Genomic DNA, 72,089 nt, shown 5'->3' with positions numbered 1-72,089 from the left:
CTGCCACCGCCGCCATCTTAGGGCCCGCGCCTGGTGAGATGAGGGCTTTCTTCTTGAGAAAACGCTGCATAGCTTGCTGGCTCTTTTGGGTTCTATATATACAAACCAAAAAAGACAAGGTGGCATTAGCAGGAGGTGCTCAAACCCACATGCAGTCGTGCATATATATAGGGGAGCAAATCCTGCACTTGTGGCCCGTTGCTAATGGCGATCCCCAGCAAAATGCATACGGTGGAGGATGCCCGCAGCGAACCACAAGTACCACAATAGACATCTCACACAAGGTAACAAGTGCGGATGTAATAATATAACAATATAACAAAACAACAACAAATACAGGTGCACTCTGCGGTCTCACTAAACCCTCAAACTGATTTTAAAATTGAGAGATTAGTCAACATGTCCTACGGTGTAGAACATGTCTAAGCCCGGGCACCACGTCAAGGTTTCTCAAGTAGCCCGGGACCTAACGCTCTCCTCTTTTTTGGTCTTTTTTGGTTTGTATATATAGATTCCTGGAGGTGTATAAACTCCAATTCAAATGTGCCTGTTTTCCATCTACAGGCCACATTTAGGTGCACCTGTGAGGCCTGGGCCATATCAGTCAGTCTTGAGTGGGACTCACAGACTCCTCCCTCCTCCCATTGCAAGCATGGTTACATGCTGGAGGTAACTGGTGAGCTGTTTGTGAGTCGGCCTCATGCTCCTGTAATTTGCCCACTGGCTCCTTGTATCGCCCATACGGCGCAGGTAGGAGAGCGTTAGGTCCCGGGCTACTTGAGAAACCTTGACGTGGTGCCCGGGCTTAGACATGTTCTACACCGTAGGACATGTTGACTAATCTCTCAATTTTAAAATCAGTTTGAGGGTTTAGTGAGACCGCAGAGTGCACCTGTATTTGTTGTTGTTTTGCTCTTTTGGGTTCTCGGTGTGTCAGGGGTATCAGCATCCCTATCTCTCCCATACTTGACCATTTTGAAGTGGGTCACCGCTGTATAGGTGGTTTAATTTGCGGAGGAGCCGAGGTCTCACACAGCCATCTGCAGTCATGGCTAGGCTCCGCCCTCGTAAGGGATAATTTTTTTGAAGGACAATCTGTTTGAAGTGTGTGCGACTTTTTGATCACTTTTCAGAAAATAATTATTGGGTAGTTAAAGTGACAAAAATGGTAAATTGGCAGTTTTAATTTTTTTACAATATTTTCTGTTTGCCATTAATATTGTTATATTTTAATTGTATGGGCATTTTTGCATGTGGTGATGCCCATGATGTTTTTATTTTTATTGTTTTAAGTATTTTTATTTTAAGGAAAGGGGGGTGATATTAACTTTTATTTTTTGTAACTGGCAATCATTAGATTGACCATTGTTTTTATGGATGGCTAAATAGCCATCATTGAAAATATTGTTTGCACTATACCAATGCAATGCTACCACCTAGTGGCCTTTATTGGTACATTCCTGAAATAGACACCAAAGCCTGCTTGAGGCTTTGGTGTAGTTCAGAAATATAACAGGTTCCCCGATCTCAGTTGGGGAACGCATTTACCGGAGCGGAAGTGCGCGACTTCCGTTTCCAGACTGATCAGATGCCGTGGTCACATTTGATCACGGCATCTGAGGAATAAAATGTATGAGATCAGCCTTAACATACATGTGCCGCAGGTCTCTGCTATTTAAAATAGTGTGGGCACCATGTTTGGGGACCTGACTTCCACCGTACATATACGGCGGAGGTCCTTAAGGGGTTAAAATAAATGTAAACAATAAAAAAAATCATTATATGCATCAACGTGTCCGAAAACGCCAGTTAAAATACAAAAAATGTATGCCATACTGTGAATGTCGCAACAGAACAAAATCAAAATGGCTCATTCATCCCTTTTTTTAATCACTTCTCCAAAATAAAATTTAATAAAAAGTTAAAAGAAAAAGTCATAAACACCCCAAAATGGTATAAATGAAAACTACAAATTACCCCCACAAAAAAATCTGCTCCATAGATATAATTATAAGAAAGTTAGGGGAGGTTAGAAAATGGAAATGAGAGGAAAAACTTTTCCCCAAAGCTTTTCTTTTTTAGTTTATAAAACACAAGAAAAACTTTTTAAAAGTTGTATTGCTATAATCGTACTAAGAATTAACGGAACTGGGCAGTTTTTCTGGATAGTGAATGAAGTAAAAAACAAAACCCACAAAACTGTAATATATATATATATATATATATATATATATGCATTTTTTTCCAATACCAACATATTTAGAATTCCTACTACATCATATGCAATATTAAATGGTGCCATTAGAAAATGCAACTTGTTTCACATAAAACAAGCCCCCATATGGATATGTGAATGGAAAAAAAAAAAAAAAGTATGGGTCTGGGAAGAATAAAAAATGAAACTGCAAAAACTGAAAATCGCCATGTCAGGTAGGGGTTAATAGATATATTGTTCATTATGCCATATTTCTGAAAGGTGAGCCATTATATGAAACGTGGGTGAAAAATAATTGTCTTTGTATTATCAACCATTCGGTTGTAATTATAGCACTTGATAATCTTGATATATATATATATATATATATATATATATATATATAAAATCTTCTTTGAAAACAGATTTTAATTCAACTGTAAGTGAAACAACAATATACAGTTTAACCAAATCTTACATGTAAGTTTTAAGGACCCTTTACACTGCTCAATGAAGCATAAAATTATTGAGGAGAAAGCATTTACATCCCCTCCCCAGTAGAGATGACCTTGCGATTCGCCCGCAGTCATTTTGCTGGCAAATTTTGTTTTTTTGCTGTTCGTTGAATGGGCGAACATATGGCGATGTCCGCTGGTTGCTGTGTAGAGCAGGGACAGACTGTTAGGGACTAGTGTTGAGCGCGAATATTCAAATATCAATTTTTTTAGCAAATATCGGCACTTCGCTAATTCACAAACATTTCAAATATAGTGCTATAAATTCAATATTTTGAATATTCTTTTTTTTTTATTGTTAAATAAATAATTTTCCACTTCCCTAAAGTAGTTCTTACCTGTCCTTAGGATTCCTGGCTTCCTGGCTGCTCCAGTCAGTGCCTGTTGCCACTTCTGCCGACTTCCATGCTCATGGAGTGTCCCCATCACCATGGGAACGTCTCCATAATAGAATGTACTGTCGGATTTGAGAATTACATTGAAATCGCTATTCGATTAATTCACGTTATAATAATCGAATTGTGATTTCAACTTGGACCTTGTTTACTATGGTTGGCTTGGTAGAATTAGCGAATATGACTAATGTATTCGTCATAGTCCTCAAAACGAAGATAACAAAGTATTCTCCATCTTCGTTTTAGCTACCTATTCGTCAACTTCGCTAATTCTAGCAATCAAATAGGAAAGTTGACTATAGAGACAGCTAAGTTTAATTCGCTATGCGATTATAATACTTTGCTTTTTTTATATAAATAGAATAATTATAATACTTGAAAATTATTCTATTTATAAAAAAAAAAAAAAGCAAAGTAATGTAATCGCATAGCGAATTAAACTTAGCTAACTCTATAGTCAACTTTCCTATTTGATTGTTAGAATTAGCGAAGTTGACGAATATGGAGCTAAAACGAAGATGGATAATACTTTGTTATCTTCGTTTTGTGGACTATGACGAATACATTCGTCATATTCGTCATCTTCGCTAATTCTAGATATCAAACCAATAGGAAAGTAGCCTTAAGTTACAATCGCAATACGCAATTATTTAAATCGCATAATAATCGCGATAACACAAAAAATTACGAATATTTGATTTAAACGAATATGAAATGAATATTCTAGCGAATATTTGCAAATTTTGTCAAAATCGAATATGGCACCTCACGCTCATCACTATTAGGGACACAAAATGCTAGTATAGGACTGGTATAGGTGTGCTATAGATATGTGTGACTTACTGAGGGGTGTGATAGACTTATAATATACCTTATAACATAGAAAGTATATTATAGTGCATTTGTATTGTGCAGCAATTGCGTGTGTTTCTGCTCTGATATTGCAGCTATACAGAGGGGTAAACTCTCTTGGAACAAATCATTTCTACTGGTGTGATATACCAGTTGCCTCCTCAAAAAACTGATTGAATCAGGGGTGTGATATACCTATAATATATTTTCCATATAGTGCATTTGGGTAGTGCAGCATTTGTTTGCGGTTTTGCTGCATTACCACAGCTACACAGAGTGGCAAATGCTATTGGAACAAATAATTTCTACTGGTGTGATATACCAGTTGCCCCCCAAAAAAACGGATTGACGCAGAGGTGTTATATACAAATAATATACTTTCTATATGGTGCATTCAGGTAGTGCAGCATTTAATTGGGGTTTTGCTGCATTACCACAGCTACACAGAGTGACAAACGCTATTGGAACAAATAATTTCAACTGGTGTGATATACCAGTTGCTCCCCCAAAAAACTGATTGAAGCAGGGGTGCGATATACCACTAATATACTTTCCATATAGGGCATTTGGGTAGTGCAGCATTTGTTTGCGGTATTGCTGTGATACTGAAGCTATACATATTGGCAAACATTATTGGAGCAAATCATTTCAACTGGTGTGATATACCAGTTGCTTCCCCAAAAAAATGATTGAAGCAGGGGTGTGATATACCAATATTATACTTTCTATATAGTGCATTTGGGTAGTGGAGCATTTGTTTGCGGTTCTGCTGTGTTACCGTAGCTACACAGAGGGGCAAACGCTCTTGGAACAAATCATTTCGGGTGTGATATACTAGATGCCCCCCCCCCCCCCCAAAAAAAAAAGGATTGAGGCAGGGGTGTGATATACCTTCTTCCACAAATACTGTTCTTCTATAGGGACTTTTGTCACAGGATCATTTTGAAAATAACAAACAGAGGAAGAGCAGGGCATTCTGCAGGTGTGGTAGGGTTCTGGCAGGTGCACCAGGCCGGAGTCTAAGTGGGAAGTTGCAGAAGGTGTGTTAGATTACGTCAAATTACGCACCGGAATTGGTTGAGTGGTTCACTCAGACTTCCGCTTCTGCACCCTCCTCATCCTATCTATCTGCACCCTCTTCACTCTCTGCTGTGTGCACCCCCAAAGACATCACCAGCACTACCAGAACCAATGCCATATCCCCTCCGCTCGAGTCAACGGAATTATTTTCCCATCCATTCCAAGACCTTACCGATGCACAGCCATTCTTGGCTTTAGATCAGGAAGATCTGGGTGGCGACTGTATCAATGGTCGCCATCCAGCAGTCTGACGACAGTACCCAGATCAGCCCAAGGAGGTGGTCCCCGCTGTTGCTGCCTACTCCGAGATCTCTAATGTCAGTGGTGGTGAAGGTGACGATGATGACGTGTCTATGGACGTCACATAGGTGCCCACAAGAGAGGAAGAGGAGGGGAGTTCAGAGGGAGAGACGGAGCAGCAGATAGGGAGGAGAAGGAGGAGAAGCAGGCACAGGAGGCAAAAAGCTAATGTATCTGGAATGAGCCATCCACCATGCACAGTCACATCTGGCGCTCCCAGGACACCGGCACATGGCTCCGCAGTGTGGGCTTTTTTAACGTGTCCACTGCTGACAATAGTGTTGCCATCTGCAGCCTGTTCTGTCAACGCATAAGTCACGGTAATCCCAACACTAACCTAGGGACTACCGCCTTAAGAAGGCTCCTGGCTTCCCATCACCGAGCCCAGTGGGAGCAACATCGTCATAAACCACAAAGCCACACTCCCGGCGCTCCCTGAAATGTCTCTTCTCCTTCTCCTCTCTCCTCCCATTTGACCTCCACTCCACCTTCCACCGTGCCGTAGTCTCGTTTGTCTGGCAAAAGGCAGGCTTCCATGGCCCAAATGTTCGAGCATAAAAAGATGATGACGCCAGATAACCCTCTTGCCCAACGGCTGACTGCCGGCTTGTCGGAACTTCTAGCCCACCAACTACTGCCATATAAACTGGTGGACTCGCAGGCCTTTAGAAAATTTGTGGCCATTGGCACACCGCAATTGAAGGTCCCTGGAATATTTCTCCAAGAAGGACATCCCAGAGCTAAATGGGTGTGTTCAGCGGCAAGTGAATGTATCTCTGGCACACAGTGTCGGTGCCAAGATACATCTGACCCAGTGACCACAAACACGTGGTCTAGCAAACACGGCAGGGAAGATACATAACTGTCAAACATGAAACCAGTGGCACACGTGTGGATTTGGTGTTACCACCACGGATTGCATGCAGGCCTGCCTCTTCTTCTACTCCTCCTACTCCATACTCTGTCTCCTCCTCGGCTGACTCCTCCTTTTCCACTGCTAACACCTCTTCTGATGCGCCCCCCAAACTCCCCAAAATGTATTTGATGTGCTAGGTGAGACGTTGCCATGCTGTGCCAGGCTATTTTACCTGGAAGCCAAGAGCCACAAAAGGTCCTGCACTGCTTTCAGCTCTGCGTCCAGAGGCCGATTAGTGGCTAATCCCACTCAATTTGACAGTTAGAAAAGTGGTGTTCGACAACGGTGCCAATCTGCTGAGCACGCTCAAACAGGGCAAAATGACACACGTGCCGTGCATGGCACACATTCTGAACATAGTCATGCAGCGATTCGTTGCCAAATACCCCGGGGTCCAGGACATCTTGCGGCAGGCCAGAAAAATCTCTGGCCATTTTAGAAAATCTTACACGGCCATAGTTCACCTTGCTGACATTCAGCAGGGACACCACCTGCCTGTCAGACATCTGATTTGTGACTACCCAATGCCCTGGAACTCCACCTTGTATATGCTTGATAGGCTGCTCCAGCAGAAACGTTGAGTGTCCGGATGTTCAGAGCAGCAGGGGGGATAGTGACCGATAAGCGCACTCGCCTAGCTCACAACAGGGTGGACTGCCTCACATTTCTAAAAATTAATGAGGCATGGATCTCTGAGGAATTCAACATATGTGACAACCACGTTTAATTGAATTTCCTCATGATAGCCCACAAATATCTACCGCCACCCAGAACAAATAATGGCCCCGGTCTTAGGTAAATACAGCGACATAAAAAGCCTTTTCTGTCCGGTGAATGCCTAATGTTTTGGGCCTTGGAGGAATTCAACACCTGTGACGACCATGTGTTTCAACTATTATCATTAAGGGCATTTTCAAGAGGGGGGTTTCGTTAGCCATGTTTTTAATCCAATTTTATATGTTTAGTGTTTTTAACCCCTTAAGGACCGGGTCATTTTCATCTTAAGGACCAGGCCATTTTTTGCAAATCTGGCAAACCTGATGTGTCACTTTATGTGGTGATAACTTTAAAAGCTTTTACTTATCCAGGCTATTCTGAGATTGTTTTCTCGTCACATATTGCAGTTCATGACAGTGGTAAATATGAATCAAAATATTTCATTTTTATTTATAAAAAAATACAAAATTTACCCAACATTTTAAAAAATTTGCAACTTTACAAAACTTTTAAATTTCTCAGCTTTTAAAACATATGCTGATACCTCATATAATTATTGCTTTCTATTTCCCATATGTCTACTTCATGTTTGAATCATTTTGTGAATGCCATTTTATATTTTGGGGACGTTATAAGGCTTATAAGTTTAGAAGCAAATCTTGAAATTTTTCTGAAAATTTCCAAAACCCACTTTATAAGGACTAGTTCAGGTCTGAAGTAGCTTTGTGAGGCTTACATAATAAAAACCACCCAAAATGACCCCATTTTAGAAGCTACACCCCTCAAGGTATTTTAAAACTGATTTTATAAACGTTGTTAACCCTTTAGGTGTTACACAAGAATTAATTGAAAATGGATATGAAATTTCAGAATTTCACTTTTTGGGCAGATTTTTCATTTTAATCCATTTTGTTTCCTGCTAACAAAGCAAGGGTTAACAGCCAAACAAAACTCAATATTTATTGCCCTGATTCTTTAGTTTACAGAAACTCCCCATATGTTGTCAAAAACTGCTGTATGGCCACACGGCAGGGTGCAGAAGGAAAGGAACGCCATATGGTTCTTGGAGGGCAGATTTTATTGGGATAATTTTAACTTGCCATGTCACATTTGAAGATCCCCTGTTGCACCCCTGGAGTAGAAATTACAAAAAAGTGACCCCATTTTGACAACTACGGGATAAGGTGGCAGTTTTGTTGGTATTATTTTAAGGTACACATTATTTTCGGTTGCTCTTTATTACACTTTTTGTGAGGCAATGTAACAAAAATTAGCTGTTTTCGCACTGTTTCTATATATTTTTTTATTTACAATGTTCATCTGACTAGTTAGATCATAAGCTATTTTTATAGAGCAGGTTGTTATGGACATGATAATACCAAATTTTACTACTTTTCTAGGTTGTTTGTTTCCGTTTGACATAATAAAGCATTTAAAAAAAAAAGATTTTTTAGTCTATCCATATTCTAATACCCATAGTATTTTTTTTTGGGTGACTGTCTTATGTAGGGGCTCATTTTTTTCAGTATGAGATGACGGTTGGATTGGTACTATTTTGGGGTGCATAAGACTGTTTGATCGCTTGCTATTACACTTTTTGTGATGTAAAGTGACATTTTTTTTTTAATACAATTTTTATTAGATTTTTTTTACGGTGTTTTTCTGAGGGGTTAAATCATGTGATATTGTTATATAGCAGGTCATTAGAGACACGCCAATACCTAATGTGTATATTTTTTTTATTTATTTTACTTTTATACACTAATATTTAAAAATATATATATATCTATATATGTTTTAGTGTCTCGATAGTCTGAGAGCCATAGTTTTGTTATTTTTTGGGCGATTCTCTTAGGTAGGGTATCATTTTTGTGAGATGACGGTTTGCTTGGTACAAGTTTGGGGTGCATATGATTTTTTGATCACTTGCTATTACACTTTTTGTGATGTAAGGTGACAAAATGGCTTTTTGACACAGTTTTTATTTTTTATTTTTTTATTTTTTTATGGTGTTCACCTGAGGGGTTTAACCATGTGATATTTTTATAGAGAATGTTGTTACAGACACGGCAATACCTAATATGTATACTTCTTTTTATTTACTTATTTAAGTTTTCTATACTAATATCATTTTTGAAACAAAAAAAAAAATCATGTTTTAGTGTCATAGTTTGAGAGCCATATTTCTTTTTTTTTGGGGGGGGGGGGCAATTCTCTTGAGCAGGGTATCATTTTATTTTTGCGGGATGAGATGACAGTTTGGTTGGTACAATTTGACTTTTTGATCGCTTGCTATTACACTTTTTGTGATGTAAGGTGACAAAAAAAAAATCTTTTTTTACACCTTTTTTAACGGTGTTCACCTGAAGGGTTAGGTCACGTGGTATTTTTATAGAGCATGTTGTTATGGACATGGCAATACTTAATATGTATACTTTTTTTTTTTTTTTTTTTACATTTAACACAATAAAAGCATTTTTGAAGCAAAAAAAGATGCTTTAGTGTCTCCATATTTTAATTTTAAAATATATTAAATATATTTTTCTTATGGTGTCTATCGGACTGGATGGATCATATATTTATAGAGCCGGTCGTTACTGACGTGGCAATACCTAATATATGTGTTTTTTTCTTTTCTATTTTTTATTATAAAATCAGGTGAAAGGGGCATTTTTTTCTTTTTTTTTTACTTGAAACTTTATTTTAATTTTTTTTATTGAAAACAGTTTTTGACTTTTTTTTTTTTAGTAATCTATCTCCAGCCACATACTTTTTATTTTCTGTCCGCTGAATGCATAATTTTTGGGGCCTGTAGTCCACTGGCCTGCTGTAAAATTGATATCCAATGACTGTGTAATCTTTCTCCAGCCACATACTTTTCTGTACGGTGACTTAATAATTGTTAGGGCCTCGGTGGAATTCAACACCAGTGACGACTAGAGTTGAGCGAACACCTGGATGTTCGGGTTCGAGAAGTTCGGCCGAACTTCCCGGAAATGTTCCGGTTTGGGATCCGAACCCGACCCGAACTTCGTCCCGAACCCCATTCAAGTCAATGGGGACCCAAACTTTTCGGCACTAAAAAGGCTGTAAAACAGCCCAGGAAAGGGCTAGAGGGCTGCAAAAGGCAGCAAAATGTAGTTAAATCCCCAGCAAACAAATGTGGATAGGGACATGAATTAAAATAAAAAGAAAATAAATTAAAATTAACCAATATCAATTGGAGAGAGGACCCATAGCAGAGAATCAGGCTTCGTGTCATGGCAGAGAATCATGCTTCATGTCACCGAACACTGGAACAGGCCACTGTCAGATATTTTTAGGCCCCGGCACCCAGACAGAGGAGAGAGGTCCCATAGCAGAGATTCAGGCTTCATTTCATAGCAGAGAATCATGCTTCATGTCACCCAACACTGGAACAGGCCACTGTCAGATATTTTCAGGCCCCAGCACCCAGACAGAGGAGAGAGGTCCCATAGCAGAGAATCAGGCTTCATGTCATAGCAATAAATCAGGCTTCATGTCATAGCAGAGAATCAAGCTTCATGTCACCCACCACTAGAACAGGCCATTGTCAAGATATTTAGGCCCCGGCACCCAAACAGAGGAGAGAGGTCTCATAGCAGAGATTCAGGCTTCATGTCAGCAGAGAATCAGGCTTTATGTCACCCAACACTGGAACAGGCCACTGTCAGAAATTTAGGCCCCGGCACCCAGACAGAGGAGAGAGGTCCCATAGCAGAGATTCAGGCTTCATGTCAGCAGAGAATCAGGCTTCATGTCATAGCAGAGAATCAGGCTTCATGTCATAGCAGAGAATCAGGCTTCATGTCATAGCAGAGAATCAGGCTTCATGTCACCTAACACTGGAACAGTCCATTGTCAGATATTTAGGCCCCGGCACCCAGACAGAGGAGAGAGGTCCCATAGCAGAGATTCAAGCTTCATGTCATAGCAGAGAATCAGGCTTCAAGTCACCCAAAACTGGAACAGTCCATTGTCAGATATTTAGGCCCCGGCACCCAGACAGAAGAGAGAAGTCCCATAGCAGAGATTCAGGCTTCATGTCATCAGAGAATCAGGCTTCATGTCATAGCAGAGAATCAGGCTTCAAGTCACCCAAAACTGGAACAGTCCATTGTCAGATATTTAGGCCCGGCACCCAGACAGAGGAGAGGTTCATTCAACTTTGGGTTGCCCCGCAATATAATGGAAAAATGAAAATAAAAAGAGGATTGAATGAGGAAGTACCCTGGAGTACAATAATATATGGTTAAGGGGAGGTAGTTATAAATATCTAATCTGCACAAGGTATGGACAGGTCCTGTGGGATCCATGCCTGGTTCATTTTGATGAACGTCAGCTTGTCCACATTGGCTGTAGACAGGCGGCTGCGTTTGTCTGTAATGACGCCCCCTGCCGTGCTGAATACACGTTCAGACAAAACGCTGGCCGCCGGGCAGGCCAGCACCTCCAAGGCATAAAAGGCTAGCTCTGGCCACGTGGACAATTTAGAGACCCAGAAGTTGAATGGGGCCGAACCATCAGTCAGTCCGTGGAGGAGTGTGCACACGTACTGTTCCACCATATTAGTGAAATGTTGCCTCCTGCTAACACGTTCCGTATCAGGTGGTGGTGCAGTTAGCTGTGGCGTGTTGACAAAACTTTTCCATAACTCTGCCATGCTAACCATGCCCTCAGAGGAGCTGGCCGTGACACAGCTGCGTTGGCGACCTCTTGCTCCTCCTCTGCCTTGGCCTTGGGCTTCCACTTGTTCCCCTGTGACATTTGGGCATGCTCCCAGTAGCGCGTCTACCAATGTGTGCTTGTACTCGCGCATCTTCCTATCACGCTCCAGTGCAGGAAGTAAGGTGGGCACATTGTATTTGTACCGTGGATCCAGCAGGGTGGCAACCCAGTAGTCCGCACACGTTAAAATGTGGTCAACTCTGCTGTCATTGCGCAGGCACTGCAACATGTAGTTGCTCATGTGTGCCACGCTGCCCAGAGGTAAGGACAAGCTGTCCTCTGTTGGAGGCATATTGTCATCGTCCTGCGTTTCCTCCCAGCCACGCACCAGTGATGGGCCCGAGCTGCGTTGGGTGCCACCCCGCTGTGAACATGCTTCATTCTCATCCTCCTCCACCTCATCCTCGTCCTCCTCGTCCTCCAGTAGTGGGCCCTGGCTGGCCACATTTGTACCTGGCCTCTGCTGTTGCAAAAAACCTCCCTCTGAGTCACTTCGAAGAGACTGGCCTGTAAGTGCTAAAAATGACCCCTCTTCCTACTCCTCCTCCTCCTCCTGGGCCACCTCCTCTTCCATCATCGCCCTAAGTGTTTTCTCAAGGAGACATAGAAGTGGTATTGTAACGCTGATAATGGCGTCATTGCCACTGGCCATGTTGGTGGAGTACTCAAAACAGCGCAACAGGGCACACAGGTCTCGCATGGAGGCCCAGTCATTGGTGGTGAAGTGGCGCTGTTCCGCAGTGCAACTGACCCGTGCATGCTGCAGCTGAAACTCCACTATGGCCTGCTGCTGCTCGCACAGTCTGTCCAGCATGTGCAAGGTGGAGTTCCACCTGGTGGGCACGTTGCATATGAGGCGGTGAGCGGGAAGGCCGAAGTTACGCTGTAGCGCAGACAGGCGAGCAGCGGCAGGATGTGAATTGCGGATGCGCAAACAGATGGCCCGCACTTTATGCAGCAGCATGTCGGGGTAGTTGTAAATGAACTTCTGCACCACCAAATTCAGCACATGCGCCAGGCAAGGGATGTGTGTCAAACCGGCTAGTCCCAGAGCTGCAACGAGATTTCGCCCATTATCGCTCACCACCAGGCCGGGCTTGAGGCTCACCGGCAGCAACCACTCGTCGGTCTGTTGTTCTATGCCCCGCCACAACTCCTGTGCGGTGTGGGGCCTGTCCCCCAAACATATGAGTTTCAGAATGGCCTGCTGACGTTTACCCCGGGCTGTGCTGAAGTTGGTGGTGAAGGTGTGTGGCTGACTGGATGAGCAGGTGGAAGAAGAGGAGGTGGAAGCCGAGTAGGAGGAGGAGGCAACAGGAGGCAAAGAATGTTGCCCTGTGATCCTTGGCGGCTGAAGGACGTGCGCCAAACAGCTCTCCGCCTGGGGCCCAGCCGCCACTACATTTACCCAGTGTGCAGTTAGGGAGATATAGCGTCCCTGGCCATGCTTACTGGTCCACGTATCTGTGGTTAGGTGGACCTTGCCACAGATGGAGTTGCGCAGTGCACACTTGATTTTATCGGATACTTGGTTGTGCAGGGAAGGCACGGCTCTCTTGGAGAAGTAGTGGCAGCTGGGAACAACATACTGTGGGACAGCAAGCGACATGAGCTGTTTGAAGCTGTCTGTGTCCACCAGCCTGAATTTACAGCATTTCATAGGCCAGTAGTTTAGAAATGCTGGCATTCAGGGCCAGGGATCGAGGGTGGCTAGGTGGGAATTTACGCTTTCTCTCAAATGTTTGTGAGATGGAGAGCTGAACGCTGCCGTGTGACATGGTTGAGATGCTTGGTGACGGAGGTGGTGGTGTTGGTGGTACATCCCCTGTTTGCTGGGCGGTAGGTGCCAACGTTCCTCCAGAGGCGGAGGAAGAGGCAGAGGCGGCACCAGCAGAAGAGGCCAAGGCGGCAGCAGCAGAAGAGGTATCAGGGGGAGCCTGAGTGACTTCCTTGTTTTTAAGGTGTTTACTCCACTGCAGTTCATGCTTTGCATGCAGGTGCCTGGTCATGCAGGTTGTGCTAAGGTTCAGAACGTTAATGCCTCGCTTCAGGCTCTGATGGCACAGCGTGCAAACCACTCGGGTCTTGTCATCAGCACATTGTCTGAAGTAGTGCCATGCCAGGGAACTCCTTGAACCTGCCTTTGGGGTGCTCGGTCCCAGAAGGCGGTGGTCAGTAGCAGGCGGAGTCTCTTGGCCGCTGGTGTTCTGCTTTTGCCCACTGCTCCCTCTTTTGCTACGCTGTTGGCTCGGTCTCACCACTGCCTCTTCCTCCGAACTGTGAAAGTCAGTGGCACGACCTTCATTCTATGTGGGGTCTAGGACCTCATCGTCCCCCGCATCGTCTTCTACCCAGTCTTCCTCCATGACCTCCTGTTCAGTCTGCACACTGCAGAAAGACGCAGCAGTTGGCACCTTTGTTTTGTCATCATCAGAAACGTGCTATTCCCATGTCCTCATCATCAGGAAACATAAGTGGTTGTGCGTCAGTGCATTCTATGTCTTCCACCGCTGGGGAAGGGCTTGGTAGATGCCCTTGGGAAACCCTGCCAGCAGAGTCTTCAAACAGCATAAGAGACTGCTGCATAACTTGAGGCTCAGACAGTTTCCCTGATATGCATGGGGGTGATGTGACAGACTGATGGGCTTGGTTTTCAGGCGCCATCTGTGCGCTTTCTGCAGAAGACTGGGTGGGACATAATGTGAACATTCTGGATCCACTGTCGGCCACCCAATTGACTAATGCCTGTACCTGCTCAGGCCTTACCATCCTTAGAACGGCATTGGGCCCCACCAAATATCGCTGTAAATTCTGGCGGCTACTGGGACCTGAAGTAGTTGGTTCACTAGGACGCGTGGCTGTGGCAGAACGGCCACGTCCTCTCCCAGCACCAGAGGGTCCACTAACACCACCACGACCATGTCCGCGTCCCTTACTAGATGTTTTCCTCATTGTTACCGTTCACCACAATAAGAAAAAAATTATTTGGCCCAATGTATCGAATTCAAATTCAGGCCTTTTTTTACAGGCACCTAACACTATCTGGCTATCTATTTAGGTACCGTATTACACTAATACAGGCACAGCATTAACGACAGATTTAGCTGAATATAAATTTTAGGCCTAGTATTTAGGCGCTGGGTGACAGGTATACATTTACGGACAGAATTAAACTTGGAAATGCACGGTAGCGTGTGAAGTTATTGAGGATGACACTATCCGCACCTTCAATCTAATATACCCTTTTATGGATAGATTTAAAGATGGCCTGATACAGCAGAAACCACTGATTTAGGAAATTGCTAAGTTGGGAATTGTATTTCAACCCAGAACAAAAACTGTGCTTTGTCGGACACTATATGAATGGACCAGCCACAGCAATAACCACAGATTTAGCTGAATATACAGTTTAGGCCTATTATTCAGGCGCTGGGTGACAGGTATACGTTTACGGACAGAATTAAACTTGGAAATGCACGGTAGCGTGTGAAGTTATTGAGGATGACACTATCCGCACCTTTAATCTAATATACCCTTTTATGGATCGATTTAAAGTAGGCCTGATACAGCAGAAACCACTGATTTAGAGAATTGCTAAGTTGGGAATTGTATTTCAACCCAGAACAAAAACTGTGCTTTGGCGGACACTAAATGAATTGACCAGCCCCAGCAATCACCACAGATTTAGCTGAATATAAATCTTAGGCCTATTATATAGGTGCTGGGTGACAGGTATACGTTTACGGACAGAATTAAACTTGGAAATGCACGGTAGTGTGTGAAGTTCTTGAAGATGACACTATCCGCACCTTCAATCTAAAATACCCTTTTATAAGCAGGTATAAGCAGTAGAAAGAGTGAAGTGCTTATGCCGCTGTACAGAACACTGGTGAGACCTCACTTGGAGTATTGTGCGCAGTACTGGAGGCCATATCTCCAGAAGGATATAGATACTCTAGAGAGAGTTCAGAGAAGAGCTACTAAACTAGTACATGGATTGCAGGATAAAACTTACCAGGAAAGGTTAAAGGACCTTAATATGTATAGCTTGGAAGAAAGAAGAGACAGAGGGGATATGATAGAAACTTTTAAATACATAAAGGGAATCAACTCGGTAAAGGAGGAGAGCATATTTAAAAGAAGAAAAACTACCACAAGAGGACACAGTTTTAAATTAGAGGGGCAAAGGTTTAAAAGTAATATAAGGAAGTATTACTTTACTGAGAGAGTAGTGGATGCATGGAATAGCCTTCCTGCAGAAGTGGTGGCTGCAAATACAGTGAATGAGTTTAAGCATACATGGGATAGGCATAAGGACATCCTTCATATAAGATAGGGCCAGGGGCTATCCATAGTATTTAGAATATTGGGCAGACTAGATGGGCCAAATGGTTCTGTGTTTCTATGTTTCTATGTTTTATGGATTGATTTAAAGTAGGCCTGATACAGCAGAAACCGCTGATTTAAGGAATTGCTAAGTTGGGAATTGTATTTCAACCCAGAACAAAAACTGTGCTTTGGCGGACACTAAATGAATTGACCAGCCACAGCAATAACCACAGATTTAGCTGAATATAAATTTTAGGCCTATTATTTAGGCGCTGGGTGACAGGTATACGTTTACGGACAGAATTAAACTTGGAAATGCACGGTAGCGTGTGAATTTATTGAGGATAGATTTAAAGTAGGCCTGATACAGCAGAAACCACTGATTTAGGGAATTGCTATTTTGGCAATTGTATTTCACCCCTCAATAAAATAGCAAGCACAGCCAAGCCCCTGATGTAGGATATAGCAAAAAAAAAGCACACTATTGATGGTTAAATGGACTTGGTGGCAGCTTGTGCTGGCGCACCACAAGACACAAAATGGCCGCTGTTCAGCCCAGAAGAAAGTGACTGAAAAACGCTCTGGACAGCCTAAAAACAGTGAGCAATTGAATAGCAGAAGATGAATGATTCACAGCTGTAGATCGTTCACTACATTAAGTGTTTTTGCTGAGTAAATCCCTGTCTAGTGCCTAATCTCGCCCTAACAGCAGCAGCTGCATCCTCTCCCTACACTGATCAGAGCATAGTGACGTGCGGCGCTACGTGACTCCAGCTTAAATAGAGGCTGGGTCACATGCTGCACTGGACAATCACAGCCATGCCAATAGTAGGCATGGCTGTGATGGCCTCTTGGGGCAACTAGTATGACGCTTGTTGATTGGCTGCTTTGCAGCCTTTCAAAAAGCGCCAAGAAAGCGCTGAACACCGAACCCGAACCCGGACTTTTACTAATTTTTAGACCCGTACTCCAGTGGCCTAAAATAAAAATATTCTAGGCTCCAAAAGGGCACATTTGAGAGAATTTCCCTTTAAGACACATAAAAATGTCCCCTGATTAAGATACATATTTTTTGTTGGTATGTTTGTCATTGATCCCCCTCTAGTAGGTCACTGTCCATGCTGTGGGACTATTTGTGCACTTCTACTAAGTATTTGGTGGCTGCAAATATGAGCTGAAGGTTTTTCAGGTTCGCCTGCCATTAAAGTGAATGGGGCTTGCCACGAACCTGCGGTTCCCGGACATTTGATCACGTTCTCGCAATCGTGTTCGCGAACCGTCCCGGCCGATGTACGTTCATCATTACTACACAATTTGGGAAGGAGTGATCACTAATGCCATCACTCGTTCCTATACAGAATCATTGTTTGCCAGCAGCAGAGTGATGTTTAGTCAACACAATGTGATGTTGGGAAATAATGATTTAGGTGACCGCATGAAAGATCTAATTACCAGATGAACAAGCGTTTCACTAGTTCATCAGGTAATCAGCGGTACCTTTACATCGGCAGATTATAGCTATTGAGCTTGCTAGTGATGATGCTTGGGCAGTGTAAAGGGGCCTTTAAACATCATACCACTAGGCATGTAGACCTCTTTATGATAATAATATGTGCATGTATGCCCCAAAAATCATACAGTATGTACAGTACATTCAGATATGTCAGATATGACAAGTAGTCCTAATCATTTTTGCACAACATCAATTTGCCTAGTTGCCGAGAAAGCTCTAACAAGCTCTACCAGAAGACCTCTTGTTAAAGGGAAATTTTGTCAACATCTCAAAGGCAGGCTACAAGTGACTGCTGCATTCTGTGGATATCACTTGCTTGTCAGAAAGAAGATAATTAGGGAATGGTCGCAGGTAAGATTTATCAATACCATTCATGGAATGATAAGGACTTCATACTGTTCAGCACTACATGACACAGACAGATATTATAGTAAGAGCAAAGGTCAAAGAATACTGTGAAAGGAATGGATAAAAATTGGATTGACATCTCAAAGTAGAGAGACATAACAGATGTGTCTAATGAGTGTGCAAAACTAGAAACGGCTGACTGCCACTTACTTCTTTACAAGTGTCTGTAGAAATGGGTGGGAATTAAATTTAATATAATAAAACATCAAACTTTTCCAATATAAAATAGTGTTGAACTTGTCTTATTAGAACTTAATTTAAAGGTGTTGTCCCATCTGGAAACTTATGAGAATGAGCTATTCTGGTCATGAACTGGTGAAGCTTCTCTAGCCTTTAATAATCAGTTATTGTCACTGGTGGAAGTTCTGTGCACCCATTTATTTTCCCTGAAGCTCTTTGTACTATGACCCCATAGAGGGGGGAACCCATCTATGATATTTATATGCCACAATAGTTCACATAAACAGATGCCGTCCCACCTTTTCGCATTTTTACACTTCCTTTTACTTAACATTTTTGCATTGCAATGGAGAAAAGGTCAGAGGATGGTACCAATTTTTATAAATATAGATATTTTCTTTCACATTTTATCACTTTGTTTTTCTATATCTTTTTATTTTATGGTTCTAAATGTAGCTTATAAACAAGATACACAGGGCAAAAAATCTGTGGGAACATAAATAGGAATGCTCTTACCACAAATGGCTTGATAACTCAGCACACTGCATGCACTGAAATGCACTTAATTTCCATACACGCAGATACCGGAGTGACCGTCTCATGTAACACCTTGTTTCAGAAAAGATTGCAGAAACATTGTACAAAACAATCAATTATTACCTTTTCAGTCACCACGATTTCCTGATAGCTTTTAAGGGGCCCATTTATGTACTAATATACGTTATTTTGTAGCATATATCAATCATAGATATTGTTGCAAGCCATTTTACGACAAAACCTGCAACTTTTCCACGCTCACAACACTTTCTTATCAAGAATAGGGGGGTGGCATGGGCAGGGAAGAGGGCGGGTCGGCAGGTCCACCTCATTCATCATTTTGTATGTCAGTTTTTGGCGTAGCAAGGGAGTCAGCATAGATTTTAGTATATTGCACATTCTGCTGGAGGAAGTGACAAAGTTATGTAAAGACCTGTGACTCCAGCAGCACAGGCACAATTAAGACTGGCATCTAAATTGTCGGCCTTAATTTTTATTTTATTTTTTGGTTAAATTAGTCTTTATTTCGATTTTATACAAAAACACATCCAGAAAACACATTAATCTAGCAGTAAAAAACGTCAATATTGACAATTCATAGTTACAATTTATCTTTGTTTATACCCTCCCACTACCCATAGGAAGAGGAGGGGGGGACGTGAAGAAAAAAAAAAAAAAACACATCCAGCCCTAGAGTAACCAATTTTTCCATACTTCGTCAAGATTTTGTGATTTTTTAGTATAACTCTCTTCTCGTTCTTCTATAATTAAGTTATCTATTGCTTTTCTGCACTGTCCCACTGGCGGTGAATCTGCCGTTATCCATTTCCTAAGTATAAGAAGTCTGGCTTGGAATAATACTTTATTCAGAGCCAATCGTATTTTATTATCTAACTTCAAATGTTCAGTTGCCCCTAAAATACTGATTACTGGGTCATTGGGCAGCTGAACCATCAAAAGCAAAAATACAGTTTCTGCAATTTCTGTCCAATATCTAAGAAGTTTGGGGCATCTCCAGAAACAATGTATTAAATCGGCTTTCTTCTCCCAACATTTTGGACACTTATCTGACGCCCTCACACCCATTCTTTTCAACATCCATGGAGATCAATGTAATCTATGCACTATGAAAAATTGTGAGATCTTGTGTGAACCCCTGTCCGAGACCCTCGCATAGTTTCTAAGGGCATCTCTCCATTTCTCTTCCGTAAAAGATTCTAGTTCTTTCTCCCATTTTTTTACGGCAGGCATTATAATCCTTTTTTTCTTTCCCTCCATCAAAATCCTATATCTCCTTGCGGTTATTCCTCCTCCTTCCCTTCCTCTAATAAATTTATCCAGCATATCCGATTTTTCCCTTCTATACCTATCATCTTGCTCCACTGTCCGCAGCGCATTCCTAAGCTGAAAATATTTATACATATCTCTATGGGGAATCCCAAATTCCGTTACCATTGTATTAAAGTCCTTCAGATTATCTTCCTCAAAGATCTGATCTAAGTATTTCATTCCTTTTTTTTCCCAGTCTATATAAATCCTGATCGCTTCTAGTTCTTTTAAATTAAGATTTTTCCAAATCGGTGTATAATGCAAAAACCCTTTAATCTCTAATATATTTTTTTTTAATTTCCCCCCATACATATTCTACTAAGTTTAGTATTCTGTTACCAATATTTTTTTCCCAAAAAAACCTGATTCCAACACCTCTAAGTAATTCCACTCCTCTTTCCATCCCCATCTATTTATTTCTTGACTACCCACCAAACTTTCTAAACTACCCTTTATATTCCCGTATTGTGTTATTAGATAGTAGAAAAACAAATTAGGAACCGCTAATCCTCTCTCCCGCACTGGAAGCTGAAGGACTTCTTTCTTTATCCGAGGGATAGCTCCCTTTCAAATAAATTCCCCCATTAGGCTATCAAATAGCTTAAAAATATTCTGTGATATTCTCACTGGAGCATTTTGCAAGACATAAAGTATTTTTGGGAGAAAGACCATTTTTATTAGATTTACCCGACCTTTTATTGACATTGGTAGTCTTTTCCATATGTGTATTTTAGTTCTTAATTCTTTTATTAAGGGGAGGACATTTAGCTTTTCGTATTCTTCTATATTTCCAGAAATTTGTATACCAAGATATTTAAAATTCTCGTATTTTTCAAGGACATGCACCCGTGAGTCTCCCTGTAATTGTCCATCTCCTAATAATAGCATATGTGATTTCCCCCAATTAATATTTAAACCAGAAAACAAACCAAACTTATCTATTATTTCTGTCACTCTATTAAACTGATCCCCAGTATTGTGCAAAAAGAGTAAAATATCGTCCGCATACATTAACATTTTTTCCTCTCCACCCACATATTGAAACCCTTTGATCTCCCTATCATTTCTTATTATGCTTGCCAGAGGCTCAATTGCAATAGCAAATAACAGTGGGGAGAGAGGGCATCCCTGCCTAGTGCCACGATATAGGGCAAACGGCAGGGACAAGCTCCCGTCCACAACCACTCTGGCCCTTGGGTTAAGATATATTAACTGAATCCACCTTATAAATCCCTCCCCTATACCAACCTTTTTTAATACTGCCCATAGGTACTCCCATTCAATACAGTCAAATGCCTTTTGGGCATCCAATGAAAGTATCGCTTTCTCCCCTGCATCTAATCTATTGGCTTCGATGTTAAGGAACAACCTTCTTATATTTGAGTATATTGTTCTACCCGGAATAAAGCCTGTCTGATCTTTATTTATTATTACTTTAATAACTTTGACAGCCTATCCGCCAAGACCTTTGCCAACATTTTTACATCCGTATTCAGAAGAGATATTGGCCTATATGACCCGGGATCTAATTGTTCTTTTCCCTTTTCTTTAGAATTAATGTAATAATTGCTTCCTTCATGGAGTTCGGTAGATCACCTAATTTTCGGGCCTCATCCAATGTTGTTTTTAACTCAGGTACTAAAACCTGGGAGAAGGTTTTATATATTTCAAAAGGGAGCCCATCACCCCCTGGTGCTTTTTCGGCTTTTACCTTCCCCAGCACTAAATTTATTTCTGCCACGATGTTCTTTTCTAAATATTATTTTTGGGCCTGGGATATCTTACTGAAAGGAATCTTGTCTAGGTATAAATCTAACTCTTGTTTTGAATATTGTGCCCTAGACTTATAAAGCTCTAGGAAATACTCCAGGAACACTTTTTTAATACTTTCCGGTGTACTGACTAATTTACCCGTTTTATCCTTAATTGCACCGATCCATGATTTCCTTTTTTGATTTCTCACTATATTTGCTAAAATTTTACCAACCTTTTCGCCCTCCGAAACTAACCGGATCCCTTGAAAAAGCAATTCTTTCCTAGTTTTTTCTAGCTGGTATATTTTTAATTTTTCTTGTTCTTTCTCCCAGACTCTCTTATTAAAATCGGTGGGGTACCTTATACATGCCATTCCTGCTTCTTGTAATTTTTTTTCCAATACAGTCCCTTGCTCTCTAGCACTTTTTTTCCAGTGACTTACCTTTTTTAGCAACACTCCTCTCAAAAATGCCTTAACCGTGTCCCAAACCATTAGTCTATTAGCAGAACCGGTATTCACCATAAAACATTTAGCTCCTCAATTATACTCTCTTTATCTGAGATCAGTAATAACCAATGAGGATTGAACTTGAACAACGGCACAATATTATTTTTATTCAAGTCTAGTTCAATTACCATTGCATTGTGGTCTGACAAAGCCATAGGTATATACTTTGTCCTGATTCTGTTTTGGGACATTACATTTTTATTTCAAAAAAACATATCTATTCTTGACCAAGTTTGGTGTGTTTTGAACATGCCAAACATCTACCCAATTAAATTCCTGGGCTAGCTTACATAAATCTACGTTTTGTGCTCCTCCCCCTCTGCCAGACGTTCTATCCCTGAGTGGATCCATAACCGCATTATAATCGCCCACCGCAATCAATATACATTCCTGTTTGTTCAACATAAATCTATACAATTGATACAAAACATCTGGCTTATAAGGTGGTGGAATATATATAAATATATATATTGGCAATTACAGTTTTAGTTCCTTCTACGTAACAATGTAAGAAGAGGTATCTGCCATAGTCATCGGCCTCACATGCCACAACTTCAAATTTAATCTTCTTGTGTATCAAAATTGAGACCCCTCTAGAATAGGTAGTATACACAGAGTGATATCCCTCCACCATCCATTTCCTCTCCAACCACCTTAATGATTCCTTATCCAGATGTGTCTCCTGGAGACAGATGATGGCTGGCAAAAACCTTGTCATCCACTCAAGGATAGCGTATCTTTTAACCCTCTCGCGAAGCCCTCTCACATTCAATGAAAGGATCCTAACCATCTTCTAGCAGAGGGGGAGGGAGAAAAAAAAAATTGTCTGCCTTAATAAATGTGCTTGCGAGCAGAGCCCTCACTCCTACTGTTTGAGTTGTTAGTTTTATTACTATGTAATATCTGATTTTGTCTGTATATGTACTGTCTAGAGATTAGCAATTCAATTCAAACTGAATCAGAATTAACATGAATTTTCTAACAGTTCCAGTTGCATGCAAATTCAAACTTTTGGTGATTCACTTTCAATTTGAGTACAATTGTTTTGGATATAAATTGAATCAGAAGATTGATTCAGCTAACTTGAACTGTTGATTGGCTGGCTGCAAGGCATTATGGATGATCTTGAATTCATGGGAAACTTACTTTCAATTTGTAACACATGTATCTGACATTTTAGGGGAAAAAAATATTTGTTATCACGAAGCGCGTGGAAATTCAGATTAGTTGCTAAACAAATTTTTCCTAAACTTCTGATCTAATTCCACTTTTAATGCTTTGATTCACTAAACACTAATTATCCTTATCTATTATTTCAGGAATACATTTTCTTTCTCATGTTTTTACACTTTTGACATTTATTCCCTAAAAATTTTAAAAATTTACTACTCATTTTATATCTATGGTTCTTGGTTATCTACTGAAGGTATGGCAATAAAAATCACAGACAACATAATGTAGCAGACAGCTATGGTGTCTGCTCTACTACTGAGCTGGGGCCACATTTAAAACCTGGATTTTCATTGTTTGTTTATGGTGAATGTTACAAATGGGTAAAGCTCAATAACATTATCTTTATATGCTGCACTTGTAGTACTTCAGTACTTATGTTTGGTTTTTCATGTCATTTAAGATTTGCACTGTACACCAGCAGGTGAGGTATGGTTGGCATCAGGAATGGGGCTGATCATCCCATTTCTCCTCTTTTGGTAGGAGTGGGCTGATCCTATTTCCTGCCAGGAGAGGGGAGCTAGAATTTTGAGGAGTGAGGAAGCTTGTCCTATTGCTCCTGCTTCAAGGGCCTTAGGGACCAGAGAACAAACTCATATGTGAGACCACTACTCCAGAAAGATTTCAAAAACAAAAATACATATGTTTTACAAAGTTTTAGTACAGTCTGCAGTACAGTCAGCAGAGTAACCAGCAAACATAGCTCTCCAGACTTTGCTGCAGGTGAGGGACTACGGCTCAGATACCCATCACCTTAGAACACTTCAAGGCCAGACCAACTCTAAAAAACGTGCATTACACAATGGACAACTACAGCCACAAATGCCAGCTTTCAGTTGTTAGCCAGAAGTTCAGGATAGAGACATCAGCAAGATAGCATACCAGAGGTACAATTACCAGCTTTTCAGGGGCTCGCTGCACACTATGCATGAGAATAACTCCCCGTATAATATATACAACCCATATTTAGTCAATAACGTACATACTATATTTTCTAGCAAAAACTATATGTGTATGGAATAATACTTTGATCCACTTAATTAGAGCTTTAGCGTTATTCTTTTCCAGCCCCATATTACTGACCTATTACCTCTTCTCTCCTTTTTACAATGTTCTTATAATTAAAGTATTCCCAAATACAGAAGTAGAATCACACTTTCTTAAATCACAGTCATTAAAATGCCTGTAAATCTAGTACAATTTGATGAGTATACGCCCATGTTGAACTCATCTAAAATAAATCAGGAACAATTAGGGATAATCTAACACCTACATTCTCTACTCCTATCGCACAGAAAATATAATTAGTATTTTTCTTTGAGCAAAAATAATAACCTGGGGCTTCACTTATAATGGTCATTAGCCTGCCATTTGTGCCCACACATAGGGCTTCTACAAGACTTACAGCTCAATTAATGGTTAAATCCTCTAAATGTACAAATTGTTGAAATAAAATACTTGGAATTCGGTATGAGAAAAAAAAATCATGTTTTGTTTCTCACCTATTATAATATAAAAGTGAAAACATACAGCCCATACTACTTCCTCTGCCATCTAATTAATTAACTCTTGTGGCTTTTTACTTAAAGGGAGTCTGTCACCAGCATTTCACTTTTTTAACCCTTCCCACAGCTCCTTAGCATGCTTACAGTTAATAAAAACGTTACCTCTGGCATCAATCCTGGACTTATAGAACCATCAAAAACGATCTTTATAAGATATACAAATGAGGGCTCACAAGTGCCCAGGGGCAGCGTTACTCTCTTAGGTGCCCTGCTTGTTCAGCCTTTTCATTGCGTCCCTCCGCCCCTTCCTACCCTCCGCCCGCCCATCTTTTCCCTTTGACCGCCTTTCTACTAACTTGTTAGTCTGCCGATATCCCGCGCCTGCGCACTCATTCCTTTGGCCGGCGCATGCGCACTGCGATGCCCATTCTGTCACTTTTGGCGGACACCAAAATGATTTTTTCTTTTACTTTCCTTCATGTCCGTGGATCCTCCAAAAATCAAGGAAGACCCATGGAAGAAAAAACTGACACGGATCACGGAACTACGGTACCCATTTTGTGGACGGCAAAAAAAAAGGTCCTGTGCATGAGGCCTAAAACGAATACTTTGTTGAAGCACGTTTTGATTTTATTACTGCACTCAGTCTTTTGGGGTATCAGCATGGCACATTTTGACTTGGCAAGATTTGCCTACTCTTCTTTGCAAAAACACTCCAAATCTGTCAGATTGTGAGGGCATCTCCTGTGCACAGCCCTTTTCAGATCACCCCACAGATTTTCAATCAGATTCAGATCTGGGCTCTGGCTGGGCCATTCCAAAACTTTAATCTTCTTCTGGTGAAGCCATTCCTTTGTTGATTTGGATGTATGATTTAGGTCGTTGTTATGCTTAAAGATTAAGTTCCTCTTCATGTTCAGCTTTCTAGCAGAAGCCTGAAGGTTTTGTGGCAATACTGACTGGTATTTGGAACTGTTCATAATTCCCTCTAGCTTAACTAAGGCCCCAGTTCCAGCTGAAGAAAAACAGCCCCAAAGAATGATGCTGCCACCACCATGCTTTACTGTGGGCATGGTGTTCTTTTTGTTCTTTTGGTGACGTGCAGTGTTGTTTTTGAGCCAAACATATCTTTTGGAATTATGGCCAAAAAGTTCAACCTTGGTTTCATCAGACCATAACACCTTTTCCCACATGCTTTTGGGAGACTTCAGCTGTGTTCTTGCAAAATGTAGCCTGGCTTGGATGTTTTTCTTCATAGGAAAAAGCTTTTGTCTTGCCACTCTACCCCATAGCCCAGACATATGAAGAATACGGAGATAGTTGTCACATGTATCAAACAGCCAGTACTTGCCAGATATTCCTGCAGCTACTTTAATGTTGCTGTAGGCCTTTTGGTAGCCTCCCAGACCAGTTTTCTTCTTGTCTTTTTATCAATTTTGGAGGGACGTCTAGTTCTTGGTAATGTCACTGATGTGCCATATTTTCTCCACTTGATGATTACTGTCTTCACTGTGTTCCATGGTATATCTAATGCCTTGGAAATTCTTTTGTACCATTCTCCTGACTGATACCTGATTAACAATGAGATCCCTCTGATGCTTTGGAAGCTCTCTGTGGACCATGGCTTTTGCTGTGGGATGTGACTAAGAAAATTTCAGAAAAGACCAACTAGAGCAGCTGAACTTTATTTGAGGTTAATCAGAGACATTTTAAATGATGGCAGTGGGGTATGCCAGACCAACAGGGGAATTATGCGTGAGGTCACGGTGTGAGCAATAGGTGGGCCGAGGTAAATACAGTTCTGGTTACTCACAGTTATGTCGTCCCTGAGCAGGCTCGCATAAGTGATGAGGAGAACGGCACAGGAATTCTCTGGGGCACGCTCTGGTATAAGGGACACAGGCCAGATGGTGGTTTGAGGTGCCCTTGATGGTCTGTATTAATGTGCCTATGGCAAGGTCCCTTGTAGTCGTGACACAAGTACCTTTTGTGGTGGTACAACCATTTACTGTAGTGTTAATTGAGGAACTGGAGACTGAGACAAGGATGGTTCAATCCAACTTAGAACTTTTATTGAGCGTTGCTCCTAGTAACATTACATCCAAGGAATAAACAGTCTTTGGTACATCCAAGTATGAAATGCAGTCTCTTTGAGATGGACAGGGGTAAAACTGCAACAGGTCTACTGCTGACAGGTGTAATGTCTATCTCTCTAGCTATTAAATGATATAGCTTTTTATGCTTACTGGTAGAGGACTTTTAATCTGGTCCTAGTTATCCCAGTGCAGGTCAGTGAGGCTGCCGGAGGCTGGTAAAACCTTCACTTTTAAATCCAAAGATCCTAAGGCGCTTGTAGAGATGGCCGTAACCCTTTTGGGGTTCTCTTTCTTTAGTATTCTCTGAATTAATATCCTGCTGAGTGTATGGAGCACTTCAACTCAGGGATCAAGACTCCAGACTGAACTGGACAGAACTAGACTTCACTAGAGACTGACGCCACCACACCCCACTAAGCCTGAGCTGAACTATATATATGGGGTATATATATGGGGGGAATTATCTCCCCCTAGTGGTAGGCTCAGTGTAATGCAATCTAAATACACCTGTAAGCAGGGATTATACAGTACATAAAGATGCATTGCAGCATAAAACAGGCTATATAAGGAATGCAAAGCAACACACAACAACTTTGCAGTACCAACGAGGGTAGTAGGACACTGCAGCAGGTGTATGCTGACTCATAATTAACATGATTTTGCATGTGATTGCTTATTTATGAACACAGCTACATCCCCAGTTATAAGAGGGTGTGCACACTTGTGCAACCACATAATTTTTCTTTTCTTCCCTCTACCTAAAAGATTTCAGTTTGATTTTCAATTGAGTGGTACAGTTTATAGGTCACATTAAAGGTGAAAAAAGTTCTGAAATGATTTATCTTTCTCATTTTTTTACAGCACAGAAACCTGACATTTTAACAGGGGTGTGTAAACTTTATATATCCACTGTATATTGACAATGGAGCCCCGCAAGGTGGTGAATGGAGGACTCCGGTCTGGTCAACACCAAGCCGGCTCCCCATAGAAGGGAATGGGAGCATACCGCACATGGGAGGCCACCGTTCCTATTCAATTCTATGGAGCCGATGGAAATAGCCGAGCCAGTGCCCTCCTTCAATTGCGGGGCTCTGTTCTCGATATAGGTGAGGGTCCCAGTGGTTTGACAATGGGGGCATACACTAGCGATATGCCCCCATTGTCCATGATGAGACAACCCCTTTAATAATTATAATTTGCCACAAACGTATATTGTATAGTATTGTTGGTTATGATTGACACTAAAAGTCCATATATATATGACATTGTCACATACACAGATCCTATACTAAAGCACACAGAGTCCTTGTAGTTACATTTTACAGACCTTCAGGCACTGCATGTGCTGCCATAAGGTGCACAATATTTTTACCTAAATTAAATGCTTCTAAGAGACATTGCTTACAATATATTATGTCCAATACAGAATATCACTGTGACCAGGCTCATCTGAACCCATCTCTGCTCCTTCCTGGCAGTTGCAGCTGCCAGAGAACAGCTGCTTTGTCCACTCCATGCAAGGATATGGTCTGCTAGAATGCAGTGACTTGGACTTGCCATAGGGAGCAGAAGTGCAGGGTAGTTCCCTTGCAGTGGAGTGCAGATATCTGCAGAGGGCTTAAAGGGTGAACGCTAGAGGGGGTACTTAGATAACAGAAAATTCTCACGTCAAATCTGTTCAATGACACAGTGAGACTACACCCGCTACGTGACAATGACAAATAGTTTTTCTTACAGATCTCATTTTACAGAATGAGTTTATAGCAGAAACATGAATCAGTCAACATGAATCAGAAACATGAAGTACATGTCAAAATAAATATATTAAAGGGGTTGCTCCATCTCAACATATAGGGCATACCCTTAAGGTCAGGTAGTTATGGCTCTGGTCCCATCTACTAGACCAGCTCCTATCTCCATAATGGGGCCTCCGAAGTGAAGCAGAGCACACCACACAGTCATGGTTATGTTCAGAAATCACATACCAGTGAATAAAGAGCAATCCATACAAGTACAGCCAACTTGTCAATGTTACAGGACTGTCTTAAACAGCCAAGACAGTTCCTGCTTTTCAGAACTCCTATAACAATGAATGGAGGATGACCATACATGTCTAACAGCTCTCTTATTATTTTGGGGATAGGAACAGGCCCCAGCGGTGTGACCCCCATGTTTATGATCTGTATGGCAGATCCTAGTGAATGTGCAAACATTATTCTGAAGAAACCTCAAACTGTATTTTTTCTAATCTCAAATTTTGTCATTCCCTAAACTCCATTTGAAGACATATACCCCCCCAACACACACAAACACACAAACACACACACACAAACAAAACACCACCAGCTTTTGAATAAGGTGGTCAATAGTTGTTTGTCTTTTCTGCAAGTTTGCAAACATGGACACTACTTTCTTTTTTTAGACTATGTCTATCTTCAGTGTGCCATGTACAACAACTCATTTGCGAAATACAGTATGTCGTGCATGCACCACCCAAGAAGTTTGTATATAATTTGTCACAGCATGACAGAGCTGATATGACATTCTGAGGCCCAATTATTTAATGAATTCAGTCATGATATTTGATGTATTGAAAACCACATTCCTCTAGGGCTGCTTGATGTAGGCAGTGCTCTGTGGTTATCAATACTCCCTATCTTGATTTGTAACAAGCATCACAAGCTACAGCACTGCTGTGGGCTATACATCTAGATGGGTAGTCTGGCAAGGTCCTTGGGTTGTAAATGTAGCCTCATAACACTATGGCCTAGTTTCCTCAAATATGTTTCTTTGTACGTTGATTTGATTACTAATGGAGAGGAGACAGCTCAAGGGCTTGATTGGTCCATATATAATATAGATGCATAAAGTATGCATGAAACACCAGGAAAAATGACACCATCTACTAAATGGCGCCTTCTGAATCTGTATAAGAAGCTTGTACAACAAACACAAAGCAATCTCTTCTAGGTTAAGACAAAATGAAAAATGTTCTCATTCTCCCCCTATAAGACGCAACAACGAAGCCCAAGGGTTTCAGCTCTTTGCTGTCTTGGCTTAAGTTTCCTTAATGAGGTTTGCCTTCTATTACTGTCAATGAACATTTTTCATTTCTGAAGTTGCTTTTAGTGCGAACCTTTAAAAATGAGCTTCTGTTCCATACCTGACAATTCAGCTGCTACTCTAGGAAAAAAAGAGACTTAAAACACCAGGATGCTGAGGAGCTATGAATCCATATACATATGGTTTTATATGTAATAGACCGTTGTATCCTACAATTAGCCTTCAAAATATAACAATTTATACTGGCATGCTTATGTTTCTACAGGCAGTAGGAAAACTCATTACTTTAGAACCAAGCATTGCAAGTAGGTAGAAAGGTAGAGAGAAGTATCTGTGATTTGCACAAGGACTGCTGGAAACCGCTAATGGTGCCTGCCTACGGCTGATTGCGTGAATCTGTAATTACTCACAAAGGAATTATTGTCTGAAAGGTGCCAAAGAGCAGTATTCGCTGTAATGATGGAGATGGCATAGTTCCTATGCTAGGTGCATATATCCCCAGGGCATGTGTTTTAGGTCTTACTTTAAAATAATAATTGTATCTTACGTGCCCTAGAAGGTAATTATTCTGTATATCAGGGATGGTAAAAATGTAAATATTTCCAGTGTTTGTGATAGATTTTTACTTCATTGCCTTCTTTTTCCCATCAGCAAAGTTTGAAAAATATTAAATTGATTCTCAAGTCTTTTTAAACATGCAGCTCTGCAGTTTAACGTGGAAAAGGATCTGTTTTTAACATTTATTTGCCGTTAATTTAATTTTAGTTTACTCTATTTGCATAGTTTGCACATTTGGTTTTTGAAATAAACCTCTCCAATCTCATGGTTGTCATGAAGTCAACTTTCTTGCTACAGACAGCTGCTCCATAGGTCTACTGTGGGTCCAGATCCTAGAATCTTATCAGTTGTTGATCAGCTGTTATAGCTCAGGGAAGCTGCAACTAGCCATAGAGGGGCCACGGAAGGGAAGAGTAGAGTAAGCTGCTGCTAGACACCACTGGTGGTAACTTATCTCCCCTATGGAAATAGGATAAAACATTGAACTTTAACGTTCCTGATCCTTCTTTCTCCCAACACAATGTATTAGGGGAAAGTTAAAAGGACCCAATACTGAGAATTGGCCTGTCCTGACAGAATCAGTGGTTTAGATAACCTTTCTTTGGCTGTATGGGCATCTTTAGTGGCTTTTTGATCTTTATCATAGAGGATGGTCCAAAACACTAAGGCAGAAATTTGCTTGATAGGCAGCTCCTAGTGTTTCTTATCTGGGTTTTAAACATTAGTATTGAGTAACTAGTCAAAATCTATTTTTATTTATTTTTTTGGGAGAAATAAGTGTCGGTGCTTCATAGATCTTTTTTTATAAAGTCTTTGCAGCTCAACTCTTCTTGTCTTTCTGACCTGTTGCAAAAAAAAATTATGTCCTCTACTCTTTAAATACAACAGGGTTGTGTTGTGTTGGATCAGGTTACTTTAGCAAATAGCATTTATTTTGTAGAGAAAGTTAATACAAGGCAGTTTCTAATTTATTGTTATTATCCATATTGCGTGTTATCCATATTTTGCCGGCGTGGTGGTCGTGCTTGCACTCTACAAGAAAAAACGCCAACCTCTCTAGTGGCTGGGACTGTGCACATAGGCTAGTGCTTTATTGTATAGTTTAAAAGCATGGCCACTGCTGCTGGATTGCATGGTGGTCACAACTAGTGATGTCCCAAACTATTCGCCGGCGAACAGTTCACGGCGAACATGGCTTGTTCGCGTTCGCTGCGGCAGTCGACCTCACAGTCAGCAAACACATTCCAGTCAATCAGCAGCAGACCCTCCCTCCCAGGCTCTCCCACCTCCTGGACAGCATCCATTTTAGATTAATTCGGAAGCTGCATTCTTAGTGAGAGGAGAGACAGTGTAGCTGCTGCTGATTTAATAGGGAAATCAATAGCTAGGGCAGTGTTCTGTGTCCACAGACTCATCTGCTGTAAGGACAGCGTCCTGACAGCACCCCAAAAAGCCCTTTTTAGGGCTGGTACATCAGTCTGCTTTTTTATATATATATATATACAGTACAGACCAAAAGTTTGGACACACCATCTCATTCAAAGAGTATTTTTTTATTTTCATAACTATGAAAATTGTAGATTCACACTGAACGCATCAAAACTATGAATTAACACATGTGGAATTATATACATAACAAAAAAGTGTGAAACAACTGAAAATATGCCATATTCTACGTTCTTCAAAGTAGCCACCTTTTGCTTTGATTACTGCTTTTGCACACTCTTGCCATTCTCTTGATGAGCTTAAAGAGGTAGTCACCTGAAATGGTTTTCACTTCACAGGTGTGCCCTGTCAGGTTGAATAAGTGGGATTTCTTGCCTTATAAATGGCACCTCTGCTGCGGAGGATAAGTTTATCCGAGTCACCAGCCTCAGAAATCGCAGGTTAACAGCAGCTCAGATTAGAGACCAGGTCAATGCCACACAGAGTTCTAGCAACAGACACATCTCTAGAACAACTGTTAAGAGGAGACTGTGTGAATCAGGCCTTCATGGTAGAATATCTGCTAGGAAACCACTGCTAAGGACAGGCAACAAGCAGAAGAGACTTGTTTGGGCTAATGAACACAAGGAATGGACATTAGACCTGTACTTTGGTGTGATGAGTCCAAATTTGAGATCTTTGTTTCCAACCACCTTGTCTTTGTGTGACGCAGAAAAGGTGAACGGATGGACTGTACATGCCTGGTTCCCACCGTGAAGCATGCAGGAGGAGGTGTGATGGTGTGGGGGTGCTTTGCTGGTGACACTGTTGGGAATTTATTCAAAATTGAAGGCATACTGAACCAGCATGGCTACCACAGCATCTTGCAGCAGCATGCTATTCCATCCGGTTTGCGTTTAGTTGGACCATCGTTTATTTTTCAACAGGACAATGACCCTAAACACACCTCCAGGCTGTGTAAGAGCTATTTGACCATGAAGGAGAGTGATGGGGTGTTGCGCCAGATGACCTAACCTCCACAGTCACCGGACCTGAACCCAGTCGAGATGGTTTGGGGTAAGCTGGACCGCAGAGTGAAGGCAAAAGGGCCAACAAGTGCTAAGAATCTCTGGGAACTCCAGACTGTTGGAAGACCATTTCAGGTGACTACCTCTTGAAGCTTATCAAGAGAATGCCAAGAGTGTGCAAAGCAGTAATCAAAGCAAAAGGTGGCTACTTTGAAGAACCTAGAATATGACATATTTGCAGTTGTTTCACACTTTTTTGTTATGTATATAATTCCACATGTGTTAATTCATAGTTTTGATGCCTTCAGTGTGAATCTACAATTTGCATAGTCATGAAAATAAAGAAAACTCTTTGAATGAGAAGGTGTGTCCAAACTTTTGGTCTGTACTGTATATATATATATATATATATATATATATATATATTGCAGTTGCCTGCCTGTGTGTGAGAGGCTGCAGGCCCACAGACTGTACTGTGTGCACACCACTCATATAGGGTGTCACAGTACCTTGCAGATAAAAAAAGTCAATTTATTCTTATTTTTTTTATATAATCGCAGTTGCCAGACAGTGAGAGGCTGCAGGCTCACTGACTGTACTGTGTGCACACCATTCATACAGGGTGTCACAATACCTTGCAGATAAGGCTACTTTCACACTAGCGTTCGGGTGTCCGCTCGTGAGCTCCGTTTGAAGGGGCTCACGAGCGGACCCGAACGCAGCCGTCCAGCCCTGATGCAGTCTGAATGGAGCGGATCCGCTCAGACTGCATCAGTCTGGCGGCGTTCAGCCTCCGCTCCGCTCCCCTCCGCACGGACAGGCGGACAGCTGAACGCTGCTTGCAGCGTTCGGGTGTCCGCCTGGCCGTGCGGAGGCGTGCGGATCCGTGCGGATCCGTCCAGACTTACAATGTAAGTCAATGGGGATGGATCAGTTTGAAGATGCCACAATGTGGCTCAATCTTCAAGCGGATCCGTCCCCCATTGACTTTACATTGAAAGTCTGGACGGATCCGTCCGAGGCTATTTTCACACTTAGCTTTTTTTTTTCCATTTTAATGCAGACGGATCCGTTCTGAACGGAGCCTCCGTCTGCATTATTATGAGCGGATCCGTTCAGAAAGTAGCCTAAAACTAAAGTCAATTTATTTTTTTCTCTGTGATATAATCGCAGTTGCAAGCCAGTGAGTGTCTGGCCCACAGACTGTACTGTGGCCACTGGCCAGGCCACCACTCATACCATTACAGGGTGTCACAATACCTTGCAGATAAAAAAAGTCAATTTATTTTTTCTCGGTGATATAATCGCAGTTGTAAGCCAGTGAGTGTCTGGTCCACAGACTGTACTGTGGCCACTAGCCAGGCCACCACTCATACCATTGCAGGGTGTCACAATACCTTGCAGATAAAACTAAAGAAAATGTATTATTTCTCTGTAATAAATATAATCGCAGTTGCAAGCCAGTGTGTGTCAGGCCCACACAGACTGTACTGTGCCCACTGCCCACCACTTATATAGGGTGGCACAGTACCTTGCACGCATAGTACCACTTATCTAAAAAAAAAAAAATGACAGGCAGAGGCAGGCCAAACCATAGGGGCCGTCGTGGTCTTGGTGCTGTGATTTCCACTGGCCCTCAAATAATGCCCAGTGTTCAGAGGCAACGTACCCTGAACCCAAGGACATAGTTGACTGGCTTACACAGGACACCCAATCTTCAACAGCTTCCGCTAAGAACCTTGACGCACCATCCTCCTCCAGCTCAGCTTCGGTCACCTGCTCTCAAGTTACCACTCTCTCGCCCGCCGCCACCACCACCACTACCACCACAGCCACCACAGCCGCTTCACTTGATCAATCAGAGGAGTTATTTACAAATCAGTTGGATGAAATTAGTGATGCGCAACCATTATTACCAGAGGATGTAGATAACAGGGATATGTCTCAGTCAGGCAGGATTACACACATGGATGTACAGTGTGATGATGATGATGATGATGATGATGTTGTACCCGCTGCTGCTTCCTTTGCTGAGGTGTCAGATACAAGTGAAGTGGTTGACGATGATGATGTGTCCGTGGATGCCACGTGGGTGCCTGATCGAAGAGAAGAAGAAGAGGGGGAAAGTTCAGAAGGGTAGACAGAGAGAAGGAGGAGACGAGATGGAAGCAGGGGGCGGTCATCGCAAGGAGCTAGTGGCACAGTCAGACAGCATGTATCGGCACCCGGGGTCAGCCAGACAGCACGCCAATCAACACATGTTGTTGCCACCACCAGAATGCCGTCATTGCAAAAATCAGCAGTGTGGCATTTTTTTTGTGTGTCTGCCTCTGATAACAGCAATGCCATTTGCAACCTGTGCCAAAAGAAACTGAGTTGTGGGAAGTCCAACACCCACCTTGGTACAACTGCTTTGCGAAGGCACATGATCTCACATCACAAACGCCAATGGGATAAACACATGAGTACAAGCAGCACACAAACTCAAAGCACCATCCTCCTCCTGGTCCAGCATCTTCAGCCACGTCAACCACTGCTGTCCTCCTTGCCCCCTCTCAACCACCCGCCACTCCGCCTCTCACCTTCAGCAGTTCCATCTCATCTGCCCACAGTCAGGTGTCTGTCAAGGAAATGTTTGAGCGTAAGGAGCCAATGTCACAGAGTCACCCCCTTGCCCGGCGTCTGACAGCTGGCTTGACGGAATTCTTAGCCCGCCAGCTTTTACCATACCAGCTGGTGGAGTCTGAGGCCTTCAAAATATTTGTCGCTATTGGGACACCACAGTGGAAGGTACCCGGATGATTTTTTTTTTAAATAAAGGCAATCCAAAACCTCTACTCTGTTATTGAAAAGGAAGTCATGGCATCTCTGGCATACAGTGTTGGGGCAAGGGTCCATCTGACCACTGATACCTGGTCTGCAAAGCACGGTCAGGGCAGGTATATCACGTACACTGCGCATTGGGTCAACCTGCTGATGGCTGACAAGCATGGAATGCGTGGCTCTGCAGCGGAGTTGGTGACACAGCCACAACTTGCAGGCAGGCCTACTGCCACCTCCTCTACTCCTCCTACTCAATCCTCTTCGTTAACCTCCTCAACTGAGTCCTCTTCTGCTGCGGCGTCTGGCTGCACATCAACTGAATCCCTCCAGCTCCCCAGGGGCTATTCCACATCCCGGATACGACAGTGTCACACTGTCTTGGGGTTGACTTGCCTGAAAGCAGAGAGCCACACTGGACCAGCACTCCTGTCCGCCCTGAACACACAGGTGGATCAGTGGCTGACCCTGCACTAACTGGAGATCGGCAAAGTGGTGTGTGACAATGGAAGCAATTTGTTGGCGGCATTGAATTTGGGCAAGTTGTTACATGTGCCGTGAATGGCACATGTGTTGAATCTCATCATACAACGCTTTGTGTCTAAGTACCCAGGCTTACAGGACGTCCTCAAGCAGGCCAGGAAGGTGTGTGGCCATTTCAGGCGTTCCTACACGGCCATGGCGCGCTTTTCAGATATTTAGCGGCGAAACAACATGCCAGTGAGGCGCTTGATTTATGACAGCCCGACACGTTGGAATTCAACACTCCTAATATTCGACCACCTGCTCCAACAAGAAAACAACGTCAACGAGCATTTGTATGACCGGGGTGCTAGGGCAGCCTCTGCGGAGCTGGCAATTTTTTTGCCACGTTACTGGACGCTCATGCACAATGCCTGTAGGCTCATGCGTCCTTTTGAGGAGGTGACAAACCTAGTCAGACGCACCGAAGGCACCATCAGCAGCCTCATCCCATTTGTTTTCTTCCTAGAGCATGCCCTGCGAAGAGTGCTGGATCAGGCTGTAGATGAGCGTGACGAGGAAGAGAAAGAGTTGTGGTCACCATCACCACCAGAAACAGCCTTGTCATCATTGCTTGCCGGACCTGCGGCAACGCTGGAAGAGGAGTATGAGGAAGAGGAGTCAAAGGAGGAATGTGGCTTTGAGGAGGAGGAAGACCAACAACAGCAGGCATCCCAGGGTGCTCGTTGTTGTCACCTATCTGGGACCCATGGTGTTGTACGTGGCTGGGGGGAAGAACAGACCGTCAATGACATCAGTGAGGACGAGGAAAGGGAAATGAGTAGCTCGGCATCCAACCTTGTGCAAATGGGGTCTTTCAGGCTGTCATGTCTGTTGAGGGACCCTCGTATAAAAAGGATGAAAGAGAACGACCTGGTATACCTCTTCTACATGAGGAGGGGCGACCGATTTCTTGGTCGCCTTCTTACATGTGGAATAAAAAGGTCCTCCTTAGAACCAGACCCAAGTATACTCTCATTAGGACCTATAAATGTTGTTGAGTCAGAATTAACTGACCTTTTTGATGTTCTTTTTATTTATGATTTGCAACAGGCTGTTCTCAGAAGATCTAGCTCAAAAGACTACCTACCTCCCCAAATATCAAACCCATGGCGACCATAAATACATCCTCCTTCAACGTTAGAGGCTTCAACACACCTCAGAAGAGATCTCAGGTACTTTCTCTCCTAAGGAAGAGCAAATCAGACATTTGCTTTCTTCAGGAGACCCACTTAAAACCCGGAAGGATACCTAACTTACCACATACACATTACAACAAATGGTACCACTCCACATACAAAAAAGCAGCGAGAGGAGTTAGCATAGCGATAGCTAAACACATTCCCTTTGAACCTACCTTGACACTCTCTGATACGGAGGGAAGATACGTTTTTGTTAAAGGTAAGATCGGCCACAACTTAGTGTCCCTAGCAAGTATTTACGCCCCGAACAAAAATCAATACTCATGGCTTAGAGATACACTTGACAAATTTCAGACTTTTGCAGAGGGCTTGCAGCTTATAGGGGGAGATCTAAACATATCCCTTAACCCGATATTGGACACCTCTAAAGGATTATCAGCGGTGTCACAAAAAACACTGGGTAACACTCAAAAGCTGTTGACCAAACATCATTTGATCGATACATGGAGAACCCTCAATGCCTTCTCTAAAGATTACTCCTACTTTTCGCAAGTTCACCAATCTTTCCAAAGAATAGATTATATATTTATCTCGAATAATCACCTAAACTTCCTTAAAAAAGCTGACATAGGTTCTATAACTGTTTCAGACCATGCGCCAGTCTCGGCCTGCGTATCCTATCCCTCCCTTCCGTTGAAGGAGTGGACCTGGAGGCTTAATGAGACTCTGCTTGACTCAGATAGCTCTGTAGCTGACATCTCTAAAAACTAACTCTATATTTCCAAGATAATAAACCGTCAGATACTTCCCAGACCATAGTTTGGGAAGCACATAAAGCTTTCGTTAGAGGGGAACTTATAGCGTTAGGTACAAAAATTAAGAAGGATCGGCAGAAAATGCTTAATTCACTACTTACGCAAATAGCGGCTCTGGAGTCTATTCAGAAACAGTCAAAAGCGAGAATTATGCAAGGTGATTTAATTGCGCTGAGACAGAAACTAAAGGAACTGCTTAACATCAGATGTGCCAAAGCATATCAATATGCACAATTCAAATACTATGCACATGGCGACAGAGGTAGTAAACTAACGTCCCATTTAATTAAAAAACGAAAAGATGCCCAATTCATAAAAAGCATTAAGACCCACTCAGGTACTTCAACTAATGTCACGAAAGATATAGCTGCTGAATTTAGCCATTTCTACAGCCAATTATATAATCTCTCCTCCGACAGACAGACAGACGCAAACCATCAGAAAATTGACGAATTTCTCTCCAAACTCAACTTACCGACTATCTCCAAAGAGGATAGCCTATCCCTACTAGCTCCTGTAACTACAGATGAAATTTCTGTCATCATCAAATCCCTTCCACATGGGAAAGCCCCAGGACCAGACGGGATCCCCGCTGGATATTATAAAAAATTTCTACCGGTCTTGCTCACCCATGTTACAGCCTGGTGCCAAGCCCTGATGTTGGGCGCTTCCCCCCCAAAACAAACTTTGGAGGCTATTATTACGGTAATAGCTAAAGAAGGCAAAAATGAAACATAATGTGGTAGTTACAGGCCCATTTCTCTCCTCAACCTAGACGTAAAGATATGGGCAAAGATTTTAGCAAACAGATTAAATAAAATTGTCCCAAAAATAATTCATCCAGATCAAGCCGGATTTGTGTCAGGAAGGGAAGGTAATTTCCATTCCTGCAGAGTCCTACACGCGATCAAGTTAGCAAAGGACACGAGGAGACCCCTCATCTTTCTCAGCACGGATGCCGAGAAGGCATTTGACTGCGTTAATTGGTTATATATGCAAAGAGCCTAACACAGATTCGGAATACCATCTCCCTTTATCAGTGCAGTTATGTCCTTGTATCAACTCCCTAGTGCTAGAGTGAGGGTTAATGGCATACTGTCTAATCCCTTTAACATAAGTAACGGCACACGCCAAGGCTGCCCATTGTCCCCCACTCTCTTCATCATCACTATGGAAACCCTCTTGCAGGCGATAAGAGATAGCTCAATGATAAAGGGGTTAAAAACCAATCAAACAGAACATAAATGTGCCGCTTTTGCGGATGGTCTCCTACTCCTGATCACAAATCCAACCCAGGCTTTTCCACCGCTAATGTCACTATTTGAACAATTCGGCACTTTATCAAATTTTAAAATTAATTACTCCAAATCTGAAGCACTCAACATCTCGGTTCCAACACCCCAAATACAGAGTCTAAAATCTTCTTACCCTTTCACATGGCAACAGGAGAAAATTAAATACCTAGGTATTTTCTTAACAAATTCACCGTCCAATCTATATTCCATGAATTTCGTCCCCTTGCTAAAAAGTATCAGAGATCAACTAAACTCATTATCTCTCCCTTTTATATCTTGGCTAGGCAGAAAGAACCTACTGCAAACATACATTATGCCTAAACTATTATACCTTCTCCAAATGATACCCATTCACCTCCCGCAATCCTTTTTTAATACTGTTAGATCTATATTTTCATCTTTCCTTTGGAAAGGGAAAAAGACGCGCTTGGCTTATGACAAATTAAGCAGAGCCCGCATACATGGCGGCATGGGCCTCCCTGATGCCCAGACCTACTACAAAGCTATCTAGTTGAAAAGATGGCTACAGCTCTGCATACCACACTTAAGAATATTGGGGGCAGACATTGAGCTGGTCTCTCTAACTAATCGTCAACAAGCAGGTTTATGGGGCATTGGAAAACCTTCCCCTGCTATTGAGGGATTGACCAAAGGGATTTACGCAGTGTTTAATACCCTATCAAAACGTACGAGCTTACTCTCAGATCCCCCAAGACTGTTACCCTCGACATTAAGCCCATACTTGATTTATCCCAACGTTCCCAACCCCCCAGACTTTTGGAACTTATTTAAAGACTTAAATACAGAAGAGCTACTGTCTCAGACAAATACAAACACTGCAATCGACACATTTTGTGCCCTTCGCTTAAGACAAAACAATTTTTTAGACTTAAAGATATTTAAAGACACATGTTCTAAATTACAAGATAAATATAAAACAACTAAGGAAAGTACCTGGTTCGAATAACTAACACGAGGACGAACAACAACTAAACATGCGGTTTCTGACATTTATAGAAACTTACTGTGTTTACAGAAAACTAACAAACCTGCATACATCACCCAATAAGAGAGAGAACTCGGGACAACATTCAATGCAGCGGAGATTGACCAAATACACCTCAGATCCCAAGGATTCTCCAGGTGCGTAAAAGTTCAGGAACATTCCTATAAAACAATGGTCAGATGGTACAATGATCCCAGCAAACTTCATGCTATGGGCCTTACCAGCACAAATACATGCTGGAGATGCAGCGAGGATACAGGCACCCTAGGTCATATTTTTTGGTTCTGCCCGTTAATTTCCAGTTTCTGGTCTGCTATTGAAACAAAAATAAATCAAATATGTGGCACCTCTCTCCAGCTTACTCCTGTCTCGGTACTACTATGGTTACCTTCTAAGGGTTGGTCTCCTAAACCTTTTGACCTTCCCACTTGGCTTGTTCAAACAGCTAGGACCCTCATCCCGCTACATTGGCTCAATACAGTCCCCCCCACTATCCCCCAATGGGAAATGAAGGTAAATCAAATATACCTAATGGAGGAACTTAGTAGTTGGGCAAACAGATCTCATTCCAAATTTTTACAATTATGGAAACCATGGATTGAATACAAGAAAACATAATATGAAAAATACGCTTTTCCCACCTTTAGTCTTTTCACTTGAGCTAGATCTTGGCACTCGATGACTTTCACCCCTGAGAACATCCTGTGTTCTACTCGTTCTATTTGTTCTATCTGTTTCGTATGGAGGACAACTTCTTCCTCCATGAGTTACCTTGTTGTCTCACCTACATTAAATCTAACCAGATTGTAGTTGGGTATAAACACAAAGCTTGAATTGTTATTGGTCTGATTATGTCAGCAAGAGTACTATATACAGCTTTGACCCTTACACTGTCCCAATTCATAGGCTTTGTTGTGAGAATGTTTTTGACAATCATATGCATTGTTTGTATGTACAGTTATGCAAAAGTGTACCTATAACTTTACGCTTTCCTTTGAGACCGGATTATGTGCACTTATTCTTTTTTGTGAAGAAAACAATAAAAAGATATTTGATAAAAAAAAGAAAGAGAACGACCTGTACTGGGTGGCCACGCTACTAGACCCCCGGTATAAGCAGAAAGTGGCGGAAATGTTACCAAATTACCGAAAGTCGGAAAGGATGCAGCAGTTCAAAACCAAACTAAAAAATATGCTTTACACAGCTTATAAGGGGGATGTCACAGCACATCTGAAATCTAACTGGGGAAGAGGTCAAATTAATCCTCCTCCTACCATGACCACGGCGGCAAGGACAGTACGCTTTACAGATGTGTTGTTGATGGAGGACATGCAGAGCTTTTTCAGTCCTACACATCTCCACAGCCCTTCGGGATCCAGCCTTAGAGAACGTCTCGACCGACAGGTAGCAGACTACCTCGCTTTAACTGAAGATATTGACACTCTGAGGAGCGATGAACCCCTTGACTACTGGGTGTGCAGGCTTGACCTGTGGCCTGAGCTATCCCAGTTTGCGATAGAACTTCTGGCCTGCCCCGCTTCAAGTGTCCTGTCAGAAAGGACCTTCAGTGCAGCAGGAGGCATTGTCACTGACAAAAGAAGTCGCCTTGGTCAAAAAAGTGTTGATTACCTCACCTTCATTAAGATGAATGAGGCATGGATCCCGAAGGGACTGACAGTGGGGGATACGTTTGACTAACAAAAGGCCTGATGACATGCCTTGGCCTCAAAATGGTCCCCACGCTGCTGTATTTAACCACTTCAACCCCGCTAGCTGAAACCCCCTCATGACCAGAGCACTTTTTACACTTCTGCACTACACTATTTTCACCGTTTATCGCTCGGTCATGCAACTTACCACCCAAATGAATTTTACCTCCTTTTCTTCTCACTAATAGAGTTTTCATTTGGTGGTATTTTATTGCTGCTGACATTTTTACTTTTTTTGTTATTAATCAAAATGTAACGATTGTTTTGCAAAAAAAATGAAATTTTTTACTTTCAGCTGTAAAATTTTGCAAGAAAAAACGACATCCATATATAAATTTTTTGCTAAATTTATAGTTCTACATGTCTTTGATAAAAAAAAAATGTTTGGGCGAAAAAAATGGTTTGGGTAAAAGTTATAGCGTTTACAAACTATGGTACAAAAATGTGAATTTCCGCTTTTTGAAGCAGCTCTGACTTTCTGAGCACCTGTCATGTTTCCTGAGGTTCTACAATGCCCAAACAGTAGAAAAAACCACAAATGACCCCATTTCGGAAAGTAGACACCCTAAGGTATTCGCTGATGGGCATAGTGAGTTCATAGAACTTTTTATTTTTTGTCACAAGTTAGCGGAAAATGATGATGATTTTTTATTTTTATTTTTTTCTTACAAAGTCTCATATTCCACTAACTTGCGACAAAAATTAAAAAATTCTAGGAACTCGCCATGCCCCTCACAGAATACCTTGGGGTGTCTTCTTTCCAAAATGGGGTCACTTGTGGCGTAGTTATACTGCCCTGGTAATTTAGGGGCCCATATGTGTGAGAAGTACTTTGCAATCAAAATCTGTAAAAAATGACCGGTGAAATCCGAAAGGTGCACTTTGGAATGTGGGTCCCTTTGCCCACCTTGGCTGCAAAAGTGTGTCACACATCTGGTATCGCCGTACTCAGGAGAAGTTGGGGAATGTGTTTTGGGGTGTCATTTTACATATACCCATGCTGGGTGAGAAAAATATCTTGGTCAAATGCCAACTTTGTATAAAAAAATGGGAAAAGTTGTCTTTTGCCAAGATATTTCTCTCACCCAGCATGGGTATATGTAAAATGACACCGCAAAACACATTCCCCAACTTCTCCTGAGTATGGCGATACCAGATGTGTGACAATTTTTTGCTGCCAAGGTGGGCAAAGGGGCACATATTCCAAAGTGCACCTTTCGGATTTCGCAGGCCATTTTTTACACATTTTGATTGCAAAGTACTTCTCACACATTTGGGCCCCTAAATTGCCAGGGCAGTATAACTACGCCACAAGTGACCCCATTTTGGAAAGAAGACACCCCAAGGTATTCCGTGAGGGGCATGGCGAGTTCCTAGAATTTTTTATTTTTTGTCACAAGTTAGCGGAAAATGATGATTTTTTTTTTTTTCTTACGAAGTCTCATATTCCACTAACTTGCGACAAAAAATAAAAAATTCTAGGAACTCGCCATGCCCCTCACGGAATACCTTGGGGTGTCTTCTTTCCAAAATGGGGTCACTTGTGGCGTAGTTATACTGCCCTGGGAATTTAGGGGCCCAAATGTGTGAGAAGTACTTTGCAATCAAAATGTGTAAAAAATGACCAGCGAAATCCGAAAGGTGCACTTTGGAACATGTGCCCCTTTGCCCACCTTGGCTGCAAAAAAGTGTCACACATCTGGTATCGCCGTACTCAGGAGAAGTTGGGCAATGTGTTTTGGGGTGTCATTTCACATATAACCATGCTGGGTGAGAGAAATATCTTGGCAAAAGACAACTTTTCCATTTTTTTTATACAAAGTTGGCATTTGACCAAGATATTTATCTCACCCAGCATGGGTATATGTAAAATGACACCCCAAAACACATTCTTCAGCTTCTCCCGAGTACGTCGATACCAGATGTGTGACATTTTTGTGCATCTAGGCTGCAAAAGTGCCCAAATTCCTTTTAGGAGGGCATTTTTAGACATTTGGATCCAAGACTTCTTCTCACGCATTAGGGCCCCTAAAAAACCAGGGCAGTATAAATACCCCACATGTGACCCCACTTTGGAAAGAAGACACCCCAAGGTATTCAATGAGGGGCATGGCGAGTTCATAGAAATGTATTTTTTTGGCATAAGTTAGCGGAAATTGATTTTTATTTTATTTTTTTCTCACAAAGTCTCACTTTCTGCTAACTTAGGACAAAAATTTAAATCTTTCATTGACTCAATATGCCCCTCAGAGAATACCTTGGGGTGTCTTCTTTCCAAAATGGGGTCAGTTGTGGGGTGTTTGTACTGCCCTGGCATTTGAGGGTCTCCGCAATCATTACATGTATGGCCAGCATTAGGAGTTTCTGCTATTCTCCTTATATTGAGCATACAGGTAATGAGATTTTTTTTTTTCCGTTCAGCCCCTGGGCTGAAAGAAAAAAAAAAAAAAAAGAAAAAACCAGGCCGCAACGCAATAATTTTATTAACTTTGGAGCAGAACATGTAAACTTTAACTTTTTAAACTAAACATTAACGTGTTTGCTTACTGGTGTTTTTTTTTTTGTTTTTTTTTGTTTTTTTTTTACCTTTATAGAACAAACCTCTCCTTCCCCATGGGTCAATGTGCAAAGCGCAAATCGCCCAAAGATGTGGCGAAGTGCGTTATGTACTTTGTCCCAGGTGAAAGGAGACGTTTGCAGCAGCAGTGAGTGAATGGGCCCTAATAGCCCTGTGTGCCTGTCCTGGTGAGATGATCCCTATGCTAGGTGTACCTGTGTGTGGTACTTCTGGAAACACTCCCCTAAGCATAGGGCAGGGTGGTCAGGACAGTCAGGACAGAAATAGCGGGTGTCACGCCTTATTCCACTCCTGCTACAGACACAACATCTTTTTCAGGGTGACGGGTGGGTTGAGGTACCAGCAACGACATTGGGGAAATGTCGCTCGTGTAGACGGCTAACTACACTGGTGGATGGGGCCACGGAACCTCCTGGGTACAGGAGGTTCGCGATGATCTCTTCCTGAAATTTGAGGAAGGATCCAGTTCTCCCAGCCTTACTGTAGAGAACAAAACTATTGTACAGAGCCAATTGAATTAAATATACAGACACCTTCTTATACCAGCGTCTGGTTCTGCGGGAAACTAAATACGGAGACAACATCTGGTCATTGAAGTCCACCCCTCCCATGTGAAGGTTATAGTCGTGGACTGAGAGGGGCTTTTCAATGACACGGGTTGCTCGCTCAATTTGTATTGTCGTGTCTGCGTGAATGGAGGAGAGCATGTAAACGTCACACTTGTCTCTCCATTTCACCGCGAGCAGTTCTTCGTTACACAGTGCGGCCCTCTGCCCCCTTGCAAGACGGGTGCTAACAAGCCGTTGGGGGAAGCCCGCGCGACTAGTTCGCGCGGTACCACAGGCGCCAATCCGTTCTAGAAACAAATGCCTAAAGAGGGCCACACTTGTGTAAAAATTGTCCACATAAAGATGGTACCCCTTGCCGAATAAGGGTGACACCAAGTCCCAGACTATCTTCCCACTGCTCCCCAGGTAGTCAGGGCAACCAACCGGCTCCAGGGTCTGATCTTTTCCCTCATAGACACGAAATTTGTGTGTATAGCCTGTGGCCCTTTCACATAGCTTATACAATTTGACCCCATACCGGGCGCGCTTGCTTGGGATGTATTGTTTGAAGCCAAGGTGCCCGGTAAAATGTATAAGGGACTCGTCTACGCAGATGTTTTGCTCTGGGGTATACATATCTGCAAATTTCAAATGGTCTATGAGGGGCCGAATTTTGTGGAGCCGGTCAAAAGCAGGGTGGCCTCTGGGATGGGAGGTGCTGTTATCACTAAAGTGCAGGAAACGCAGGATGGTCTCAAATCGTGTCCTGGACATAGCAGCAGAGAACATGGGCATGTGATGAATTGGGTTCGTGGACCAATATGACCGCAATTCATGCTTTTTAGTTAGACCCATGTTGAGGAGGAGGCCCAAAAAAGTTTTAATTTCGGAAACTTGGACTGGTTTCCACCAGAAAGGCTGGGCATAAAAGCTTCCCGGGTTGGCGGTTATAAATTGTGTGGCATACCGGTTTGTCTCTGCCACGACTAAGTCTAAGAGCTCCGCAGTCAAGAACAGCTTAAAAAAATCCCAGGGCCGAACCGATCTGAGCTGTTTCAACCCGAACTCCAGACTGGGCGGTGAAAGGGGGAACTACAGGTGCGGCTGAAGTTGGGGACTGCCAATCAGGGTTTGCCAGCACCTCAGGGATTCTATGGGCTCTACGGGCACGTCTTTGCGGTGGCTGCGACGGGGTCATTACTGCACGTGCCACCGTACCAGCTTCAACTGCCCTTCTGGTGCTCGCTACTTCACCATGTTCTACGGCAGTGCTGGTACTAGGACCAGGAAGGGCTGGGCTGCTGGTGTATGCCTCACCACGTAATCCGACAGCACCAGCCCCACTCTGCTGCTCTTGAAGCGGATCCTGTGCAACCTGCGGTCTAGCGACACGGGGCCGGGTACGCCTGGTGCTATCAGGGACCTCAGCCTCCTCGTCCGAACTTTGGGTCAGAGAGCCACTGCTTTCTACAGGTTCGTATTCTGACCCGCTAGATTCATCAGATGAGGGTTCCCATTCCTCATCCGACTGGGTCAGAAGCCTGTAGGCCTCTTCAGAAGAATACCCCCTGTTTGACATGTGGGCAACTAAATTTAGGGGTATTCCCTGAGACTACCCAAGAAAAAAAAAGCAAGCCTGTCTTACAAATGGTAGGCTAGCGAAGTACCGGAGGCCGCTGCGGTTGATAAAAAATATCAAAACTGATTTTTTTATCGCCGCAGTGCATGTAAAGTGAATGTGCAGCGATAAAAAAAAAAAATAATTTTGTCACTGCGGTGGGGCGGGTGAGGGCGAACGCACGTGTGGGCGACCGATCAGGCCTGATCGGGCAAACACTGTGTTTTGGGTGGAGGGAGAACTAAAGTGACACTAATACAATTATAGATCTGACCGTGATCAGTTTTGATCACTTCCAGATACTATAAAAGTACAAATGCTGATTAGCGATACACTAATCAGCGAATAACGGACTGCGGTGCGGTGGGCTGGGCGCTAACTGATCCCTAAACTACCTAACCAAGGGGCCTAAACTATACCTAAAACCTAACGGTCAATACCAGTTAAAAAAAAAAAAGTTACAGTTTGCACTGATCACTTTTTTCCTTTCACTAGTGATTGACAGGGGCGATCAAAGGGGTGATCAAAGGGTAAATAGGGGTTCAGGGGGGTGATCTGGGGGCTAAGTGTGTTGGTGGGTACTCACAGTGATGTGTGCTCCTCTGCTCCTCTGCTGGAACCAACCGACCAAAAGAAGGAGCAGAGGAGCACAGCAGCCATATAACCACATCATATTTACTAATATGATGGGTTATCTGGCTTCTGATTGTTTTTTTTTAAAATCAGCAACCTGCCAGCCGCGATCATTGGAAGGCAGGTTGCTGACGAAATACTTGGCTACGAAATGCCGGCCCGTGATGCGCATGCACGGGCCGGCTGTGACGAAATCTCGCGTCTCGCGAGATGACGCGCCGATGCGTCCAGGAGGAATAAATCAACCACCTCCCGGACGCATCGGCGCGTTAGGCGGTCGGGAGGTGGTTAATGTCTGCACACCGGATGACTTTTGTGAATTCTCTGCCACCAACAAGGGTTCATGCCGCAATGTTTTAGTCACCTTTCTGCCTGGAAAACATCATTTTTTCCGGCCGCTGCTACAACAGCAGCTGCATCAATACCATTATTTTTCAGGCATGTGTACATGCCAATTTTTTCTGGCCTCTGGTGCTGCACTGTAGCTGCTAAAAATCTGTTAATTCCCCTTCGTGATCGTTACCTTGTTGTGGTGAAGGTACTTGTGTATCACAATGAAGTGATCATCACCTCTATGAGTGTGTTGGCAATGTTGCCACACCCCAGATGATAAGGCCGTTGGGAATTTAAAAAATCTGTCACGGACGGTGTACAGGAAACAAGACAAAGCAACATGCATATATGACTCACTGGATCCAAAGCTAAGGAACCAAAAGGGAGACCCCTGCACAAGACCTAGCACTTTCCCTGGCTGCTCAGCCTATGCAAAGCTCCCAAAGGTGGATGGTTGCATATCCACGTACCTCGACTATATAACCCCTGAACACCCTACAATAGTGAGGGGACACGACCACCGGCTCCCTACACCAGACACGGAGAGAGTCAGGGTCACCTGGGATCCAGCAAACAGAAAATAACAGATAAAGGTACAGCACTTAACTTTGTAGCAGACTGGGAAACAGGATCAGCATGCACACACACTCCAGGAAGAAGTATAAGCCGCCCAGTAATGCATTATGGGGAGGAATTTAAAGGGAAGCAATCAGTCCAACTACATGACAGCTGAGAGAGGCTAACGAGATGAGGAACTGAAGACCACAACAAAGAAAACTCAAGGAGGAGGTTCTGAAAAGCTTCTGTCAGAGCTTCTCAGCTGTCTGGTTGTGACAAAATCCCCATCAATTCCAATACAAAGCAAGTACAGAGCTCAGAACAAAATTATTTCAGGATGTCGTAATGGTTTGTTAATTTGACAATGGTTAATCAATTCGACACACGTCCCCGGATAGGGGACGTAACAGGGATTAAACTGATAGGAATAGTACTAGTTAAGACACCACTCATATAGGGTGTCACATCACATTGCTCCGTGCACGCGCAGTGCCCCAACTTGGGAGTAAGAGGACCTACCAAGATGCTTTTTCCATCTCCAGGTTCCTAAAATCTATTCATTTTGGTGTATCAGAGTTTGGTCTGTTACTGTAAAGGCAGTCGAAGGTACCCGGCCTAAATTTTTATTTTCACAAAAGGCAATCCCTGATATGGGACGTAACAAGGATTAAACTGATGAGAAGAGAACTACAGAAAATACCACTCATATCAGGTGTGAGAGTAAATTGCACGGAGCAGACGCAGTGACCGTGGATTCAAACAAAGGGGAGGGAGCCAGCGTTTTTTTAACCATCTCCCCGTTCGAAATATCAATTCAATAAATGGACCCCAGCTTGGGGACATAACAGGGATTAAACTGATGAGAACAGTACTACAGAAAATACCACTCATATCGGGTGTGACAGTAAATTGCACGTCGCAGACGCAGTGACCGTGGATTAAAACAAAAGGGAAGGGAGCCAGCGTTTTTTTAACCATCTCCCCATTCGAAAAATCAATTCAATAAATGGACCCCAGATTGGGGACGTAACAGGGATTAAACTGATGAGAAGAGAACTACAGAAAATAACACTCATGTCGGGTGTGAGAGAGTAAATTGCACAGCGCAGGCGCAGTGACCGTGGATTAAAACAAAGGGGAGGGAGCCAGCGTTTTTTTAACCATCTCCCCGTTTGAAAAATCAATTCAATGAATGGACCTCAGATTGGGGACGTAACAGGGATTAAACTGATGAGAAGAGAACTACAGAAAATAACACTCATATCGGGTGGGACAGTAAATTGCACGGTACAGACACAGTGACCGTGGATTCAAACAAAGGGGAGGGAGCCAGCGTTTTTTTTAACCATCTCACCGGTCGATAAATCAATTCAATTCACCTTTCGAGGACCCTTGGTGTTGTACGTGGCTGGGTGGAGGAAGAAACCTTCAATGACATCAACGGGACATGGCTAGCTTGGTATCCAACCTTGTGCAAATGGAGAGTTTGCGGTTGGGCAAATGGACTGTTTGCGGTTGTTTGCGGAGCATTAAAAGGGGAGTTTGGTCTGTGAAGCAGGCGTAGCCCTTACACTATCTGATCGATACAACATCATACCCGATCGTATACACACCCTGGATGCTTTAAACCACGTTGTTCAAAAAAAAATTGGATTGTTAGGTGATTAATGCCCTTTATGGATTAAAATCCAACTCTGCGTCAACTATGTAATTTTCCATGGGAGTTTTGCCATGGATCCCCCTCTGGCATGCCACAGTCCATGTGTTAGTCCCCTTGAAACAACTTTTCCATCACTACTGTGGCTAGAAAGAGTCCCTGTGGGTTTTAAAATTCGCCTGCCTATTGAAGTCTATGGCGGTTCGCTCGGTTCGCCCGTTCGCGAACATTTGAGGAAATTTGCGTTTGCCGTTCGCGAACTGAAAATTTTATGTTTGTGACATCTCTAGTCACAACTATGGAAACGAGCAGTGTATAATGTGATGAAAAAATTAATCCAGCCAGCAAAAGAAGCAATATGGATAGTAACAATGAATTAGTAAGTGGCTTGTATTAACTTTCTCTACATAATAAATGCTAGGTGCTGAAGTGAGACAACCCCTTTAAGGCAACTCGTGGAAACATGTAAACAAGACATGCCGTACTGTTTTGGAAGATTTTAATAAAGCATCAAATAATGATTCTTTTTAAACTGGACACCTAAATGTGCTTTTTACAGATAGTAAAATCTAGTACAGAAAATTGACCTGTTTTGCTTTTAGAATGTAGTCTCATCTCTTCAACGTATGTACTCTGATCATAGCTTAATTTTCTTTAGTATTTTAAATTACAAGGACACAGAGTACCATAGAACAAATGGTTTGTTATGAAGGGTACTGTTATTCATTGGACCCAGCATAACTATGTAGGACTTTGTAGGAGGTTCGGTTTGGGCTGACCCAAACCCTAACCTTAGGTTAGTCTAGACGGGAGTTCACAGAGAGACATTTTTTTTTTTTACTTTATTTGGGGAAAATGACGTTTTTGTTTATTTTTACTTGAAACTTTTAATTTTTTGGGGGGAAAACGTAATTTTTTAAACCTTTTTTTTTCACTTACTTTTTTGTCCCACTTTGGGACTTGAACTTTTGGGGGTCTAGTCCTTTACAATGCATTCCAATACTTCTGGCTCGTCACCGGAAGGCAGTGTACATGCCTCAGGAAGGCATCGCGCTGCCTTCCATGCCGTCGGGTCCCCCCACAGCTCCATGGGGACCCGATGGCACCACCGCCGCCGCACCAGGTAAAAGCCACAAATCGACCTGCGGTTTGCAGCGATCGCTGACACGGGGGTGGTCACGGTGATCGGAACAACATATGACGTTCCGGTACGTCATGGGTTCTTACGGACTCGGAAACCATGCCGTACCGATACATCATGGGTCCCTAAAGGGTTAAAAAATTATGGGCAAGGGCCTGCTGGTGAGCTGACACTTTAAAACATTATGGTTGAGAGCCTGTTGGTGACCTGACCCTCAAAAACATTATATGCGAGGGCCTGCAGGTGAGCTGACCCTCTGCAACATTAGGAGCGAGGGCAGACTAATAAGCATGTTGATATGATGGAAGAGGAGGAGGATGAGAAAAGGAAGATTGAACCATATACCCTTTTTTGTGGTGGAAGGGGTGCATGGGAATACAGTGTATTCACTACATTATAAAAAAAACACATTTAAAGTGCCTTTATGTTCAGCCGCTTTCCTCTGGTGGAGTAGAAAAGTCATGGGCAATCCAGGCCTTGTTCATTTTTATAAGAGTCAACCTGTCAGCATTTTTAGTTGATAGGCAGATGTGCTTATCAGTTATTATGCCCCCAGCAGCACTAAGTGCCCGCTCTGACAAAATGCTGATGGCAGGGCAGGCCAGCACCTCCAAGGCGTAGACCGCCAGCCCGTACCATGTGTACAGCTTGAACACCCAGTAGCTGTAAGGCACAGAGGGAACATTGAGGACGCTGACATGGTCTGCTATGTACTCCTTCACAATCTTCCAAATTGTTTCCCTCCTTGTGACACTAGACCACGCATCAGGATGAGGGTGCTGGCGGATTATCTTGAAACTGTCCCAGGCTTTGGAAAGTGTTGCCCTGCCTCTGTTGGAACTGCTGTGTGTTCCCCTCATCTCCCCTCCTCGGTTGGCGAAGGAACTATGTACTCTGCAGCCAGCGTTGTCAGCTGGAAATCTTTGGAGCAATTTTTCTACAAAGTCCTTCTGGTATTGCACTATTTTGCTCATCCTCTCCACCACAGTAATGAGAGATGAGAAGTTGTGAACAACCAGTAATCAGTAATGTACAAAATGCGTAAAACCTGTGGGTCACTGGAAAGGCAGCCTAACATAAAGTAAGCCATGTGTGCAAGAGTCCCAACAGGCAAGACTTTGCTGTCATCTACAGGAGGATGACTCTCAATCTCCTCATCCACTTCCTCCTCTTCTGCCCATCCACGCTGAACAAATGGAATTAAAATTCCATGGGTATTATCCTCTGTAGCAGAGGCAGCCATCTCCTGCTCCTCCTTCTCTTTATCATCATCATCTAATTTGCGGTGAGAAGACAAACTGAGGGTAGACTGGCTATCACCCTGTGTAATGTCTTCCCCCATTTCCACCTCTTCCACATGCAAAACGTTGGCCTTAATTATGAGCAGCGAGCGTTTGAGTAGACACAGAAGTCGGATGGTGATGCTGATAATAGCGTTTTTGCCGCTCACAAATCTGTGTTGATTCCTCAAAGTTTCTTAAAACCTCACAGAGTGCAGACATCCATGCCCACTTCTCGCTTGTGAAGATCACAGCTCTGCGGCGGTGTGCTTTGTCACCTATGTAGATCAGCTTAAGCACAGACTGTTTGCGCTTCCCCACTGCAGTGCTACACTGCTTCCAGCTATAAAGCGAGGAGGAGAAGTGTAGTTTGGAGCCACTAATGTAGGAGGTGGTGGAAAACCTGATAGAATTACGTCCCGCAATCCTTGGCGTTGGTATCACTTGCGCACAACATTCACCCAGTGTTCTGTCAGGGAAATGTAGCGTCCCTGGCCGATAGCACTTGTCCATGTGTCAATGGTTAAGTGGACCTTCCCAGTAACTGCGTTGGACAGGGCAAGGGTGATGTTACGGGACACATGCTGATGTAAGGCGGGCACGGCACACCGTGAAAAATAGTGGCGGCTGGGGACTGCGTAACAAGGGACCGCTGCCGACATCAGGCTGCGGAAGGCCTCAGTGTCCACAAGCCTAAATCGCAATATTCCTGGGCCAGTAATTTGGAAAGTTGCGCATTTAGTGCTATGGCCTGTGGGTGGGTGGCTGAGTATTTGTGCTTGCGTTCAAATGCCTGCGGAAAGGACATTTGTATTCTTCTCTGGGACACGGAAGTGGATTTGGTCGCTGATGGTGCTTGCAAAGGTCCAGGCGCAAGACGGGAGGCATCCGGGCCTGTGCCTTCAACAGGAGATTGGCCAGCACGTAACACAGGGGAAGAGGAGGCAGTGGTGTGACCCGCAGACACAGATTGCGGACCCAGGCATTCGGCCCACCTATTACAGTGCTTTGATGCCATGTAGCGGATCATGCTGATGATGGTGAGGTGTTGCTGATGCTAGTGTTCATGCCCCTGCTCATTTTTGTATGGCACAGGTTGCAAATTACAATTCTTTTGTCGTTCGCACTTTCCTTAAAAAAGCGTCAGACTGCGGAACAAGTACCCATTGGAAAGGGAGATTGCCCCAAAGGTGTGCCCCAGGGAACAGTTGCAGGCCTTATTTTTTGCCCGCCTTCTCCCTTCTGCCACCCCACTGCCTCTTCTAGCCTTTTGCAGTGCTGCTGATCCCTCCCCCTCTGTACTGCTGTCCTCGCTCAGCTTGCCACCTTCCCAGGTTGGGTCAGTGACTTCATTGTCCGCCACTTCCTCTTCCACTTCCTCACTCTGCTCATCCTTCTGACTTATTGACCTAACAACAACCTCAGTTATTGACAACTGTGTCTCATCCTCATCATCAACCTCTTGAGTTACTAATTGCCGTTGACTTATTGGCAACTGGGTCTCATCATTATCCACCTCGTGAAACACTAATTGCCATTCGCCACCGTCATCTTCTTGTGACTGTGAACGGTCAAGTTTTTGGGAATCAGGGCGCAAGCTCTCATGTCCCTCTTCAAGCGGGCTTGTCGTGAGGCCCAAATTAATAAAATGGCACTGAAAAGAGCTCCTCGGAATATCCAAGTGTGTGATCACTTGTTTGGCAAGACTCTCCAAGGTGGGAGGAAGGAGGATCAGGGTGAGGATTGTGTTGACCAGACTTTTGGCTACTGAGACTGGACTTGGTGGAAGACAGGGTGGTGCTTAACCGACTCAAATGATTATCTGCTGCAATCCAACCGACCACCTGGTTGCGCTGGTCTGACTTTGAGCGCATTGTCCTGAGCCGCCCCCCAAAAAAATGGGAAATGAAGCTAGGTATTGTGGATGATTGTTTTTCTTGTGCTCTGACAGCAGGCAAAGTTTCAACGCGCCCAGGGCCACGGCCTCTGCATGCACCATCAGCAACACGGTCACTTCCCTTTTCCTTACTGCTCGCCTTCTTTATAGTAAATGTTATATATACTTGAAAGTATGTCACACATAAAGTAGCGTAGGATTTGTAAGTGTATGCGCAAAATAAATGTATTTGGGATGTGGAAACGTTACACAGGGAAATACCGCATATAATGTCGCTGATGTCAGCAGCGGCTAATATAAAATTACAGGGAATGTCACAGGAATTTGGGATGTGGAAATGCTAGACAGGATAAATACTGCAGATAATGTCGCTGATGTCAGCAGCAGCTAATATAAAATTACAGGGAATGTCACAGGTATTTAAGATGTGGAAACATCACACAGGAGATATACAGCAGATAATATTGATGCTGTCACCAGTGGCTAATATAAAATTACAGGGAATGTCATAGGCATTTGGAATGTGGAAACGTTACACAGGAGAAATACCGCAGATAATGTCACTGATGTTACCAGCGGCTTATAAAAAATTACAGAGAATATCATAGGCATTTGGAATGTGGAAATGTTACACAGGAGAAATACCGCAAATAATGTCGCTGAGGTCAGCAGCGGCTAATATAAAATTACAGGGAATGTCACAGGTATTTAATATGTGGAAACATCACACAGGAGATATACCGCAGATATCGATGCTGTCACCAGTGGCTAATATAAAATTACAGGGAATGTCACAGGTATTTGGGATGTGGAAACTTTACACAGGAGAAATACTGCAGATAATGTCACTAATGTCAGCAGCGGCTAATATAAAATTACAGGGAATGTCATAGGCATTTGGAATGTGTAAACGTTACACAGGAGAAATACCGCAGATAATGTCACTGATGTCACCAGCGGCTTATAAAAAATTACAGAGAATATCATAGGCATTTGGAATGTGGAAATGTTACACAGGAGAAATACCGCAGATAATGTTGCTGATGTCAGCAGCGGCTAATATAAAATTACAGGTAATGTCACAGGTATTTGGGATGTGGAAACGTTACACACGAGAAATACCGCAGATAATGTCACTGATGTCACCAGTGGCTAATATAAAATTACAGGGAATGTCACAGGTATTTGGGATGTGGAAATGTTACACAAGAGAAATACCGCAGATAATGTATCTGATGTCACCAGTGGCTAATAAAAAAATACAGGGAATGTCACAGGTATTTGGGATGTGGAAACGTTACACAAGAGAAATACCTCAGATAATGTCTCTGATGTCACCAGTGGCTAATAAAAAAATTACAGGGAATGTCACAGGTGTTTGAGATGTGAAAACGTTACACAGGAGAAACACTGCAGATAATGTCGTTGATGTCAGCAGTGGCTAATATAAAATTACAGGGAATGTCACAGGTATTTGGGATGTGAAAGCATTACACAGGAGAAATACCGCAGATAATGTCGCTGATGTCACCAGCAGCTAATAATAAATTACAGGAAATGTCATAGGTATTTTGGATGTGGAAATGTTACACAGGAGATGTACCGCAGGTAATGTCACTGTCCACAGCGGACACCGTCTATGGAAAAAGTACACTGGATGTCACTGATATTTTTGGGATGTGCACGCGTTACACAGGAAATGTAGCGCAGCTAATGTCACTGTCCGCAGCAGTCACCGTCTACGGAAAAAGTACACTGGATGTCAGATATTTTTGGGATTTGCACATGTTACACAGGAGATGTAGCACAGATAATGTAGCTGTCTGCAGTGGCCTAACTATTGCACACTAAAAATATATATTGCTGCTGCCACACACAACAATAGTCGTTAAAAGGACTTTTGGGTCTCAGACAAGTTTTTCAACCTCCCAAAAAATAAGTTCTCTCCCTACACTATCTTTCCCTTCCTCAGCACAGCTCTCTGACTAACACTAAGCCGAACACGTGTCATTGGTGCTATATAGCACCTGATGACGCGTTTCGGCCAGCCAATCACTGTAATGCCAGTAACCAACATGGCTACGGCATTTCAGTGAAGGGCAGTACTTACCTGCACATTTATGGGCTGCGTAGCAGCCAACAAATGTGCGGGGAGAAGACTCAAGCACTGCTCTCGAGCACATGCGTTATTCGGCCGAATACCACCATGTGCCGAGCATCGAGATTCTCGAGCCGAACTTGTGTTCGGCGGAGCATGGTCGATCAACACTATTCGGGAGTTAAATCCTTTTTTCTGCTCAGGTAAATACATTGCTCACAGACCTTATTTTTCCACCTTATGGTCTTGATGCCAAGATCATGTATGGTGTCACGCACTAATAAAATGACTAGATATATACTATAAAAAAGAGGACTTTGGGAGAATCTTTTTGAAATAATCTTAAGACTCTATTGTGCATGTTTTCTTTTTACAGAGAAACTGCACAAATCTCATCAGCATTGTAGCATTTTATTTATGAGCATTGACCATATGGAAGTAATAAGTATGCTAATGGCCCTCTCTAATATTGGTAGAAAATATGTTTACTGATGCACGACAATGCTCATTAACCTTTGTGTTACTAATGAGCTCTTGGAAAAATGCATGGGAAACAAAAAGTTGCGTGTTCAATGCAATCATTTTATTTAGCTGATATTATGCTAGTTTTTTCATATGCTTTAGATTTTTACCAAAAGACTGATTTAATGTAGAAGACAGAAATGACAAACAACAAGTTTTGCTTTTAGAATTGGTTTACTGAATTGAATACATTTTTTGATGATATTATGATTTATTGACATGTACCTTTAATAGTACCGTCTGTAGTACCCCCAATAGCGATAATGCTCCCCAAAAGTAACCCCATTAGTATTAAGACACTGCTCCCACAGCAATAATAATGCTCCACAGTGAACCAATTAGAAATAAGGCCCTCTAAAGTGCCCCAGGAGACTCAAGCCCACAGTAGTAATAAGGCCACTGGAACAGCTGCTGCGGTGTGCTGCTGTTCCCCTGTTTACAGCCGAGGTCCCGGAGGGTGTGTTCAGCAGTGATCTGCGGACAGTGCTTCCCATTCACCGCTGCAGTCCTGGGGTCTGTCTGTGTGGGTGCTGTTTTTCTGGGATCTGCTCCACAGTTTCCTCTCAGCCCTGACCACAGCATGCCTGCTGTTTGTTTTCTGCAGCACGTCCTTAAGGGCCGGCGCGCGTCACTTCCTGGGCTTTATGGATTAGGTCATGTGACCTTGCTGACCAATCCTAGCTCTCCTGTGCATATATAAGTAGACCCCTTCCCAGATGCCTCAGTGTCAAGGTCCTCGTGTCCTGCTAAGATTCTTGATTCTCGCCTGTGTTCCTGACTTGTATTTGAATTCCTAAACTCTGGTACCGGTTAGATACCTCCTGCTTGTCTACACTCTCCTGTTGCCGACCCGGAGTGCCTGACCTGTACCTGTGCCGCCTGCCCTGACCTTTTGCTTGTATGACTACTCATCCTTTGGTCCTGCACCTCTGGTACCTATCTCAGGTACCTCCTGGTCCGCCTGGACCAGCTGCCTTGTGTGCTTATCCTCCCCAAGAGGTGGCAACCTGGTGTTCCCCTCGGAAAAGTATATCTCCACCATCAGGGGTATTGTAAAAATCCAGGGGTTCACTTAAACAACACCCTTAGAAGAGGCTGGACATGTGGCACAGTGGGTTCACACCAGCTGATTCATGACTGCCACCTATAGTGTCCACAGTAGTTATGTCCCCTTTAGTGGCCCCAGTATTTAGAATGCCCATTGTAGTAGCCTGAAGTGGGTATAATGTCCTCAGTAGTGGCCACTCCTCTGTAGTACCACAGTATGTATGATGCCCCTGTAGTATTTATAAAGCCCCCGTGCAGCGCTATGGCTTGTATTAAAATGACCCACCCTGTAGTGCCTCCTGTATTATAATACTTCCTGTAGTGCTCCAGCTTTTATTAAAATGCCCCCCATATTTCCCCATGTATTTTAATGCCCCCATTATGCCCCACCTCCGTAGTTTCCCTGTGTTGTAATGTCCCTGTAGTGCTCCAGCCTGCATTATAATTCCCCTTGTAGAGCTTCATGTATTACAATGTGCCGTCTATTTCTCTGGCCTGTATTTTAATGCCCCCTGTAGTGCTTCAGCCTGTATTATAATGTCTCTATGTAGTGCTCTGTATTATCATGCCCCCCCCAGTGCACCTTCTATTATAATGCCCACTTAAGTTCTCTGACCTGTACTATACAGGGAGTGCAGAATTATTAGGCAAGTTGTATTTTTGAGGATTAATTTTATTATTGAACAACAACCATGTTCTCAATGAACCCAAAAAACTCATTAATATCAAAGCTGAATATTTTTGGAAGTAGTTTTTAGTTTGTTTTTAGTTTTAGCTATTTTAGGGGTATATCTGTGTGTGCAGGTGACTATTACTGTACATAATTATTAGGCAACTTAACAAAAAACAAATATATACCCATTTCAATTATTTATTTTTACCAGTGAAACCAATATAACATCTCAACATTCACAAATATACATTTCTGACATTCAAAAACAAAACAAAAACAAATCAGTGACCAATATAGCCACCTTTCTTTGCAAGGACACTCAAAAGCCTGCCATCCATGGATTCTGTCAGTGTTTTGATCTGTTCACCATCAACATTGCGTGCAGCAGCAACCACAGCCTCCCAGACACTGTTCAGAGAGGTGTACTGTTTTCCCTCCTTGTAAATCTCACATTTGATGATGGACCACAGGTTCTCAATGGGGTTTAGATCAGGTGAACAAGGAGGCCATGTCATTAGATTTTCTTCTTTTATACCCTTTCTTGCCAGCCACGTTGTGGAGTACTTGGACGCGTGGGATGGAGCATTGTCCTGCATGAAAATCATGTTTTTCTTACCTTGCAGACTTCTTCCTGTACCACTGCTTGAAGAAGGTGTCTTCCAGAAACTGGCAGTAGGACTGGGAGTTGAGCTTGACTCCATCCTCAACCCAAAAAGGCCCCACAAGCTCATCTTTGATGATACCAGCCCAAACCAGTACTCCACCTCCACCTTGCTGGCGTCTGAGTCGGACTGGAGCTCTCTGCCCTTTACCAATCCAGCCATCTGGCCCATCAAGACTCACTCTCATTTCATCAGTCCATAAAACCTTAGAAAAATCAGTCTTGAGATATTTCTTGGCCCAGTCTTGACGTTTCAGCTTGTGTGTCTTGTTCAGTGGTGGTCGTCTTTCAGCCTTTCTTACCTTGGCCATGTCTCTGAGTATTGCACACCTTGTGCTTTTGGGCACTCCAGTGATGTTGCAGCTCTGAAATATGGCCAAACTGGTGGCAAGTGGCATCTTGGCAGCTGCACGCTTGACTTTTCTCAGTTCATGGGCAGTTATTTTGCGCCTTGGGTTTTCCACACGCTTCTTGCGACCCTGTTGACTATTTTGAATGAAACGCTTGATTGTTCGATGATCACGCTTCAGAAGCTTTGTAATTTTAAGAGTGCTGCATCCCTCTGCAAGATATCTCACTATTTTTGACTTTTCTGAGCCTGTCAAGTCCTTCTTTTGACCCATTTTGCCAAAGGAAAGGAAGTTGCCTAATAATTATGCACACCTGATATAGGGTGTTGATGTCATTAGACCACACCCCTTCTCATTACAGAGATGCACATCACCTAATATGCTTAATTGGTAGTAGGCTTTCGAGCCTATACAGCTTGGAGTAAGACAACATGCATAAAGAGGATGATGTGGTCAAAATACTCATTTGCCTAATAATTCTGCACATAGTGTAATGTGCCCTGTAGTGCCTCCTGTATTAAAATTCCTCCTGTGCAGCTACAGCCTGTATTATAATGTACTCCTATATTGCTCTGGGCTGTATTTTAACATGCCCTGTAGTGCTCCTGACTAGAGTTGAGCGGACACCTGGATGTTCGGGTTCGGCAGGTTCGGCCGAACTTGAAAAAAAAGTTTGGGTTCGGGACCCAAACTTGAACCCGAACCCGAACCCTACTGAAGTCAATGGGGACCCGAACTTTTGGCCAACAAAATGGCTCTAAAATATCCCTGGAAAGAGCTAGAGGGCTGCAAAAGGCAGCAAAATGTGCTTAAGAGCATGGCAAATGCAAACAAATGTGGATAGGGAAATGGAAAAAAAACCATAAAAGACCTTAAAAAAATAAAAAATTAGGAATGATATAGGAGTAAGAGGTTGAGGAGGTGGTGAATGGGTGGATGTGGCGGTGTAGGCTCACGTGGCGGTCTAGGTGGAAGCGGCGGTGAAGGAGGAATAGGAAGTCAACACAGATGTGTGTTATTTTGCATTTTTACATAGGGGTATCCCCCAAAATATTGGGACATATAAAGAAAAAAGGAATAAGTGCACTTGAGTACAAGGATGGATGGTTGAGGCTGTTAGAACTGTCTATTCTGCACAAGGTACAGACAAGTCTTGTGGGATCCAGGCCTGGTTCATTTTAAGGAACGTGAGCTTGTTTAGGTTGGCTGTGGACAGGTGGCTGCTTCTGTCTGTAATGATGCCTCCTGCCGATCTAAATACATGTTCAGAGAGCACACTGGCTGCAGGGCAGGCCAGCACCTCCAAGGCATACAGGGCAAGCTCTGGCCATGTGGACAATTTGGAGACCCAGAAGTTGAATGCGGCAGACCATCAGTCAGTAAGTGTAGGCATGTGCACAGGTACTGTTCCACTATGTTGTTCAAATGCTGCCTCCTGCTAACACGCTCCATATCAGCAGTTGGGGCCGGTTATTGCTGCGAGGTGACAAAGCTTTTCCACATGTCGGCCATGCTAACCGTGCCTTCTGAGGTGCTGGCACGGACACAGCTGCTTTGGTGACCTCTTCCTCTTCCCCTGCCTTCGCCTTGTGCTTCCACTTGTCGCCCAGCGTCAGTAGGGAATGCTGTCAGGAGCGCGTCTACCAGCATGCGCCGGTAGTCGCACATCTTCCGATCACGCTCCAGTGAGGGAATTGTCTTTGTAACAGGGATCCAGCAGGGTGGCCACCCAGTAGTCAGCACACGATAAATGTGGGCAACTCTGCTGTCATTGCTCAGGCACTGCAGCATGTAGTCGCACATGTGTGCCAGGCTGCCCAGAGGTAAGGACAATCTGTCCTCTGTGGAAGGCGTATCGTCTGCATCCTCGTATCCCCCCAGCCATGCACCAGTGATGGGCCCGAGCTGCGTTGGGTGCCACCCCGCTGTGAACATGCTTCATCATCATCCTCCTCCTCATCCTCCTCCTCCTCCTCCGGTAGCGGGCCTTGGCTGGCCAAATTTGTACCTGGCCTCTGCTGTTGCAAAAAACCTCCCTCTGAGCCACTTCTAAAAGACTAGCCTGAAAGTGTTAGAAATGACCCCTCTTCCTCCTCCTCCTCATCCTGGGCCACATCTTCTTCCATCATCGCCCTAAGTGTTTTCTCAAGGAGACATAGAAGTGGTATTGTAATGCTGATAACATTGTAAGCTGATGATGTAGTGCAGACAGCTGAACGGCGGCAGGATGAGAACGCCGGAAGTGCACACAAACGGCCCGCACTTTATGCAGCAACTCTGACATGTTGGGGTAGTTGTGAATGATTTTTTGCACCACCAAATTCAGCACATGCGCCAGGCAAGGGATGTGCGTCAAACCGGCTAGTCCCAGAGCTGCGACGAGATTTTGCCCATTATCGTACACCACCAGGTCGGGCTTGAGGCTCACCGGCAGCAACAACTCGTCGGTCTGTTGTTCTATATCCCACCACAACTCCTGCGCAGTGTGGGGCCTGTCCCCCAAACACATCAGTTTCATAACGGCCTGCTGACGTTTACCCCTGGCTGTGCTGAAGTTGGTGGTGAAGGTCTGTCACTGACTGGAAGAGGAACAGCGTCACCAAATGTGAACAGCGTCTCGTACTGTACTATAATAGGGCACTAAACACTTTCACCATATATAGATGCAGAAATAACAGAGTATATATTTCTCTTTTTCCACAGATATAAGCCACTAAAGGCTTTTCAACATAACACTTGCACCCCTACAACAAATTGCTGGAATGACAGAGCTGTATAATGGCTTTTTGGATCCCCAAATAATCTTTCCTTGAACTTGTAAATCATATTTTTTTTTCCCAATGATGTTTTCTGTCTGACTCTCCCTAGCCCCTGCAATGTCTGTCCCTGCACTAAGATGCTGTGAAATGATTTCTCCCTAACCTTATCATGCACTTATAAAACGCTTTTTTTTTTCACAATGAGGTTTTCTTTCACTCTTCCTGGCGCCTCCATACACGTGTGTGCCCTGAATAAAGTACGCCTGTGAATAGTAGAATCTAAGATTGCTGCTGTATTTATAGGGCTGTGAAATCACCGAGCTGGCTGGCAGCTGATTGGCTGCATGCATGGCATTATGGGTCATCCCTCCTTCCCAGAGTTCCTTGCCCCATGTCCTCACACGTGTATTTGCCATTTTAGCCACCATTGTAGCCACCATGTTAGGAAAAATTGTGATTCGTTACCACAAAGCGAGAGGAAATTTGCATTCGTTCTAAATCTAATTTTTCCTGAAATTCGGAACAAGTTTGACTTTGTCATCTTCAATTCACTCATCTCTAATTATAGTGCTCCCTGTAGCGCTGCAGTGCTCCCTGTGGGACCCCCTGTAGTGTTGTAGTGCTTCCCTGTATTATATTGCCCCCTGTAGTGCCCTCAGGTAAGGCCTGGGCCCCTGATGTTTTGTCCCAGGCCCCGAATGTACTTCCTGCCAGGTCCTCAGGACGGCAATACAATTGAATTGAATGCCTTGCAAGAGCTGAAGGACCTGTGATGACATCACAATCCATGTGATCAGTTCTAAATGCAGTAGCTGAAAAGGACCTGTGATAATGTCACCATCATGTAACCAGTGCAGGAGAGGACAGCTCAGCAGTGAAGTCCTGGCAAGAAGCTATGCTGAGGTCTTCTACATGAGGAGAGGTAAGTAAAGGGGTAGATTACTCAGTGTTGGAGGCAGAGCAATGTTGGGAGTTGTAGTTATTTAACTGATACTGTATGTTAGGGCTGAAGTTATTTACGTGCGACAGTGGGGTGAAGATGTTATTTACATGGGACTGTATGTTAAAGGTTACTGGGGAGGGGGGTGTTATTTAAATGGGACTGTATATTGGAGGGGGCTGGAGAGATGGTGTGATGGTATTTACATGGAACTCTATGGCGGAGGAGGGAAATAATATTATTTAGATGGGACTATATTGGAGGGGCTGAGAAATTTCTGAGGCACTTCAAGGCAAACATTATAACAGTAGGGGGCAATATAAATACTGGGGCACTTCAGGGTGAGCATTATAACAGTAGGGGGTATTATAAATGCTGGGGACACTGTAGGGACATTTTAAATCCAGGGGACATTAAGCATTCTTATTACTACTGGGGGCTCTATAGGAGGGACTTATAGATCCACATTATTTCTATTGCATTATGGGGAGCCTTATTACTACTGAGGGGTCTGTAGAGAGCTTTATTACCACTGGGATAACAATAGGGGGGCCTTATTTCTACTAGGGGCTCTGTAAGGACATTATTAATACCGGAGGGCTCTTCTACTAATGGAGGCACTCTTGGGGAGCACTATCACTGCTGGGCGCACTGTAGGGGGCAGTATTACTAATAAGGGCATTCTAGAAGGGAATTAATATTGGTGGGACTATGAGGAGTACTATTACTATGGGGGGGCACTCATTTTTCTTCAGGATAGTATTTGGGGGTAGAGAAAAGTGAGGGAGCTAAGATGTCTATGTTTCACACTCTGCAGAGACGAGGCACGGCTAAGAGAAGTTGTCCGGACCGTATGGATAAGATGATGACAAGGAAGATCTACATCAGAGGAGACGTCACCTGGGAGGCACTGGATGTGAAAGGTACGTGCTGCTGTATAGCTGTATATCAAGTACAGTAAAATGTCTTCAGTGCTAGTTTTTGCAGGGGGAGGGGTTGGGGGGGCGATTGGTTGACTTCGAGAATTGGGCAATATTTATTAGGGCTTGGGTCCCGGATCTTTTGAGACCCTAGCAACGCCCCTGGTCAAGGTGTAGGGAAAGGATAGGGAGGCATTATCTTCAATATAAATGGAGAGCAGTGTGCAATAGGAGAGTGTACAGCTGGGTAATTGGAGCACTATATGATACATCATTAATTCCAGCAAACCTTGCTTGTGATTGGGGTGCAAGTTCTCTGTGATATAGTCATTTACGGGGTGTATTATTGGAAGGATACCTACGTCTTTTAAGCCATTCTGTGTTGATTTTACATTGTTTTACTTTTTATGTTAGGGGGCTTATTAATAGGAAAAAAAGGGAAAAATATATGTCATAATTGCAGTTCAGCGGTGAAGTTACATTGTACTACAGACATTTACGGGGTGTATTAATAGGATAGATACTTGCGTCCTATTAGCCGTCCTGTGTTGATTTTACATTGTTTTACTTCTTTTTGGGGGGTGTATTAATAGGAAAAAAAAAAAAAACCATCCCAATTAGAGATGAGCAAATCAAAGCTGACGAAGTGGAATTCGATCCGAATTTCAGGAATTATTTGATTCCCACCGAATTTCCTCACGCTTTGTGGTAATGAATCAAATTATTTCCTAAAATGGCTACTGCACATGTTAGGACATGGAGCAAGGAACTGTGGGAACGAGGGCTGAGCCATGTGCCCTTCATGGCACACGTGTTTAATCTGGTTGTCAAGCGTTTACTGAAGTCTTCCACCCATCTTCAAGACATCCTAAAAATGGCCAGGAAACTTTGCATGCACTTCAGCCTTTCATACACCGCTAAGCACACTCTCCTTCAGCTACAGCGGCGTCCCCCAACATAGGCTAAAATGTGGTGATGTTTCCACATATTGGAATTCCACGCTCCATATGTTGGACTGACTGTAGGAACAGAGAAAGGCCATAAGCGAATTCTTGATGATACAGGCGGAAAGAGATATTCCCCTATGTAACTTTGATGTTATCCAGTGGCAGCTCATGCGTGACACCTGCTGTTTGCCCATGCCATTTGAGAGGGCCACTTTATTTGTCAGTCGCCAGAACTACAGGATGAACAACATCACTCCACTGATTAATATCCTGGAAAAGATGCTGGTAAATCTGGCTGGTCAGGGGACTGGAGACGTAGTACCTACATCTCACAGCCATATGAGCCTTATTGGGGCTGAACTGGAGGAGGAGGACATTGGAGCACAAGCAATGTGTTGTGAAATGGGTGGTTTGTCTGCACTGGTGACAGGAGAGGGTGAGGGAGATAAAGAAGATGAGGCAGATGACCCAGACACACCTTGGCAGTATGCAGTGGAGATGGAGGCAGGTAGTTTCTCAGAGTCACTTGTGCAAATGGATGCTCACTTGCATAGTGACAGCTGAATTGTCACCATTCGGCATAGGGATGACTACAGGCTCTCCACCATGTTAGACCCTTGCTACTGGTTCAAAATGGGGGCCGCTGAGAGGGAGGACAATCTGAACTACTATAGAGACATCCTATGTGGTCAGTTTGCCGCTGCCTATCTGCGCCATCGTCCATCCTCTCGCAAGTGTGACCAGGGAGGCCCTTTGCACTCTTGTTTCACTGCCATGGCTTCTGGTGGGAGTGGGGGGGCTGGACCAGTACCAGCTCCATCAGCAGCAACTTAAGTCTAGAGTCGCTGATTAGCAGTTTATTTCACCCGCCTACTGAAAAAACCACTCACCAGCAGCAGCAGGTAGACATAGAGCAGAACCCGAACCAGCAGGTTGTGGCATACTTGGAGTGCACACTGACACCCCACATCGAAGATCACCTGGACTACTGGGCAGCCAAACTTGATTTGTGGCCGCAACTGTCCGAGTTTGCCCTGGACAAGCTTTCCTGCCAGGCCAGCAATGTGGCATCAGAGTGGGTGTTTAGGGTGGCAGAGGTCATAGTTACCCCAAGGACAACTCGCCTGTCCACCCAAAATGTGGAGAAACTGATCTTTGTGAAGATGAATCAGGCGTGGATTAGCTGAATCATCCATAGTGCCACACCAACACTTTGACAAAAGAGACCTGTTCCTTCTGGCTACCTGCTTCAGCTACTATTCTGATGCTGCCACCCTCCTGATGCCACACCTACTGCCAGGTGCTCTAACAGCCAGCCACCATCTTCAGCTGGTACTGGTATTGCCCCCACATCCCCACTCTGTCACTGTGCCACCCTGTGGTCTACTCATGCTACTGCCACATCACCACTATGTGGTCTCCTCATTCTAATGCCATTTCAACACTATGTCACTGGGCCACTTTGTGGTCTCCTCATGCTGCTGCCACATCACTACTCTGTGGTCTTCTCATGCTGCTGCTACCTCAACACTGTCACTTGGCCACATTTTGGTCTCCTCATGCTGCTGACACTTTACCACTCTGTGGTCTACCCATGCTTATGCCACAACACTAGTCCGTGGTCTCCTCATGCTGTTGCCACCTCAAAACTCTGTCACTGGGCCACTCTGTGGTCTCCTCATGTTGCTGCTACTCAACACTGTCACTGGGCCAATTTGTGGTCTCCTCATGCTGCTGCCACGGCACCATTCTGGGGTCTACTTTTTTTTACCCTTCCTCTGGTCTGTCAAAAGGAAGGAAAAATGAGACACACAAGATATCCTGTCTGTGTAGCAGCTGTAAGGCCTGTGTGACATGGTCCCTATTTTGCACCAGAATTAGCTTATCATTTGGTAGCCAAAAGCAGGAATGGGTACAAACACAGAAGACATGCAAATATTCCATTCACATGTCAGCTCTATTTTGATTCCACTCCTGTTTCTTTTGGCTTTAGCAATACTGATAGATTACTGACCAAATGCTGACTGAGTGAAGGCAGATGATCAACAGACAAGATCCATTTTTTGGGGGTTATTGTTCTGACAGATCAGAGGAAGTGCAAAATAATTAGTGACATTAACACAAACTTACTGCTGACACCTTCTCCACTCTGTCGGGGGGTTCTACGTGTACAACTGTTTAATAGAACAGGTTCTGTAGACATCTATGTGGAATCAGCTGACAACGGTGTAAAAGGAGTGCGCGTCTTCTTGACTGCTAACATCGACCTGCACAGCTGAGTTCACACTTAAATTATTTGGTCAGTTTTGGCCCCATAACGGCCCAAATAAGTGAGATGTGCAGTGATTCTAAGAGTGATGCCTGTCATTTGCGTGCCATACTGACTCACAGTATTATTTCACTGCCACAGCAGACTCCCTATGCGTGTTACTGCAAGGCACAGTGTTCTACACCACTATAAAGGCTCTCTGAAGCCAGGAAATAGCGGTTTGCTAACTCGATTCGCCACAAATAAATTTGGATCAAATCTTTTCGGAAGATTTGGCGAATCAACTGAATTGAATTTTTGAGAAATGTGCTCATCTCTAGACTAGTGTTGGCTGCGAATATTCGAATAGCGAATAGTAATCGCAAATATCGGCACTTTGAGAATTTGCTAATATTTAGAATTTTGTGATATATATATATATATATATATATATATATTTGCATTTTCAAATATTCCAGATGTTTTTTAATCTGAACCCATGATCTCTCCCTGCTTCTTGCTTGTGGGCCAATGAGAAGGCTGCCATGTCTTTGTCTGAGCTTAGCAACATCTATAGCAACTAACAGGAAAGTTGTCTACACCTTACTATATAAGAACCTCCCCAGCAGCCATTTTCTAGAGTTTTTTAAGATTCTGAGAGAGACAGCAGTGTCATTGATGTGCTCTGTGTTTTCCACTCATTACATTAGATAGATAGTGCATATATATATATATATATATATATATATATATATATATATATATTACAGATAATTAGTGGGGGATAGTGAGTGCAGGTTATATCCTGATATAGTGTACCTACTGTCCATACATACATGCTACATAGTGCTATGATGTCACAATAATACTTGTCCAATCATTAATATGTAGTCAGACCTGCTAAAATGTGAAGTTTCACATATTGCGCCAAAATATGTGCATCATTAATTGCCAATTAGTGCAATCGCAAATATGTTGGAGCATTCTATCTGCATATAAAGCCATTTTTAATATTATGCCATGCCAGCCATTTTCTCCAGTCTCAGGAAACTTCTAGCAGCTTGGAAAATGTAGCAAAAGTGACCCACGCATATATTGAGCGAGTTTACGCGAATATTACATTGCCAATTTTCACAATCAAGAAAATAATAGCAAAGTCTTGCAAGCTGGTATTCCATGCATTCTGCCTGCATGTCATGATCTCTTCCAGTCAAACCCTCCTGGTTTTTACTAACTGTGGGATTTGCTCTGGTAAACAGGCTTAACGGACGCAGCATAGAGGCAACAACAACGTCTTTAACTTAAACAGTTCAGTGTTTTATTCACACATAAGTAAAGTGACAACAAAAAGTCAGTTTCAAGGAAAAAATAGTCACCTTGAGTCTGGTGTTTGTTGACAACAGGCAGCAACACATAAGTCCTTGGGTGAAACAGAAGTCCACATGCTTCCATTCAAACAAGATAGCAGGCCCTAATCCCGGCCCAAACACTCAGACTCCAACACAGAGACTGGCAAAGCTCCACTGTCAGATGAAGGATAATCCACACCAGCTGAGACTGCTGGCTGGATTTTATATCCCTAACCAAAACTCAGCCTGGAAGGTGGGGAACAGCCACCCACCCTGCACTTTGGCTGCTCCCAGTAAGAGCTGGCCCGGATTAGCTTTACAGCCACACTAAATAACCAATAGTGTCAGTCAGCACTAGCTGCCGCTGACACTTAAAATTACCTGCTCTTACCTCACCGAGGCCAGGAACCTCTGTGACACATATCTTCCGTCAATGACGGCCCCTTGTGCTTTCCTACACAACCTATGGCTGGCCACCTATACCTATTTAAGTTGCCTACCAAAGGAAGAAGGTGCATCAACTTTAGGTATTCTAGTCTAGCCAATTCTAGTGAAGGTGTGCTTATTTCTGCCTGACAGCCTTGTACCAAATTTGGCCTGTTTAACATCTCTGATCCTCTACTGCCTGTCCTGGCCACTGTCTGCTTATTGTACTGACCCTCAGCTGCCAGCCCCGAACTCTCACTTGTTTAATAAATATGCAGATACTATGAGCATTGCCTGATCCCTTGGTGCTTCGCACAGGTGTCTCTGGTCCCTCTGGGTCAGCTAGCAACAACAATGGGACTATATAGGGTAATAGGGTGTTAAGTGCCAAATACCAGTTTGTCACAATAGATTTGTTTAACCATAAAGTGGCTTTTACATTTAGGATATTGATTACCTATTTTCCAGATCGTTGGGTCCGACACCCGACACCAACACCCATCAGCTGTTTTCAGAAACATAACAGTCAATGGAACCAGAAGCAAAATCTTGGTAAAACATTTTTATAGTTACTTTCTATTTGCAAGTTCTTCAAAATATTTACTGTATAAAAAAAATAAGGGCTCTAATCAGTAGGTAGCACTGTTAGCTTCAATAGTAGCACAGATCCTTCATGGTGATAGTTTTCCTAAAAGTAACCTATGTAGCTAGGGACAAATTATACAATATGCCAATGATATTCCACATAAATATATTTTTATAAGACTCTGATTACTAATGCATGCTGATGTGGTACATGATATGGCATGATTAAAGTGGGCACTGAGGTTACAGTCGCTCCTTTGTTGCCTGAGTGCACCATTAAAAGAGGATATCAGTGTTATAAATAGCAGACGTATGGACCTGTTAGAGACTCTGCATTGGAAGTCAAGAGCTTTAACTATTTCCTGCTGCAGCGATTGTCCGTGTTTTTTTTTTTGTGTTTGTTTTTTCCTCCCTGCCTTACTGATGCAATCACTTTTATATTTTTCTGTTCACATTTGTAAACATCTGTTTTTTGTGGGACAAGTTGTACTTTCTAATGGGTTGTAAGTAGGGATGAGCGAACTCGAACTGTATAGTTCGGGTTCGTACCGAATTTTGGGGTGTCCGTGACACGGACCCGAACCCGGACATTTTCGTAAAAGTCCGGGTTCGGTGTTCGTCGCTTTCTTGGCGCTTTTGTGACGCTTTCTTGGCGCTTTTTGAAAGGCTGCAAAGCAGCCAATCAACAAGCGTCATACTACTTGCCCCAAGAGGCCGTCACAGCCATGCCTACTATTGGCATGGCTGTGATTGGCCAGAGCACCATGTGACCCAGCCTCTATTTAAGCTGGAGTCACATAGCGCCGCCCGTCACTCTGCTCTGATTAGCGTAGGGAGAGGTTGCGGCTGCGACAGTAGGGCGAGATTAGGCAGATTAACTTCTCCAAAGGACTTGATTAATTGATCGATCTGCAGCTGTGGATCATTGAGATGCTGATACTCAATTGCTCACAGTTTTTAGGCTGCCCAGACCGTTTGTCAGTCACTTTTTTCTGGGGTGATCGGCGGCCATTTTGTGTCTTGTGGTGTGCCAGCACAAGCTGCGACCAAGTGCATTTAACCCTCAATGGTATGGTTGTTTTTGGCTAAATCCTACATCAGGGTGAAGCTGTCACACCAAGTGCATATAACCAGCAATAGTCTGTTTATTTTTTGGCCATATACTACATCAGGGGCAAGCTGAGCCTGTCACCAAGTGCATTTAACCCTCAATGGTGTAGTTGTTTTGTGGCTAAATCCTACATCAGGGTGAAGCTGTCACACCAAGTGCATTTAACCAGCAATAGTCTGTTTATTTTTTGGCCATATACTACATCAGGGGCAAGCTGTCACCAAGTGCATTTAACCCTCAGTAGTGTAGTTTGTCAAGCTGTCACACCAAGTGCATTTAACCAGCAATAGTCTGTTTATTTTTTGGCCATATACTACATCAGGGGCAAGCTGCGCCTGTCACCAAGTGCATTTAACCCTCAGTAGTGTGGTTGGTCAAGCTGTCACACCAAGTGCATTTAACCATCAATAGTGTGGTTATTTTTTGGGCATATCCCAGTCTAAATCTGTCAGTAAACGTATACCTGTCACCCAGCGCCTAAATACTAGGCCTCAAATTTATATCCAGCTAAATCTGTCGTTACTGCTGTACTGTTGTTGCTGGTCAAGTTATTTAGTGTCCGTCAAAGCACATTTTTTGTTCTGGGTTGATAGACAATTCCCAATTTAGCAATTTCATAATTTAGTGGTTTCTGCTGTATCAGAGCTACAAACCGGATTCCAAAAAAGTTGGGACACTAAACAAATTGTGGATAAAAACTGAATGCAATGATGTGGAGA

This window comes from Bufo gargarizans, chromosome 2, assembly GCF_014858855.1.
Source record: "Bufo gargarizans isolate SCDJY-AF-19 chromosome 2, ASM1485885v1, whole genome shotgun sequence".
In the NCBI taxonomy this organism is placed as follows: Eukaryota; Metazoa; Chordata; class Amphibia; order Anura; family Bufonidae; genus Bufo; species Bufo gargarizans.
The sequence above is the reverse complement of the archived record's forward strand: the minus strand, read 5'-3'. Positions refer to the sequence as shown.